Here is a 72089-nt window from a genome sequence, read left to right on the forward strand (position 1 = left end):
GAGTGTATCCACACCCCTCCTTAGGCTAACTGGGAGGATTATAATCTGCCATATATACTCGAGTATAAACTGACCCACGTATCAGCTGAAGCACCTAATTTTACTACAAAAACCCCATTAAAATGTGCTGAAAAAATCAACTTATGCACGTGTATCTACGGTATGTTCAAGCACATACTTTCTAAGAGCAAAGCTTCTACTACATTGCTGGCTGATGATGAGAACTTAAAGGGAAAGTACATTTATGTCCAGACTGAAAAATGGAGTTAAAGCCTCTGTGGGTTGTCTAGGGAAGTGGTAGAAATCCACTTTCAAACACATTCTGCCTGAGAGGAATGCTGTTTACTTTGTTGGTAAACAGGTAAAAAAAACAAAAACCAAAAAACAACTAACTCGATGGAAGCTGAATCTATGTTGAGACTCAAAAACAGATTTAGGGAGGGATCTTGGAATATGGCTCCAGAGGGCAAGCATGGGAAGATCTCTTCAGCAACTACCAGAGAGGTTCCACCGAAAGGAAATCCTGTGCCCCCTGAAAGCCAGGAAAATAACTTAAAGATGAGGTGGCTGAAATTTTCTTGAAGGTGGAGATAGGCAATGCCGGCTGAGTGACTGACTCTCTTTCACCACTGACCATTGGCAAGCAGCAGATGCTGCGTCTGTGGCCCAGCCACACAACCCTCGCACCGCCCCATCCTGTAAACTCCTTCTTCATGATCACTGAGTCAACCTATCTGGTCAAATAGCTTACTACACTAACCTCTGGGAGCCCCGAGTGGTTAGCAAATAACATTTTTAATGTTTCTCTTTTCTGGCTCTCCTTACCTGCACCCCTCTCCCGTGTCCCCCTCATCCCCAGTGCAGCGGACATGTATATACTACCGGAGGAGCAGGAATACTACCGGAGGATACTACCGGAGGAGTATTTGTATCTAACATGATAACACTTCTACAAAGATTTCTATTTCAATTTGGGGGATGGGATACTGTCAAAAAATCATCTTTGGGAAAAATATAAGAATATATTCTTACTCCTTCCCAATGTAATTTCACTTTCTCTTTATTTTCAGAGATTTTGAAATGGAACCATCGGATGTGTTTATTGCTATTGTCCATCAAATCGAGGGGACAAACATACATGTGCCATTTTTTCAACCGCTAGTAAGTGTGCACAACTTAATCAGTTTGATTGCAAAACTACTTATTTGAAATTGACTTTGCAACATCTCTCCCTAAACAATAGATACTTATTTTAGTCATTAAATAATTGAGTATATGAGTGGGAAAAGGGAATCTAACTCTTAAAAATGTCTTTACAAGTTGGATACCATCAACTGTAGAATTGTAGATAAGCAAACATGATTTTATTGACCACATCCATCAAGATGCACTTATTCTAGATCTTTGCCCCAGCAGTCCCTCATGTTAAGGCTGGCCACACGGGCATCAGCATCATTCAGTTCACCACCGTCAGTCACCTCACCTCCCTGCCTCCATGTATGCACCCCTGCAATTCATCAACACCAATGTGACATTTCCAGAATGAAAATCAAATGAATTCGCTGCTATTTGTAAAAGCTTAGGTCACAGAAGCACAAGAAGTGATGCAGGGAAGGATTCCTACTGGTCCCTTCTCTAGTCTTTGTTCCAGTTGCACCTTTTCCCTGACATCATGTCCCTAAGCAGACCCACCACCAGGTTCCAAATGTCCCATACTCATTTTGGGGGTTTCAAAATTCAGTTACAGGATTTTCTCTGAGTCAACTTTGCTTTGAGCAAAGCTACATGTCATAGGCTGACCTGATGTGTTGCTCTGAGCTGTACTCTTTGTGAACAAAGGGGTTTATACACTGCATTGCACCTATCTGCTTATACAACTATACCTGTTGTAACTGAGGACAGCAGGCACGCCTGGCTTAGTTTTTAATCTCAGTTACCTATGATTTGGGGTTAGAGTATAGCATAAAAATGTTAGCTGAATAAATGAAGGATTAAATAGTTGATATCTCACCTCTTCTTCTTTGTTTAGAAAATTACAAATTTCAAAATGAAATTCAGATGTTACTACTTTCAAGGAACCTTTCCTAAATCATCCTTCCACTCTGGGTTAATATGTATTCAATAGGATTATTGAGCTATTTGTTCTAAGTTTATCATGCAGTACTAAAATTTTCAATTAATAAGTACCCACTAAGTATCTTAAGAGTGGCTAAATACTCAATTAATATATGCAGATATATTTATTACTGAATATATTTAGTAATAATTATATGTGCATAAGTGGACATGTGTTCTAAAGTAATTTATCATGTTTCTACCATAGTAGAATTGTTTTAAAGGAGGTGTGTGGCAGGCAAAGGCTGACATTTTAACTAATTTAAGGCACCCTGGTGATGCAGTGGTTAGAGTTCCAGGCTACTCACCTAAATGTAAGCAGTTCAAACCCTTCATCTGGTTGCAGGGGAGGGGGGGAGATAGAGACACCTGCTTCCCTAAATTTTAAACTTTCAACCCATTATGGGGAAATTCTATTACTCCTACAGAGGCACACAAGAACAGTGTGCTGAACTGGTTTGGGAAGTGTAAGATTAAGCACTCACCTGCTAATCAAAATGTGAGCAGTTCAAACATTCCATTGTGGGCGCATTTTCTGCCCAGCGGCTTCTATAACAATTCACAGTACCGGCAATCCTATGGGATGATTTCCTTTTGCCTATAAGGCTGCTATGACTAAGAATTAATTTATTTGTTACCGGTTCATTTGTTTAAGAAATGAACTTCAGGTACATAGGAAAACAACAGCAAGAAGGACACTGGCAAGGTCGACTCACACAGCCCTTACCGAGGCTCAGCTCTGATGACTGTTCTCACTTTGCTTCACTCTTTCCACGCCTCCCTTAGTGGAGAGTCAGTTTAACTTTTACGTCTAAATAGTTTTATTCCACATTTCCTAAGAATATGAATAGTCTTCTACACAATAATAGGGAAATGTGGGGAATGAATTACCTAAAAAATAGAGAGGAGGAGGGATGAGAGGAGACACTGTGATATAAGTCTGAGGAATAACATAGGCATAAGATCCTAAAATTCTAATGGGTAGAAAGAATGGAAACACATTTACTATCAAAATTGACTACTTTGTAGCTTCTTGAAAGAAAGGCCCCACATTCAACCTTTTCCTCAGCGCCCCTGTGACATCCTTATTCCTGAAACTATAGATTAAAGGGTTTAGTACAGGAGTCAGGATGGTGTAAAAGAAAGATACTACCATGTCCTTCTCTGGTGTGTGGTAGGAGATGGGGATCATGTAGGTGTAACTTGCAGTCCCATAGAATAGAATGACCACAGTCATGTGGGAGGAACAGGTGGCAAAGGCCTTCTTCCGGCCCTCTGCAGACTTCATCCTGTGGATGGTGATGAGGATGAGAGAGTAAGAGCTTGAAATGACTGTCACAGGGATAAGAATCATGAGCACACAGCACAGATACATGAGTGTCTCAATGAGTGAGGTGTCAGAGCAAGAGAGCTTCATTATGGCAGGGACCTCACAGAAGAAGTGATGGATCTCCCTGGACCTGCAAAAAGGGAAGGTCATGGTGATGGGAGTGAGCATGAAGCCATCCACTGAGCCCAAGAACCAGCAACCAGCTGCCAGGAGGAGACATATCCTATGGCTCATAAGCATTGGGTAGCGGAGGGGATGACAGATGGCCATGTACCGATCACAGGCCATGGCAGCGAGAAGGAAAAATTCTGATCCTCCTAGTGTCAAGTAGAAGAACATCTGTGTCCCACATTCAGGTGCTGAGATCTTTTTGACACCCGTGATCTGGTCCATGAGCATCTTGGGCACAGTAACAGAAATGTACATCATATCCATAAGAGACAACTGGCTGATGAAAAAGTACATAGGAGTGTGGAGGTGGACATTAGAGTGTATCAGGAAGATCAAGATGGAGTTTCCAGAAAGGGCCATTAGAAAAATCACAAAAATTACCACACAAAGGAAAATTGGGTCTTTCGAGAGGCTGAAGAATCCCAACAGGATGAAATTGGACCCTCCAGTGTGGTTGGTCAGCCATGGGGTGTCATCCATGTCCATGTCTCACCTAGGGTATCAAGGAGATCTTTGAAGTTTCACAGATCACTCACGTATTATGACCAGTTACACCATAGCCCGATTGTGCTAACTGGAGAGAATCCCATGGACTGTAGGACTTCTGGGATTATAAGTCACTTGTCATAAATCAAATTTACCAGAAAATAAGTGAGCTCACAGTTGTGTGTTGAAAGAATCTGTAACTTATAATGAAGTTGCCATTGGTGAAGGTTCCCTATAGAAACATATAATGGGAACTTGAAAAAGTGCCTCCCAGAGGGAAACACCATACATAAGGGAAAGAGGGAGAGACAGAGAAATGACTTCCTTCTTTCTGGAGTGATTGTTAGGGCATTCAGAATTGAATTAACCTCTCTAACTCAGAGACCGAGTTAGTATCCTAAAATTCTCATAGCATGGCTGTTCTCTGGAGAACCCCGTGAGGAAGATGACAAAGGCCACCTGCAGACAAATCTGCAGGCAAATCTGCAGGCAAATCTGCAGGCAAAAATAGTGGCACTAGATTCTGCTTCCTCTTTAAAACCTTCATTCCTTTTTTACATTTCCCAAAAAGGATAAAAATAAAGTTTGACCTTAATGTGTGGTGAGGGATAAATCAACTAAAATAATGATGAAACTTATCAACATTATAAATCAACTAAAATCATGACCAAAACAATCTGCTGGTTTTGTAGTTTACTCATTTCATTTTCTGCTCTTGCTGAAGTGAACCTTTATGAAAAACCCATCAAATTTCCATTACATGTATCACCAAGATGAAATTTATCTCCATGTTGTCCCATTATTTGCTCTAAGTCTCCGGGGAAAGCAAAGAACTAGCACAAAGAAGGTCACTAACATTTACCAGAATGCATTAAGAGTTGTCATAAACTTTGTCAGTTTTATTAATCCTCACAACCAATCTTTCAGGGAAACTGAGCTGCAGAGAGAGAAACTGAAAAACACTAAAATGCACTGAAAAACACTAATTCCAAATCCTCTGAACGCAAACCAAAGATAAACTTGCTTGTGTTGAAGGAAGGAGCCATCTGTCTGTTGAAGGGGCAAAGCTGAAAGGGATGTGCTTTGACGTAGAGTTGAAAACAGCTACACTGCACATCCAGAAAAGCCACACAACAAATGGACTCCAAACCCCCTGCCTGACTGAGATGAATTATTATTAATAGTTTGATACACATTTTTTCTCAAGGAGCCTAAACATTTGAAACTTCTCAATTTCTAAAGGAAAGGACTTCAAAAGCGCTTCCCTGAAAGACAGGATTAATAATAAGATCCTCCTTATGGGAAGACTTAAAAAGTGGTTACAATAGGGAGATTGTTCAGAAAGAATTAATCACAGTTTCAAATACGTTTTTAGACTTCCAATTCCAAAAACTACTTCTGATATTCAATATACTGGATGTCTAAATTCTGGTGTGTTGTAGGCAATGCTGCAACCAGAGTTGATGTAAACATCAAACATCATGGACACATTGCATAAACACAAGTATAATCTATCAAATTCATCACACGCCCCTCCACAAAGATGGAAGTGAGTTCTGTAAAAATGTTCAAAACACTAACATAGAATTCGAAACATACCTGCTGACCTAATCTGTATGTTCAGTCAAAATTAAGCAAGGATTGTTGCAAAGAACGCCTCTCATGAAGACCTCGGAGTTAGAGTGGAACAGTGGAGGGGAGGGAGCTCAAACACTCTTGTAGGGTGTGAATGGGTCACGCATCAAATTGTATTAAACGGTCTACCTGGGACAGCTGATAAGTAATGGAACACCGTGTCTTCATCCTTCATCACCCTTTTCATTCTTACGCTTCTCAGTCTTACAGCTTGGATTGAATGCCAACAGTGTAGGGCATGTTTAATGTAGGAAACCGTTAACAACGGTGGCAGAACAATAGAAAAGTTTTCTGTGGAGATCACTACATCTAGTGCTTTTATGCATAACAAACCACTAGAACCAATGAAAACGTTATTGTCTAAGTTTGCATAATAGAAAATTCACACTACATACTCACACATGTGGCTACTGAGCAGACTCATAATTTAACCCTGATATAGGGTCCAGAGCCTGTACCTTGTCAGTCTTAGGGCTCTGAGGAACCCATTTCTACTCTCCACAGTTCTTCGATTTGATTTTTATAACACAAACTGTTCATTTAATCAGAAAAAAATATGATTTAAACTTGTGTTTTAGCGTTTTCGGGCTATCACCATAATTTCCAGTGAAAAGAAAATCAGTCTCATTACCCTGTAAAATTTCAGTCTCTGAAATCCCTCACCAAATATAGGAAAAAATACATATTATTTCATCTATAAATGATTGGAAATTTAAAATATATTTTATATATTATAATAAGTAAGCATTTAATAAAGATTCAAAAGAACACACACTTGCATTTTTCATAAAAAATAGATTACAAAAATAGGAAGGTATTGAAGTGCTGTTGTGAAGAAAGTAGGCTACATCAGAGCGAACCCTTTGGAGGACGTTAGTTACCTTTTGCTCCTCCAGTTCTGTCTACAAGCCTGTTTGAACCACTATCAGATGACATGTGAGCCTCATCCTCGTGGGTGAGTGGAGCATGGTCATGGTTAAGTTTGCAAAGAGAAGTGGAGAAATTACATCACCCTTGGTTTTTCTCTACCCAACTGGGGTGCGATTGAAAGGTTTTGTTGATAAATACCTCCTGGGATATTGAAAAAGAATGCAATTAAGAAGGTCAGAGAAACTAATAGATATATGCATTGCACTTTTAAAATTCCTTTTCATGGTTTTTCTAATATTTTATATTTAAACTCAAGGTGCATTAAGATCTTAACCAAAATTAGTAACTATTTTATGTCTCATCATTAATACTGAAATATTATCAATTATGTGTTAGATTATACATAACTTTTGTCACCTTTTCTCTGTGTGTATGTGTGTATACACTCTAACAATTTTAATGAAAACATTGCAGTGAATTGTTACTGCTCTTCCCATCTTTTACATTTATAGAATCTGAACCTCAGAGTCCAACTGACAGGTCAAAGATGACAGGATGAATGTGTATTTGGGTCACAACTCAGACTGAGACTATATCCTTCATATCTGTATATCCATTACACTTCCTTCAATTACTGATTGTTATCTTCCAACTACATTGCTTTTCAATTAAGATATACAGTGTTTGCTTTTATTTTAAAAGTTAACAGTTTAATTGCCAAAGAAAATATAAAAACAAAACAAACGAAAATAATAAAACCATCTGGACAAAAATACTTCTTCAAAGTCATATGATGCCTTCAAACCACCAATTTTTTTTATTGAATGCATGCTATATATGTTAAACATGGAACAAACTTGAGGCAATCTCTACTGTCTTGCAGCCAAATATTTCTGAACCTTTAATGTGCATATGGTTGTGTGCAGAGTCTCTGTCACATTCTCGCTGTAGTGTCTGAAGTGTTTTTTCATAGCGCAATACTGACTAAGGAGCTTTACAGTCTATATACGTAGTATACCAGAATTAACTGTCCACTCTGAATGTTGGATATTTACACTGAGTTCAAATTTCTAAATAATAAATCATGCTGCAATGAAAATCATTTTGTTACAATAATTTGAATGTATTTATCCTTAAAAATTAACTACCACATGTAGGGAACCTCATGTCCCTCAGCCCTGGATCAAAAGCCATATACAACCTTCAGGTAATTACTCTCGGTTTTCTGTCATATAAATTGTGCCTAATGGTCTTCCTGCCCTTGTTTCCCCTGCGGTCATTAGTTACTTGACCTTTGCTAGGATTGGTGCTCAATTGCTAGCAGCCGCTATGCTCATTGGATGACACACACCTGGCGGCACTTCCGCCAGGCGCCTGGTATGCCTCATTAGCATACAGAACTGTTTGAGCACAATCGCCTGCAATGTATTCCTTATTTGGTAGGTGCATGGCTATTGGCTACCCCAGCTATACCTTATTCCTATATGAAGTAATGGTGCCCGCCCTTCGCTGGCTATTTAAGCCTCTGCTCTCAGCTCAATAAACGAGACTTGATCAGACGCCTGTCTTGTCTCCATTCTCCGTGTCTCTTGCCCATCTTCATTCCCAGTCTCTCCTTCAGGTACCCACGCTGTTGATGACCCGTGGGTTTTATACCCGTGGGTATAAAGTTTTTCAAGGATATCAACATACATTTAATTGATTTTTCAAAGGTTTCTGCAAATTCTCTTACAACATCTAGGTTCACTTGTACTGGCATTACATTTTATGCACTTTTAAACACAATGAATGAAAGTATATATACATGGTATGTTCAATGTCAAGCATTAATATCTAGCTTGAATTTAAAAAAATAAGAGGAGAAAAAAACCACAGAGAATGATATTGGGGATATCTTTGGAAATGGTGGGTGTTGTTGTCTTCAAGTTGGTTAGGACTCTTGCTAATCACTTGAACAACAGACCAAGACATTGCCCCGTACTGTGCCATTGCATGACTCTTAGTATGTTTAATAATAGTGTTGTGCCCACCTTATATTTTTCCACCTTATATTTTGAATACTTTCCTATCTCTAAAGGTAGAGAGCTAATCTTTTTAGCACTTATCAGACAATACTATGTTGTGATCCATTCAATTTCCAATAGCTAATTTCTAAATAGAGTGTTAGGCCTTTTTTCCTAGTCTATCTTACTCTGGGAGTGCTGGTGAAACCGCTCCATGTAGGTGATATTTTTGTTATTTGATGCACTGTGGCAAAGCTTCCAGCATCATTACTACAGGTAAACCACCACAGGATGAAAAAATGACAGGTGAGTGATGGATAGGATAGATAAGAACCTTTTACTCAGCAAGTGACAATTCATCAGTCCCATGAATGAACCAAGGATGAAACTAAGCCAACAGAGATAGTTTAGGCAAAGGGAAGAGGGAGAGAAAAGGCCCTGAGAAAACACCTCACTTAGCATGTTTGAAAAACTAGAATAATATCCACCTTCAAGGTATAGGGGAAAAGGTGAGGAGGCCTACAAATGAGGTTAACATAAAGCCAAAGGGCAGATCCTGCATGATCTTGAAGGATTTCCTAATGATCAGGAACAATTTACAGCGTGCTTGAGAAAAGAAGTAACTGTAGGTTTAGAGGAAGAAAGTACTCATCACCAATTTTGGGCTTCTTGGACATTTGGTCACTTTCTTCCAAGATTTCTGTAGGCAGCTTACCAAACATTCTGACACCCATGTGTTTTTATTACAACCTGGATTTCCATCCTGATCCCTACTTACTGTTACTCATAGTGACAACTATAGCTCAATGGCCACAGAACGCAAGGGCATAAGAGTTTGGGCTCTTCATTTCTCTGAAAAGACAGTCTTGAGATGTCATTGGAAGATGAGAGAGAGAGGAAAGATATGACAGGACTTAAGCTATACAAACACTACTAGGAAGACTTTTTGAGAAATAAAGTTAGGGAATAAGAGTACAGGCAGGACTTTGAACCATTCTTGGTGAGAAATATGGTGGATGAATGAAGGTGGTACGGAGAAAGTGAATATGGTAATGCTATTTGTGCACAATTCACTGGTGTTTTATTGACTATAACAGGGCGCTCAACTCCGTGGAGCATAACAAACTATGGAACACCTTGAAATGAATGGTAATTTGAAAATACTTCATTGTACTTATGCAGAACATGTGCATAGGTTCAAACAGAACAAGTGAACACTTCATGGTTTAAAATCAGTAGAAGTGTACATCAGGATTTGATCCTCTCGCCATACTTATCCAATCTATCTGAGGAGGAAATCATGGGAGAAGCTAGATTATATGAAAAAGAATGTGGCATTAGTTTGGATGATGGCTTATTCAAAATTTGTAATATGGAGATGGCACAACTTGGCTTGCTGAGAGTGAGGAGGACTAGAAACACGTGCTGATGAAGCTCAGGGATTATAGCCTTAGGTATTTGGATTTGAACTCAATGTAAAGGAGACTAAATTCCTCACAACTAGATCAGCAGGTTACATCATGACAAGTGGAGTCAAGATTGAAGTCAAGGATTTTGTCTTGCTTGGATCTGCAATCAGTGCTCATGGCAGCAGCAGTCAAGAGATGAAAGGATGGGTTGCATTGGGTAAATCTGCTTCACAAGATGTCTTCAATGCATTGAAAAGCAAGGATATTACTTGGAGGACTAGGGGGCTCTTTACCCAAACCATTGTATTTTCAGTTGCCTCATATGCATGTGAAAGTTGGATGCTGAATAAGAAAGAGTAACGAAGAATCAATGCATTTGAAATGTGGTTTGTGGAGAAGAATATTGAAAGTGCCATAGACTGTTAAAAGGACAAACTGACCAATCTTGGAAGAAGTATGGTCACAGAGTTCCCTAGACACAAGGATCATTAGATTTTATCTTACATATTTGGACATGTTGTCAGGAGAGACCTGTTCCTGGAGAAGGGCATCATACTTGGTCAAGGAGCAATAAGAAAATAGAGGGCCACGCGGCATGAAGTGACACAGTCTCTGCAACATTGGCCTCAAGCGTAGGGAAAATTGTGATGCTGCCACCAGACCCGGCAGGGCTTCTTTCTTTCCTTTTTTTAATAAAGGAAAAATGTATTAGCTGATGAAGCAGAGGAACAAAGATTCCTGAAGATCGGGGCTGCGGTGTGTCATGCTATCGTGCTACAGGTCAGAGCAGCTCAATGGCATCTAGCAGCAATGCTTTATGCACTGAGGGATGCAGCAGAAAGTTAGAAGTTTCATGAGGGGCTTAGTTGCTGAGAAGAAGCCCAGATGGAGAAAATACACCACGGAATGCAGAAACTTGGAGTCCAGAGAAATGTGGAGTTCTCACGGCACAATTTTAAGGCCCAGCAGTGTAGGAAGGAAGGAAGTAATGGCATTGAATAAGAAAGGAGTGCCAACATTTTATTTTATAAACTCAAGTAGTTGATGTTAGCGCTCGACATCATTTCATCGTATCCAATGTCATTTCTCTTAATTCCCTTAAATATGCCTTGTTTTAGTGATTGTTGCTATTGGGAAAATTTATAACCAGCACACTTCTCCTGTAACATATTTACATTCAAAATGTTTGCATTTTTAGTTGTTTGTATTAGTTTAAAATTTATTTTAAAAATCATTTTGATATATTTAGAAAATAGGATTCAAATTTTAATTAGAATAGAATTAAGATATATTTGTAAATGCTTATTTATAACAACAAAAAATAAAGAGTAGCAGCTGAGGCTGCAGTTAATAGCCAATCATTTCATGAGATTTAGTTCCTTGAATTAGAGGTCTAGGGTCATAGTTTCATAGAATATCCCAGTTAATTTGCATCACATCTCTTTTAGTGCTTTTGTTCCACCTCAACGTTCATTATATAATGCTTGGGTTTGTAAAACCTTTCATGTGAACATCCTTAATACAAACAGCCTGCATTTGCTGGGAGTATTCAGATAAGGGAAAGTCAGGACTAGGAAGAAATAGAATGTGTGGCTAATAACTGTTCCTTCTGCCATGGCATTAGAAAATCCATATAGTGTTCAGCTAGCATTACTGATCATTTTGAACAAAAATTCTATAGAAAAATCCTGGTCAAAATGGGCACAATGTGGCACAGTTTCAAACACATGTCGTATTCCAACTTTAGAGTCATTGATGTTGGATGAAGCCTAGAAGCATTTGCCCTGAGAAAGTCTTTAAATATTATCACCAACTGTACCATGAAGTCTTCTCAAAACTAAAAAATTGTTTGTCTTCACTCATAAAGAATGTCTGCTTTGAGCACATACGTATGCAATGCAGAGACTCTGATTACATTCTTCACGTTTTACAACCATTTCCAAGCTGTTCTTCCATAATTAGCATAATCTCACTGCACCTTAATATTCCTATCTGGTCTTTTGAGTTGTTCTTAATTTTTTTATATGGGTACGTATTAAAAGAGTACAAAGCTCAAGACAGACATTCTTGACTAATTGTTAAATATTGTTCAGTTTTAAGAAGTAAAATTTTACTTGATTTTTTTGGCTAAAATGTATCAATAACTGTGATTATTCTAAGATAGTTTCAGTTTATTGTTGCTGTCAGGTGCCTTTGAGTCAGTTCTGCTTCGTAAGCCTATGTCCATCAGAGTGAAACACAGCCCAGTTTTACCCCATCCTCACATTTGTCTCAATGTCGAGTCCATTGTTTCAGTCACTGGGTCAATCTATATCAATGAGAGTCTTCCTCTTTTTCCTGGCCCTCTACTTTATTAAACATGATGTCCTTTTCCAGAGACTGATCCCTCCTAATAGCATATCTAAAGTATCTGAGCTCAAGTTCACCATCCTTTCTTCTAAGGAATATTCAGGCAGTACTATTTTGACAAAAAGACTTGTTTATTCTTCAGGCAATCTATGTTACTTTATGTTATTAAATAACTGTAACCAACATTAATAAAAATACATCAATTCTTCTCAGATCTTCCTTATTCTCTGCCAATCTTTCCTATGAACATGAGATGATTCGCCTTAGTTCTCAGAGACCTCTTCAAAGAGAGCTTTTGAAGGTTTGCCAGTGAAATATTTCCTTGGATGTTTTGACTGGTACATGAATATTAATTGTGAATTCAAGTAAAATGAAATCCTTGACAATGTCAATAGTTTCTGTTTATCACAATGTTTTCTATTGGCCCGGTTGTGAGAATTTTTTTTTTATTTTACTGAGTTGTAATCCATTCTGATGGATGCAATTCTTCTTCTTCATCAGTAAGTCTTTGAAGTGTTCTTGACTTTCAGCAAGTTACACTGGGTCACCTGCATCTTACAGTTTCCCAAGTCGTCTTCTAATTCTGATGCTGTGTTTTTCTTCATATAACCCTGTTTATTTGGTTATTTATTCAGTTGCAGATAAGATAAGTCTGGTGGAAGCATACCACCATCTTTGTTCGCAGGCTATCAATGAAAGGGTTCATTCCTCTCTTATGGTGTTCCAGGCAGACACCACCATGCCTTGTTCAGCTATGTACTAGGAATCAGGGAGCACGTAGATGAGGGAAACAGCAAAGAACATCACTACCACCATGTTGGAGGAGCAAGTAGTGAGGTCCTTTCTGTGGCCCTAAACTGAATTCATTCTGTGGATGAGGTGCAGGATGAGGTTATATATGGTGCAGATTATGAAGAAAGGAATGTCCACCAGAAATGCATGAATATCTCATATAGGGGGATGGCAGTGCTAGAGAATTTCATCAAATTGGGGCTATCATATAAGAGGTTCTGCTCTATAATCCTGATTCCTGTTCAGCAGCTTCCGGGTGGCAGGAGAAGTCTGTCTTGAACCAAACTGTACTCACCTTTTTCTATAATTGTGTAAGCCAATTCATGATAGAAATCTATTTCTATATTCAAACACATATAGGCATCACTGGTTTTGCTTCCCTTAGAGAACCCAATATAACCAGTAGAGTACCAAGTATGATTCTATAAACTTCTCTATGAAATTTTGTAGAGAAATAAAATCATAAAAATGAGTTTCTCAATTGGTTCTCAGGTCCAGTTACACCTAAAGGTGCTGAGAATACTATCTCTGTAACTATGGATAAATATGCCACTACATGCAAAGAAGACACTGTTTATTCATGGTGTGGAATGGCAAAGCTAATACCCCAAATAGCACCCTCAATAAACAAAGTGTTGTTAAGAAATGAGGTTCTGGGTGATCATGTGTTTAATATATTTCTACAATTTTGTAAGTATCAGAAACATAGAAAGCTGGTTGGTTGCTACTTCTTGCAATGGACAAACTGTTAGAGGAAATAGGTGAACTTAGAAATTTGAATGCTTGACTTAAATGGAGTGTATATGAACCCAAAGGGTCTACTTCTGCCATGAGAGAAAGCCTTCTCTCTTCCAGTAACAAAACTGATACTGCTGAAAACCAAATCCAGAGTCCTATCATATGAATGACTAAATTATAATCCAATTCTCAACCTAGAAAGGTGTCTGATATTAAAGTGAAAACACTGATTGAAAAGAAGTAAGACCATAGGATTAAAGAAGGGGTCTATGGGCCTATAATGCGGAAGATGGAGACATTGAGCCTAAATAATCCAATAAACAACTCCAAACACCAGCACCATACCTCCCATCTGAAGACATCAATCTAATCTCAGTAAAACTATTATCCCCCATCCACCCACCCACACACCTGATATGCATGCCAATAAGACACCTTGTGTTATATCTGAGCTAACTCACAAGATGGGGCTTCAGGTTCCCAGGAAACACTTTATCCAACCTATTATTACCTTTAGACTGATAGCTAGACTTAAGTCACATGTGTCCCCCAAAATGAAGTCCAAATGATGGCCCAGGAACAAGTGCCCTGTACTCTTAAATAACTGCTAGAGTATTCAAATATTTACAGACAGACATCTGGAGAATATGTGTGTGGATGGCTATAGGTGTGGGGAAATGGTGAAAGGAACATAAGTTTGAATCAGTCTAAGTTTATTGATATGAGCACAGATTATTCATTCAATGTTTCACCTAGAAAGGTTAGAAGATCTAATAGTTTATTTGGTTGGTAGGTTCGTTGAAATGTGGGTTTCAAGATGGTCCACGCTGAGTTAGTGCAGACCTGCCTTGGTGTACAATAGAAGAAAGCATCAGAGGCTTAGGGAAGTTGGCATGTTACAGTGGATTTATGAGGATATATTCACAAATCCAGAAAGAGTGTTCTCCCAAAACACACCTTTTACTGAAACTGTTAGGAACAAATTTGGGAGGAGCACCCAAAACAAATTTGAGGGTTAGAAACAAATTTGGGAGGAGCGCAGCACCTCTGTGTTGCTGTTTTACGTCAGCCAGACTTAGCAGGGGTAACTACCCTAAGTGAATGACGGCCTTTGGCCAGAATGCAGCTGAATGGACCCCTTGGGGTTAGAGGTCAAGTAGTAGCACACAATGGACAGTGACAAGGTAGGCATGTGTGGTAGCTACACAACTTTATGTAACCTTGATAAATAAGAATGAAGGGTGGAGTCTAGCCTGTCAATCAGGTCACAGCCTGCTGATCCCTCCTTATGGGCGTGGCCTTCTTATGACGATTCTGGGATTTCTCTTCTCTAGGGGGCAGGGGACACTCTATCTATTCTTCTCTTTGTTGTTAACAAGCCTCATGGAGCCAGCTGATGGCAGCCAGAGCTGTGGAAATGCTTCTACTGCCACCACTGGATCCACAAAAGTTTCCACCCACTGGCCTGTGATCTTCCTGCATTTGGCATCATTACATGCACTGCATAAGTTTAAAGAGGAATTTATGGACTAGTATGGGACAAATGGGCTAATATCAAGCTTTTTGACCTAATCTGGACTGGGCTGGGATATTATCATAATATATAATCCCTCTTTGATATAAAGCTCTCTCTTACACACATACGAGTGTCTCTGGATTTGTTTCTATAGTCTACCCAGACTAACACACAGGGTTACAGAAATGGATAGCAGAGTCAAAATAGTAATTAGAAGAGCCTGACTTCAATGGATCCATGATGTTGGTGCTGCTTACACCAGGTTTCCCCAGGAATACAATAGATTGGAAGTCTACTAAATATTTACTTGACCTATGCAAGCGGAAACATTCTGGGTTTCAGATTTCCAGAACAGAGAGTAAAGTTCCCAGACCTGAGCCAGTTTACAGGCCGCAAACTCTTAAATGAAGGGGCAATCTAGTCCCTTTGAGGAAGGGCCCTCTTACACCTCCATAGGTTAGTACTGTTTGTCTTTGTCCTAGTCTTCCCCAAAGGGATTTTCAGCCTCTCATAAGAGTAACTGTTTATTGGGGGAAAGGAAATAATCAGACAGACTTTTTGTGGATGACTGGACACTAGCTCTGAATTGATATCAATACCAAAACCAAAATTATTACCATCAAGTATATTCTGACTTAGTGACCCTACAGCGTAGGCTTGAACTATAACTATTTACTGGCGTAGAAAGCCTAATCTTTTCCTGTAGAGTAGCTGGTAGTTTGGAACTTCTAATCTTGCAGTTCACAGATCAACATGTAATTGACTACAACACCAGGGCTCCTGACATTAATCCTAGGAGACTCAGAATGTTTTCAAGGCATACAGTCAGAGTGGGACCATATGGAGGTCATTAGGAATGGACTCTCAGCTCAGGTCCATCACACAGCGGGCCCATTGGGTCCCCCAAACCATCCTGTATTATTTACTCAGTTCCTGAAAGCATCATTGGAATAGGCATACTTAGCCACTGGCTGAACCCCCATATTAGATCTCTGAAATGTGGAATAGGGCTATTATGGTAGAAGTTCCAAGAGGAAGCTATTAGAACTGTCCCTGTCTAGGAAACTAGTAAACCAAAAGCAATGCCACATTCCTGGTGGGATTGCAGAGATTAGGACCACCATGAAGGATGTGGAGGATTCAGAGATGATGATTCCCACTATATCTTGTCCATATGGCATGTGCAAAAGCCAGATCTTGGCAAATGGCATTGGACTATTTTAAACTTAGTCCATCTTAAATGACTCCAATTGCAATTACTCAAGATGTAGTTTCAATGCTTGAACAAATTGATAGCTATTTGGTACCTGTTATGCAGCCATTGATCTGGCCAATGCTTTTCCCCCGACCCCCTTGATTCTGCATTCAAAGAACTGCCACCCAAAGCAGATTGCCTTCAGTTGACAAGGGTCACAATACACTTTCACATTTCCCCAGCAGGGTTATGTCCACTCTCCGGGACTATGACATAATTTGATCTGAAGAGATTTTGATCACCTTTCCCTCCACAAAATACCCCACTGGTCCATTACACTGATGGAATTATGTTGATTGGAACTAGTAATGAAGAAGTATCATTAATTTAAACTCCTTACTAAAACATTTGCCTGATAGAGGGTGGAAAATAGATCCAAAAAAATTCAAGTGCTTTCCACATCAGTAAAATTTATAGAAGTCCAGTAGTTTGAGGCTTGTTCAGATATCCATACTAAATTGAAAGATAAATGATAACATCTGGCCCCTCCCACAACTGAAAAGTAGGTACAATGCCCAATAGGCCTCTTTGGAGATTGGAGCCAATATATCCCTCATTTGGGTGTGCTAACCTGAGCTACATGACTGCTTTCCTATCAGTTTGTCATACTGTGGTGGCTTGTGTGTGTCTATGACACTGGAAGCCATGTTGGGTATTTAAAATTTTAGTAGGGTCATCCAAAGGGAACAGATTTCAGCAGAGCATCTACACTAAGAACAGACTGCTAAGAAAGAATAAACTGTACACTTTGGAGGAAATCACTACTGAAAATTCTTTGGACAGAAGTGAAACATTGTCAGATACTGAAAATATCATGACAAGAAGCAGAACATTCTCAGAGCTGTTGCCAGAGATGAGTACTTCAGCTTGGAAGGCACTCACAATACTAGTGAGGAAGAGCTGCCTTTTCAGAGTTGATCAACCACAATCTTGTGTGTACATTAAAGTCTGTGGAAGTACGTCAGTCAGGACTTCCATTTTATGACGAAGCACGAGTTGGAATGAGTAGAAACAGCTACAAACATAAATAATAGAAACTTGGAATATATGAAGTATGAATCTAAGAAACTTTAAAGTTTCAAAAAATGAAATGGAATACATGGAAATAGACATTTCAGCCATTAATAAACTGAAAAAAAAAACATTGGCCATTTTGGAACCAGAAAATAATATGGTTTACTATGCTAGGAAGGAAACAATCAAGAGGAATGGCATTTAATTCATCATAGGAAAGGGGAGTTTCTAAATCAATTTTGAAGTACTATCTTGGAAGAAGTACATCAGAGTGCTCCTCAGAAGTAAGGCTGGCAAGACTGCATATTATATACGTTGACTATGCCATCAGGAAACATCAGTCCTAGAGGACATCATGCTTGGTAGAGTGAGGGGCATCAGAAAAGAGAAAGGCCCTCAGTGAGATGAAGTAGCACAATGGCTGCAGCAATAGGCTCTGGCATAGGAACAATTGTGAAGATGCTTCAGGACCTCGCATTGTTTCCTTATACTGTGCATAAGGTTGCTATGGGCTGGAACCAACTCAATGAGGCCTCACAAAAAAGCAACTATTATTAAAAAAACATCAGTCAATCCTTAATTGAATATCATTCATCAAAATCACTGATCAATACATCTCAAAATTTCCAAGATTGTGAAAAATAAACATGGAAGCCTTGTAGGAGACTAATGTGAAATAGGCATATGCTCTATGAGACACTGAAACATTGAGAAAATGCAAAGGTTTTTTTTAAGACTGAAACAATGTTAACTTTCTGGTTCTAATGACTATGCTTCCTGCCCTGCCCACCTCCCACCCCATCACGCCTCACTTACTAACTCACTGCCATGGAATCTATTGTGACTGAAAGCAACCTTATAGGACAGGATAGAACTTCTCTGTGGGTTCCTGAGTTGGTACTCCTTGTGCAAGTAGAAACCTTCATCATTCTCCAACAGTACAGCTGTAGGTTTTGAACTGCTGACCTTCAGATTAGCAGAACAATGCGTTATTGTTGTTGTTAGAGGCCATCAAGTTGGTTCTGACTCATAGTGTCCACATGAGCAACAGAACCAAACACTGCCTGGTGCTGTGTGATCCTCACAAACATTCATATGTTTGAGTTCATTGTTGTAGCCAATCCTTCTTGACAAGTGTCTTACACCCTTTACTTCCCTTCTACTTTTCCAAACATGCTGTCTCTATCCAGGGACTGTTCTCAACTAAAAACATATACAAAAATGCAAGATGTGAAGTCTCCCCATACTTGCCTCTGAAGCAAGCATTCTAGCTCTACTTCTTCCAAGACATATTTTTTGATCTTTTGGCAGTTCATGGTGCTTTCAATAACCTTTGCCAGCCCCATAATTCAAACACATCAATTCTTCTTAAGTCTTATTAACTCAATGTCTAGCTTTCACATGCATATAAGACCATTGAAAATAACATGGCTTGGGTCAGGTGTATTCTGTTAGGCCTATTTGACTAGATAGCAGATCCAGAGATAAATAAGATATATAAGAAAGATCTGTGGTAGTTAGATAATTTCATGTCAACTTGAAGATTTAAGAGTAAATGGCTGGAGTTCAGCCTGTCAATCAGGTCACAGCCTAATGATGCCTCCTTGTGGGTGTGGTTTCCCATAAAGAGGATCCAGAGAACATCGCCTTGCTTTCTCTGCTTTCACCATCCTTCTGAAGAGCCACACGGAGACTTGTGAGCCCTCTGATGCAGCAACTGCCATTGGATCCATAAGAATTTGCACCCACCAGCCTGTGATTTTCCTGCTTTCTGCATCATTGCATGTGACTGCGTGAATCTGAAGAGAAACTTATGGATTAGTATCAGACTTGTGGACTAGTATTGGCATATGAACTTGATCTAGACTGGATTGGGTTTTTCACTTGATGTATAATTACTTCTGGATAGAAATATCTTTCATATACGTATATTAGTGTCTCTGGATTTGTTTCTATATTACGATAAAATAAATTGCTTTATATAAAGGAGCAATTATATATTAAGAATACATCACAACCTAGTCCAATTCAAGTTCATAAGTCCAATGCTAGTCCATAATTACCTCTTCAGACTCACGCAGACACATATAATGATGCAGATACAGGAAGATTACAGGCCGGCGGGTGCAAAGTCACGTGGATCCAATGGTGCTAGAAGCATCCCAGAGCTCTGGCAGGTCTAAGAATGGCTTGCCAACAGGAAAGTGAAGCTAGAGACAGGGGAAGGTCTCCAGGGCTTCATTGTGAGAAGGCCACACCCACAAGAAGGCACCATCAGGCTGTGTCCTGATTGACAGTTGAATCCCACCCCTAAAGTTTTATATATCTTCAAGTTGTGATGAACTTATGTAAATACCACAGACACCATAGTTCTTAAAATCATTTACTTGCTTTTCAAACTTTTAAAGAAGTCTTGTTCAGTAGATGTATTCAATGAAATGCATTATTTGTTCATCTAACTGCTACTTCCATGAGCATTGATTGTGGATGCTCAGAAGACTAACTCCTTGACAACAGCAATCTTTTTTCCATCATCATGATGTTCCCTATTGATCTAGTTGTAAAGATTTTGGTATTCTTACATTGAATTGTAATTAATATTAAGGATTGCAATCTTTGATCTTCCTCAGCAAGTGCTTCAAGTCCTCTTGATTTTCAGCATGCAAGGCTGTGACATCCGCATACCTCAGATTGTAAATAAACCTTCTTTCAATGCTGATGCCACATTCTTCTTCTTATATTCAAGCTTTTCTAGCTATTTTCTCTGCATATACATTGAATATGAATGGTAAGAGGATACAATCTGGTTGTATACACACCTTTCCTGATTTTAAAGCATGCAATGTTCCCTGTTCTGTTCACACAACTGTTTTTGATACTTGTGCAAGTTCCACATGAGCACAATAAAGTGTTCCAGAATCCACATTCTTCTCAAAGCCATTCCAGTGTTTGTTATTATCCACATAGTAAAATGACTTGGAACAGTCAAAGAAACACAAGTAAATATTTTTCTTGTATCCTTTAATTTCAGCCACGATCTAGCTGACATCAGCAACAATGTCTCTTGTTCAATGCCCTTTCTGAATCTGGCAGCTCCCTGTCATTGTATAGCTACAGCCACTTGTATGTAATATCAATGATATTGTTCTATAATTTGAGCATTCTGTTGGGTTGCCTTTCTTTGGAATGTGAAGAAATATAGATCTCTTCCAGGCAATTGGCCAAATAGCTGTCTTTCAAAGTTCCTGACATAGAGCATCGGGTGCTTCCAGTGCTTCAGTTCCTGGTTGAAACATTTCAATTTGCATTCCATCAATTCTTGGTGCCTTGTTTTTGACTCAGTAACCCTGATTGCATAGGGGTTACCAATTAGGCTGTTAACAACAAGGCAATAAAGCCAGCATCAATAAATTTTAAAACACCGAGGTAATATCAACCCTCTTCTCAGCTAACAATGCCAGTTAGTCAGAAATCCACTTTGGAATGATCAAGCTCAAAAAATTGAAAATTTAGCACCTATTTTACTTAAACACTTAGAAAATGAAGAAATAAAGAATGCAATCAAAATACTACTTGAAACAAATGAGAGTGAAAATACCACGTGCTAAACCTTGGGGACACAGCAAAAGCAACACTTAGATGGTGTTATAGTTACATAATCTGGTGTCACCTTGATATTATTAAAAGTGAAGGGGTGGAGTTGAGCCTGTCAATCAGGTCACAGCTTGATGACCTCATCTTGAGGCACTATGGAGATAAATAGCTCACTGGAGGCCAGACCCATACTCCCTGCTTTGTTTTCCTGTTGATGAGAACATGGAGCTATACTGATAAAGCCAGAGCCCTGGGGCTGGAGAAGCCACATGGAGATCTATCGCAGCACTGAGATGCTTCCAACACCACTGGATACACAAAACTTTCCACTTACTAGCCTGTGATCTTCCTGCATTCAACATCATTGCATGGCTGTGTGAGTCTAAAGAGGAATTTATGGACTAATATCTACATATGGAGTAATATCAGAATTGTGGACTTGATCTGGACTGGGGAGGGATGTTTTCTTATTGTACAATTACTCTTTAATATAAAGCTTTCTTTTACACACACGAGTATCCCTGGATTTGTTTCTCTATTCGACCTGGTCTAACAGAGATGGCAATAACTACACACATCAGTAATGCACAAATAATTAAAATAAATACTTTAGGAGAACTTCCAGGAAGATGTGGCAAAGTGAGATCCCCGCCCAAAAGCTCCAGGAGTAAGGTATGGTAATCAAGAGATGAGACAGCCAGTACTGGGAATCTAGACTCAGGAGCTCGCTTTTCAGCACACTGAGATTCTTTCCAGGCCTCCATTGCCAATTTCCAACCATGGAAGGTGAAGTAGAGCTCACATGTGATATTTCCCCCTGATTTGCACTCAGTGAGCCTGCAGATACCGCTCTCTTAATTTCTGCCCTTAGAGCATGCAGCAGAGTTCGCAGTGGTGCCTCTACCTCCCCCAGCCTGGCATTCAGTGAGTTGACGCATAGCCCTTCCTGTTTCTGCCTTCACAATGGGCAGCTGAGGGAGAAGCAGTGCCAGACTCCCACACTCAGTGAGTTGGCATATAGCCTTTCCAAATTTCTGCCCTGGTAGATTGCAGCAGAGTTTGAAGAAGTGCCTATGCCTCTCCAGAGAGGTATGCAATTTGTTTGCTGAACTCCACTCAGATTTCCATCCTCAGCATGCTCAGAAACCCCCTTCCCTTGGGCATCCATGACAATAACCTAATTCCACTCAGGGCCCTCACACAAGAAACTGATCATTCACCGTTGTGCAGAAGTCCACAACAAAGGGGCCACCTCAGTGCCATTTGCCAGTGAGTATTCCTCTGGGGTCCCAAGTGTTTGGTAGAGATCTACAGCTGTGGCATACCCTAATCCACCCTGATGCCTGAATTGTGTTTAGAACTGTGGAGCCAGCAGAGCAGGCCAGCCCAACCCATGCAGCTCATGTCATAGGTTCCTGCTTGGGCACATGACTACAGCCAGCCTATGACCCTCTGTTAGTGTCACCTGGGCAGCCTGAGTGGCCCAAGTCTAGCAATTCTAGTTATCACAGCCTGAGCTGAATCAAGCAGCCTGCACAGCACTACCATCACTGCCCACAACTGCCCCAAACAAGATCCCTGAGAGGGTAACCCCCAAATATGCAATCCTGGCTGTCTAAGGAGAGAGTAAATACAAAATGAGATAAAGAAGTGGCCCGATCCCCCAGTATAGTTGGCTACAGGTAATCCTTAAATCCATTTTCACTAGCCTCCGGCACCAAGCTCCTCCAAAATGACACTCAGACAACAGTTCACATCCACCACGTCTACAAGAAAGCAAGAGAAACACAATGCAATGCTGGAGTAAGTCCTGAACCTAACAATGTTCATAAAATAAGCAGATGTTGATCTACCATAGAATGAAATCTTGAGTACGCTGCTTAGAGTCATACAAAATATGAGGGATTCAATTCCGGAAAACGATGAAATAATAGAGAAGATAGAGTCCGCATACCAAAGGGAAATACAGGGGTTAAGAGACAATGCAACAGAATCAAAGAATAAGAAAAGAGACCTCACCAACAGATGAGAAGTGGAGAACTGTATCAGAGATCTAGAAGATAGTCATGCAGATTTCAACAAATGGAAAAGGCAGTCAAACAAGACAATTAAAGAAGCTGGAGAAAATGAGAACGATAAGCAGTGCTAGGAAGAGGAACAACATTTGAATAACTGGGATGCAAGAACAAGACACATCAAAGAAATCAGCAACAAAAATACTAATGGGATTCCAGGAAAGAAACTTCCCCAACATAGAGAATGAAAACCAGTCAATCATTCAGGAAACAGAGAAGACACCAATTAGACTGAACTGCAGGAAGAATTCACCAAGGCATGTTAGTCAAATTATCCAACTTTGAGGAAAAACAGAAAATCTTAAGATCAAATAGATAAAAAGAGGCAGTCACCTAAAAGGGTGCTCAGATAACAACGTGCTAAGATTTATTAGCAGGTATTGTGAAGAAAAGGAGAGAGTAGAAAGTTGGAAGATAATAATGCCAACCCAGGAATTCTCTATCCCGCCGAACTATCCATCAAAATAGAAGGAAAGTTAAGAGTTTTCCTGGACAGGGAAAAATTCAGAGAATATGCTAAAAGAAACCAAACCCTAACAAAAAACTTGACAAATCACTTTGGACAGAAGAACAACAATTACAGAGCACAAACAAGAGACCATCACATAGTGCAAATCCATCCAGAAGTCAACACACTGAAAACAACCTCCAAGATAACAGTGGCCCAATGGTGAAAGAAGGCAAGAATGAATCCCACCCCTCTCCCCCAACCACACACATACACAATACACTGATAAGGAGGGAGGCAGGAAAATATCCAGCATCCAAGGTAGGAGAGGATCAAAAAGAATCCAGAGATGGCTATAACTCTGACTGTCAGTGGTCTCCTGAACTCACCCACTAAAAAACAGAGGTAAGCAGACTGGATTAGAAAACATAATCCATCAATCTATTGTGTGCAAGGATAAAAATACTCTCAGAAAAAAATCTTAAGCTCTGAGAAAAAATTTAGGTTGAGAATCAAAGACTGGTGTAAAGTATATCAAGAAAATGGCAATTTAAGAAAATCAGTTATTGCAATCCTAATCTCTGACAAAATTGACCTCCAGGTGCAAGTCCTAAAAAGACATAAGGATGGGCAATATATAATGCTCCAGGAAACAGTAGATCAGGAACCAGAAAGCACTATAAATATATAAATACCCAATGAGTGGTCTTCAAAATTCATCAATCAAATTATTCAAAATACGAAAACAGAGATCACAGGTCTGACAACCATGGTAGGTGACTTCAATACACCACCTCCAAGAAAGATAGATCCATGGGAAAGAAGCTCAACAAAGAGGCTGCAGAACTAAATTGCACAATTAGGAAACTCAGCCGGGTAGACATATTTACAGCTCTCTAACCAAATACAAAAGTTCATATTATTTTCAAGAGCACGTGGTACATATTTTAAAATAGACCACATGCTGGGACATAATTAGAAGCTGAGCAATTTCAAACATATAGAGGTTATTCAGACTTCCTTCTCTAACTATCACATCATAAAGCTGGGAATCAATAAGAGGAAGATAAAAGTAAGAGCAAACACTTGGAAGATGAACCACTTTCTTCTTCAAAATGAATGGGCTCTGACCCCAATGAGAGATGAAATTCAGACTTTTTTTGAAACTAATGAGAATGAAAATACAATGTACCAAAACTGATACAGCAGTTGTCAAAGGATGTTTGATAGTGGTAAATGCACATATGAAAAATGAAGAGAGACTTATGGTCAATATACTATCATAAACCTCCAACAATTGGAACAGAGTCAACAGAATAATCCCTCTAATAGCAAAACAAAAGAAATAATAAAAATCGGGGTGGAAAATAAAGAGGTGGCAAAACAAGAAAATAGTGCAAAGAATCACTGCAGTAAAAAGCTGGTTCTTTTTTTAAGAAACATGTTATTAGGGGCTCATACAACTCTTATCACAATCAATACATATAATACATCAATTGTATAAAGCACATCTGTACATTCTTTGCCCTAATCATTTTCAAAGCATTTGCTCTCCACTTAAGCCCTTTGCATCAGGTCCTCTTTTTCCCCCCTCCCTCCCTGCTTCCCCCTCCCTCATGAGCCCTTGATAATTTATAGATTGTTATTTTGTCATATCTTGCCCTATCTGGAGTCTCCCTTCACGCCCTTTTCTGTTGCCCATCCCCCAGGGAGGAGGTCATATGTAGATCCTTGTAATTGGTTCCCCCTTTCCAACCCACTCACCCTCTACTCTCCCAGTATCTCCCCTCACACCCCTGGTCCTGAAGGTATCATCCACCCTGGATTCCCTGTGCCTCCAGCTCCTATATGCACCAGTGTACAACCTCTGTTCTATCCAGACTTGCAAGGTAGAATTTGGATCATGGTAGTTGGGAGGGGAGGAAGCATTTAGGATCTGGGGTAAAGCTGTATTCTTCATCAGTGCTACATCGCACACTGACTGACTCATCTCCTCCCCTAGACCCCTCTGTGAGGGGATATCCAGGGGTTGACAAATGGGCTTTGGGCCTCCACTCTGCACTTCCCCCTTCATTCACTATGGTAAGATTTTTTTTTTTTTGATGATGCCTTATACCTGATCCCTTTGGCACCTCGTGATTGCACAGGCTGGTGTGCTTCTATCATGTGGAATTTGTTGGTTCTGAGCTAGATGGCCACTTGTTCACCTTCAGGCCTTTAAGACCCCAGACACTATCTCTTTTGATAGCCGGGCACCATCAGCTTTCTTCGCCATATTTGCTTATGCACCCGTTTGTCCTCGGCAATTGTTTCATGGGCGTGTGAACCCAATGATATGATTTTTTTGTTCTTTGATGCCTGAAAACTTATCCCTTCGGGACCACGTGGTCACACAGGCTGGTGTGTTCTTCCATGTGGGCTTTGTTGATTCTGAGCTAGATGGCCGCTTGTTTATCTTCAAGCCTTTAAGACCCCAGACACTATCTCTTTTGATAGCCAGGCACCATAAGCTTTCTTCATCACATTTACTTGTTCATCCGCTTTGGCTTCAACAGTTGTGTCAGGAGGGTGAGCATCATAGAATGCCAATTTAATAGAAGAAAGTATTCATGCATTGAGGGAGTGCTTGAGTAGAGTCCAAAGGTCCTTCCGCCACCTTAATACTACACCTGTATATATAGACACATAGATCTATTTCTCATCCTCATATATATATTTGCTTATGTACATGTCTTTGTCTAGACCTCTATAAATGCCCTTTGTCTCCTAGTTCTTTCCTCTATTTCTCTTGATTTTCCTCCTGTCCCACTATCATGCTCCGTCCCCACCTGGGTTACAGCTATAACTCTTCTTTACGTAACCTTACCCTTGATTATTCTGAACAAGAGAATTCTGCATAGTTTCATAAATTGAGTGCATAGCTTACAATCAAGGATGTGTTTGTCAGGGTTGAAGTCTCTCACCAGACTCATTCAATCTGTATGCTGTACAATCAAAGAAGTTGGGTTAAAAGAAGAAATGGACCACAGAATGTTCATTTTCTATCTCTGAATACTTGTATCTTCTTTTATGCCACAACTGTATCTGTGAAATAGAATAGAACTGGATGTCTTCAAAATATTAGATCTGGGATTTGAAACATCACTGCCACATGACATAGACTGAGGACTTTCTATCAGATGCTGTCCTACATTGCTACTGTTAGTCCATTGCTATGAAAGACATTTTATAAATACAGATATAGATTTACTTATCACACATAGGTAAGCATACAAGCGAGACTGATCTATCACTGGTCTTTTACCTCTTTATGTCATAATGGTTTATAGGTTGCTTGTTTGCTTGTTTTCTAAGTCATAGAATCCTAAGTTGTCCAAAGGAAAGGAGTGTGTCTTATTAAGCTTTACATTCCCCACATCAATCACTGCAGATCCTCGATCACAGAAGCGGCTCCCGCAGTCTGTGCTAGGTAAAAGTGAAAGGATGGGATTCTCAGAGGCACGAGGCATCTGGACAAAGTCCAGCATTTTTTAGCAAACGTTGAGCGATCCTGACAAGATGTAATGGTGCTATAGTATTACTGACATGATGAATTAATAAGAAAATAGGTGTAAATAAGATACCTGGAAGTCCTCGTCTACACAATACTGCTCGTGTACGTCATTGCCATCACTGGAAACACCATTCTGGTCCTTCTCCTCCTTCTTGATCCCCAGCTCCGGAGCCCCATGTACTTCCTGCTCAGTCAGCTCTCCCTCATGGACATCTCCCTCATCTCCACCACTGTCCCCAAGATGCTAACCAACTTTTTCTCAGGCACAACAGATATTTCATACAGTGCCTGTGGGACACAGGTCTATTTGTATATTTCCCTTGCAGGAAGTGAATGTATTCTGCTCACCCTGATGGCCTACGATCGATATGTGGCTATTTGTAACCCCCTGAGGTATGCGACCCTCATGAATTCCCATGTGTGCCTGCAGATGGCCATTGGGTCCTGCGTTGGCGGAGCTCTTAATTCCCTACTGCAAACCACATATTCCATGCGTTTTCCTACATGTGGCTCCAGAGAAATCCATCATTTCTTCTGTGAGATACAGGCTGTTCTCAAGTTGTCATGTGAGGACACGGCAGCCTATGAGAAAGCAGTGTCGGTAAGGGGAATTATAGTTCTTCTCATACCTTAGGCCTCATCCTCACTTCCTATGCTCCCATCTTCCTAAACGTTCTCCGCATAGAATCTCCCAAAGGGAGAAATAATGTTTTCGCTACATGTTCTTCCATCTGACAGTGGTGCTTCTCTACTTTGGTCCAACTATGGTCATCTATTTGACATCCAGCGCCTTGCACTCCTCAGAACAAGACCAGAGTCTCTCTGTATTCTATACCATCCTCACCCCCATGCTGAACCCGCTGATATACAGTCTAAGGAACAAGGATGTTGCAAAGGCTCTAAGAAAAATATGTGCAAAAATTAATCATAATTAGCATGCTAGGTACTGAGATTATGAAAATTTCAACAATTCTAAAATAACCTAATTTTGTTACTCTTGTACAATGGAAACAATTATCTACTAAGTTAACAATATTTATCACTAACAGTACTTTATGAAAGACTGTGCTATAAAATCCTTTTCAATTATTGTAAATAATTTGAAAAGTTATTATAAGTCAATATAATATTTATAAGTCAATATAAATTTGACGTATATTTAGTGATTTTAATGATTTTTATATTTTATTAATGTAGCTTTCTCCACACCTTAAAAATTAATTGATAAACTATGATATTTAAAAACAATTTGCCTGACTTATTTACTATAAATGAATTTAAAGTCAGTCAGGGAAGATAAAATCATGATATATTAATGTACTTCTGTTTCCTATCTGCAAATGAAAGTATTTACAGTTATCTACCCTCTGATTTCAAGAAAATTTAGCTCACTTCCATTCTACTCTGAATGAATCTCCTACTACAAGAATACTACAGACACATGGGCAATAGATGGTTTTTGAATTAAATGTCAAATAAATATTGATATTTTTGCTCCACAATTAGGTAGTTCAAGTGTGTTACTTTCATTAGGATTGTAACTTCTTATGGAATGATATTCTCTGTTCAGTAAGAAATAACTTGTATATTTCCAAAAGGAAAATGTGATTAAATGTTGTGCTACAGGTCAAGCAATACAAGCTTTGAACTTGGTCATCCACATGAATTCTTGAGTTTTTTTCCCCCATTTTGTCACAGATGAGATTTCAGTTCGAAAACAGATGGGTTGTTCTATTAAACTAAATCATTATTATTATCATTATTATTGTACAAGGCTTCATGCCCTATATTGTTTAAAACAAGACAGCTGTATCAACCTCTTTCCAAAAGAGACATCAAAAGTGCTACCTTCTAAAACTTCCCTGAAATGATTTTAATCCCAATAGCCTTCATGACTGATAATGAACTGGAGAAGAAATAATTGTTTGCATTCTAATTGTTTACAAGTTTTGAGCTATTGATACATAAGAATGAGAATGGAATTATTTTAGTGTAACTTTTCTTTCCTTTTTGATGCCTTTGAAAATGTAACAAAACCCAAAGTCAAGTCCAATAAAGATCTTATCCTCATCACGTTTCTTCCCTAATTAAACTGGCTACTCACAACTAGATATATAATTGAAGTAAATAAGGTCTGGATTATGAACAGATATTCTCACATCTTTGTCCACCTCATAACAACAAAGAGATGGAAACAACATAAGTGTATATTAAAATGTAAATGAATAAAAATCTATGGTACATGAATACAAGGAAATATTACATAGTATTATAATTATAAACTATCAGCAACAGTTGATTATGTGGATGAAACTGAAGGATATAACACTGACAGAATGACGAGTGCAACGAATGTATAAGGGTGGTTTGCTCAATTGATGTATGTATGGATTGTGATGAGTTGCATGAATTAGAAAAAAACAATACAAAGAAGATAAGAAAGTATTACTCACAATATTATTTAACCTTATTGAAATTTTCTACTTCTGGATCTCCCCTGAGGATGGGCACTGTATCCGTTTTTATCAATATATTAAAATGAAACTGGCTTAAAAAAAAAGAAATGAGAGTAATAGTGGATCAGGCTATTATAAAAAATTCCATGTAAAAGTTTAGAGTCAGTTTAAAAAATTGAAGAAGTTAATGGTTACTAGGGACAGAGGGGAAGTACATGAACAAAAACACAATTTAAGAAATATAAAAATAAATGTACAAATATGCTTGACACACTGGATATATGTATGTATGTATTGTTATAAGAGTTTTATGAGCCACAATAAAATGATTTTAAATTTAAAAAAGAAATACAAAAATAAAATAAATGTAAATTTAAAAATAATTCAATTGGAAAATGAGCAAAAGGCATGAACAGACATGTGATTAAAGTAATGACCAATAACCATTGGTAAAAATGTTTAAAATATCATTAGTCTTTAGATAAAGTATTAAAACAAGAAGATGTTACTACATACTTATCGGAATGGATAAAAGTTTTAAACATGCTAACAAAGAAAATAATTGTTGTATCACTCCTATTTTGCTGGTAGCACTTTCAGCTGGCAAGGCTACTTTAAAGAAACTCTGGCATTTTCTTTAAAAATTAACACGTGAATATGATTCAACCTAGCTATTTCACTCTTGCACATAGTTCCTAGAGCACTACTAAGTTACATTCACTTGTCTATGAAAGGCTGTGTAAAATGTCATAGGCACTTTATTCACAACAGTCAAGACCTGGAATCAATCCAGAGAGCATTAAACAGGTGGTGGCAAAACAAAGTGGGATGCACTTTAGCATGATGGCTCAGCGACGCTTCTAGAACAAGGGATAAAACACTGATACATAGAGCAATCCAGATGAAATTCTAGGAGAATTTGCTAAATCAAAAACATCAATACAAAAACATTCCATATTTATTCCATATATATGATTCCATGAGTAAAAAATCAATACGAAATATTACATATTTATTCCACTTTTTGATGTATTCAAAATTTTAAAAACATGGGAAATGAAAAGTAGATTGAACAAATTACTGGATTCATGAAGTCAAGATAATGACAGGAAGAGGGAAGGGTGTGATTATAAATAAATAACAAGGATAATCCATGTGGTGAAAGAACCCTGTGTATTTTGACTATATCAATGCTTCATCTGTCAGTTTACCTACAATATTGTCATAGGAAATATTGACAATATCTCCTGGTAAAAAGGAAAATTAACTTGATAAAATATGCATAAAAATGCTACTGTAACTAACTTAATTATAAAATATTAAACTGTTTCATTCCAATATACACTAAAAAACTGTACAGAAAATGAAGTCAAGAAAATTATACCATTTACAATGTTCAAATGAAAGATAAAATATTTGGGGGAAAATGGTAGAAATAAAAGATGAGGGAACCTATTACAAGGATCTACATATAACCTCTTCCCTGGGGTATGGACAACAGAAAAGTGGGTGAAGAGAGACATCGGACAGTGTAAAATATGATAAAATAATAATAACTTATAAATTATCAAGGGTTCATGAGGGAGGTGGGAACATGGAGGGGGTAGTAAATGAGGACCTGATACAAAGGGCTTAAGTAGAAAGCAAATGTTTTGAGAATGATGAGGGCAACAAATATACAAATGTGCTTGACATACAATAGATGAATTTATGGATTGTTATTAGAGTTGTATGTGCTCCCAATAAAATTATTAGAAACAAAATAAAAGAAACCCCTCAAAAAACTCTAAATCACTAATATAAGAAACCAAAACAGAACTACATAAATAAAAGACTATGCCATACTCATAGATTAGAAACTTAACATTGTGAATATTAGAAAGTGATGTGCATATACAAATGTATGTTAGACAGGGTTCTCTAGAGAAACAAAACCAGGACACTTGTGATTTTATATATATTTATATAGATGGATATATACCACATAAGAAATAAATAACTAATTAGTTTGTAGAGCAGTACAAATGACTCAGTGCAACTCACTTCTGTGAGACAGCTAATACACTGGCAGTCCATCAAGTCTTGAAGATCACCTTGTGGAAGTCAAGGAAGCAGACAGCTGAGACCTCTGTAGAGCAATTCAGGCAATCCAACGACAGTCAGCAAACAGCAAGGTAGGTCACCAAGAGTCAACCAGATGACAGGGTCTGACAGACCCCAGCTCAAATGATGTATAGTCCATTTGCATGGTGAAGCAGGTCATGAAGGAACCTCAAACTACACATGCACAGTTCCACATGTAGTGTAGTTCACAAATTGAGACAGAGAACCAGATAAGGCAGGCTCACACTGGTCCAACAATCAAAGAGCAAGAGACAAGCAAGGCAAGGCTCACCTAGCCATTTATCTCTCTGTCCTTCAATTAATCCCACATGTGTTCATTGGTCAGGTTGGCACAATAAACCTACCTATCACAAAATACAATCCTGATACAGATTCAACATCATTCTCTGTAGAGATGGAAAAAATAATCACCAACATGTTTATGGACAAAAAAGAGATCCAGGATGAGCATAACACTACTAAAGCAGGCCTCTCAACGTGAGATTTTAAACCCTACTATACATTCAAAATACTCAAAACAGATTGGTATTGATAAATGGCAGACCCATAGAGCAATAGAACAAATTTGAGAAGTCATAATTAGCTCCATCAACATACAAACAGCTAATTTTGGAAAAGGACCAAAGCACATTAAATGTGGAAAGTAATTGTCTCTTTAATACATAATGCTGGCAAAAATGGATACCGAATTGCAGAAGGATGAATTAGGAACCATATCTCACATAATATAAAAAATAACTCAAGATGAATCAAAGATCTCAAATTAATACCTAAAACTATAAAAATCATCAATGAAAAAACAGGGTCTAAGCTCTGAGCCCTAACGCATGATATAAACCAATTGTCAAACATAACTGAAAACACACAAATACAGAAAACAGACTAGATAGATAACTGGAACCTTCTAAAAATTAGACATGTAATCCACAAACTGGAATAAAAAGTTGACAATGCCATACCCGAAAAGGACGAATATCTGAAATGTATTGCAACAAGAAAAAGACAATCCCAATTAAAAAGCCGGTGCTGTATTCCTAACTGGACAGTTTTGACCTAGTTTTTAATCCATCCCTTGGTGACCCAGGGCATGTGTTGCTGGAACTGTAGACTCTATTCTTTCAAGGTCTACAACATCTTTCATAGATCCCATGAAAATGACTCTGTGTGGAAACCCCACTCATCCAACTAGGCTTGACCTAAAACTCACCTATAGTCAATCTGAGGAACTGATATGCTCCCTTGGATCCCCTCGTGTGAGGAGACGCAGATGACTGCTGTATAAGGTGTTGGAAATGGTGGTGGTTGAACTGTGGTTCAGATTTCAGGTTTTGAGGGTGCCAAATAAATGGTGGTGTGTGACTACTAAATAGTTATTATTTTACTTCTCCCCTTGCTTTCTATGACAAGCACTAGCATAGTAGGCCTAGGTTTGCCTTTGTGAATGAGTGAGAGTGCCCTATCACCAACCTCCATTGTTTGTGTAAATAGCGTGCAAATAACTTAGGTGTTTAATCTGTAGAAATCAGCAATTCACGAATTGGGATCTGAAAATCCAGTCTATACATGTATAATTCCGTTTTATCAACAAAATGTTAAAATCTACAGAATTGGCTGCACTAAGAACACTATCAATAGAATTACCATATGCCCCATGGGGGTGAGTTATAATATTCTCTATCAAAAAAGGATAATGATGTCTCTAAAGTGAACCGTAGACATATATAAGCAATAGGTATATGACTAGATTTTGGACTTGCACTTAATTCTAGCCCTCAACAAAGGAAAATTAGTTCTGATGATATGACCTGACACAATATTCACCCTCATTAAGAGATTGTTGAAGATACAGTGCTATAGCCAGGTGTGGTGAAGAAGTTGGTACCTGGCTATCAGAAACAATAGTGTGTGGGATCTTAAATACTTTTCTTAAAAGAAGCAGCAATTTAAATGAGGTGTCAACTAAATTCACATGGACAAAGCATGTTAGCCTGTATGAGCCACAGATCATAAATAATAAAACTGAAATTGGAAGGAGATATTGGTATCAGAGCTTCAATAGTGAACACCTGGTTTGAAATCGACTTTGGATAATTGTGGGACAATAGCCCAAAAGTCATAACTATAATAAACATACATTCAACCAGTGAAAGACTCGAAATATATAAATCAAATCGCTATAGAAATCCAAAAATATATAGCCACCTTGACAATAATAACAGGAAACTTCAATACACCACTCTCATTAAAGACACAAAAGAGTTAAATAACAAAATCAATAAAATCAACCTCATGGGCATTAAAAAATTCTACATCCAACAGAAACACAGTATACATTCTCCTCCAATGCACACAGAACATTCTCAAGAACAGACCATAAATCATGCCTCAACAATGAAAAAAAAAGTGAGATCCTGCAAACTATCTTCTCAGACCACAATGCTATGAAACTAGAAATCAACAATAAAATAAAGTGAAACAGAAAGACATGGAAATATTTCAACAAAACACTAAAAAATAATTGGGTAATAAAGCAACTAAGGGAGGACAATTTTTAAAATCTCTTGAGACAAATGAGAGTGATAACACAGCATACCATAAACAAGGCACAGCAAAAGCAATAATCAGAGGGCAATTTGACGCAATCAACAAGCACATGAAAAAAGAAAAGAAATAAAAAATCTACACCCTAACACAATACACTCAAGAACTGGAAGAAGGACAGCAACATAAGTGACTCGTGAAAGAAGGAAAGAGATCATAAGGATCAGACAGATATAAAGTCTATAGGAAAAACCTGGAAAAATCAACAAGACAAGAAGTTAACCCTCTGAAAGAGTTAACAAAATAGGCAACAACATTGACAAACATAAAAAGTGTGGGGGAGGGTGAGAAAAGGTACAAATATTCAGAATAAGAGATGAAAATGGTGACATAACAACGGATTTGATTGAAATAAGAAAATAGCACACTTTGAGGAAAAAACAATATCCAAACAAATTCAGCAATCTAGAGAAAAATGGACAGATAACTAGAAATACATCATCTACTTCAGTTAATGCAGATAGATATTGAAAAGCTCAATAGACCCATAACAGAAGAAAAAATAAAGCAAGTCATTAAGAAACTTTCAATAAAGAAAAAAGCCCAGGACCAGATGGTTTTGCAAGGGAATTCTATCAAGCATTCAGAGAATACTTAACACCAATACTGCACAAACTGTTCCAGAACATAGAAAAAGACAACAAGCTCTCAATCTCATTCTATGAGACCAGCATAACACAGATCCCCAAACCATGCAATGACCCCACAAAGAAAGAAATTTATAGATATAGACATTAAAATCCTCAACCAAATACTGGCCAGCAAAATTCAATGTCATATAAAAAAGAAATCACTGTAACCAAATGATATTCATTCCAGGTATGCAGGGATAGTTCAATATTTGAAAAACAATCAATATAATCAATCACATAAACAAAGTAAAGAATAAAAACCAAATGATCATATCAATAGATGCAGAAAACGCATCTGACAATATCCAACACTCATTTTATAATATATAAACATTCAACAAAATAGAATACAAGGAAAATTCCTCAACATAATAAAAGCCATATCTGAAAAACCAACAGGCAACATCACTCCCACTGGGGAAAAACTAGAATCATTACCACTGAAAGTAGGACAGACAAAGATGTCTTCTCTCGCCACTGCTATTCAACATCGTACTAGAAGTCTTAGCTAGAGCCATCAGACAACAAAAAGAAATCAAGAAATACAACCAGGCATACACTGGTGATGGGGATTCAATGTGGTTCAATTAGTGTGGAAAATGGTGTGGTATTTTTTTAAAAATTGAGAAGAGAAATGCCCTAGCAATCCCTTTCCTTACTATACATCCTAGAGAAATAAAAACCTCCACAAAAATAACTGTATGCACACCTATAGTCTTTGCAGCACTATTCACAATACGCAAAAAAAAGAACACCCCATATAAAGCAACTTTGCTACATACATACAACCCTAGTGTAATGATCTGTGAAACATCTTATAGCATAGATAAACCTGGAACTTTCTATGTTGGGTGAATTTAGGCAATTGGAAAAGGGAAAATGTTGTTATAATTTTCTATGAGTAGTAAAAAGTCATGGAAAGATCTTCACACTAAAAGAAACCTTATTTGATGATTTCTCAGTGTGGTAGGAGAACGGAAGAGAAGTCATGGACTAGACAGCATAGCATATAAATGCTAACTTGGGTGAAGGGGAACGCAATAAGAGGGAGTTGTAAAAAAATCATAAAGGTAGATGAAGACCTAGATGTTTGCAAGAGTTAAATGAAAAAAAGAAGTAAATATAATTCTATACACAGTCTTTCAATACAACTCAAAACGTGACACCATCATTTAAACATGATATTCTATAATAGAGCAACATAAAAATATTCTATACCTAACAATTGCAGTTCAGTGAACAACTACACTATAACCTTATCAACATATTCCCCCATCGAGGAAAGTTTGTAAGGCCACTTCATGCTTTACCCTCCCCAATTTGCGTATCCAATTTCTTCACTTCCCACTGATATCAATCTAGTGCTCTGAAAAGACAAGCATGTTCTTTGATATGAAGAATCATTATCCCAGTTGAAACTGTGAGAATCTGAATCCATAAGCAAAGTCAAATCAGGATAGGCCATTCATAAATTCAGCACCAATATGCACCAATTCACAGGATCAAAAATTCATCTGGTTGGGTTCTGGTCAGAACACAATGTGGGCCGCCTCACTTAGCTTCACCAGAGTGTCCATTGGCCACCTCGCCTTTCAATCATGGACCCTGACACACATTCTCAACAACTCTAGCCCACTTGGGCTGAAATTCCACGCTACTCTTTAAAAGTCAGACCAGCCATCCCTCTCTAGTCTTTTCCTCTAGTCTGTATAATCCAGGTCTCTGGATGTCAGTGGCTGTAATCAACCCATCTCTCTATTGCTGATTTTTCCCACTTCCACTGTACAAGTGGTCCAGATAGTCACCTAGTGAGATTTTCAGGCTGTCCACAGGCTCTCTTTAACTTTCAGACCTAGAGAGGAGAATTTCTTCATGGCTTTAGATGTTCCCAGCTTCAGAAGCAAACCACTAGTTCAAAACTCAAAAAGGCCAAATTCCATTTTTTCCCTCACCATTCTGCCAATAGCTCTTTCAGCAAGTCTTTTTGAATGCAAGTGTACTGAACAAGACACTGAGGGGTGGGGGGTAATCTTTTTAGAGCCTTCTTTGTAGGTAGGTCCTATACCCATTTAAAGATCCAAATAAAAGCAGAAGACCATGTGCTTGCTCTCTATTTCTATACTTACAATAATCATTTTTATCACACATTGTATCAGTGACAATAGACAGTAGAAATCAGTAAAAACCTAGTACAGCCAGACCCTGAGCACATTCTTAAAACAAATTCACTCCTTATCTAAAACAGTCAAAATCACTCCTTATCTAAACTGTACCATTCATGTGCAATAGATGTTTGCCTGCATCAAGCCAGGACTGGTCCTCCTGTTAGCCATTTTGACTAAGCAGCATGGTCTCAGAGAAGTTCAGGGGTGATTTTGCCTCCTGAGTTCAAATTTTATATTTATCATATTTATTTTTCACCAATTCAGACTGATAACAAAAAAAAAAACTTCTAGGAATTAAAACTTCACATGTCCTGCAATTTATTGGGTTGTTTCCAAAAACAACCCAGTAAACAACATGACCACATCTGGCCTCTGGCTAGACAAAGAAGAAAGCCTGAAATAAGGCAGAGGTCAGAAAAGACTCCACTGTCCATCTACCTGGATCGTTTCTTTAGTACCCCACTCCCAAGGTACCATATTGTGCTAGGCCTGGATGACTAGAGAGACAAACATAGTGACACTCACATGTGTACAAGAAAGAGCATTATATCAAAAATTTATTGTACATCAAGAGAACATCTCAGTCCAATGCAACTCAAGTCCATAATCTAATCCTAGTTCATAAATCGTCCTTTTGACTCACACAGCCATATGCAATGAAGCAGAGTGCAGGAAGATCACAGGCCAGTGGGCGCACAGTACCGTGGATCCCATGGTGGTGAACACATCCCAGCATATCTCACCAGCAGGAGGGGAGCTTCCCAGGACTCCCCTTATGAGTAGGCCATGGCCACAAGGAGGTACCATCAGGCTGGACTATACCCTCGACACATCGATATCTTCAAGTTGACAGAAAATTTTGTAGCTACACTTTCCGTCACTGGGGAAAATATACAGAACTTTCACTTTGTGTTAAGAGCAGAAACTCTGCTGTCTTCCATGGGTATTGTCAGGATTTTCTGAAGAAGCAGTGCTTCTACCCTAAGAATATAAAATCACCAGGTGGGTCCAAAAAACGTGGCCACGTCGCTTGTTAGTTTGAAAAGTGAAATAACTTGTTCTGTAAAGTGAATATAATTTATTTGATTCTTTACATTACATTATTTGTTTAGACTTTAATATAAATCAAATGCTGTCTACCGTAAGCACAGTAACATATGCCAACCATTAACATATTATTAAATGGTCCTGTTCTATTCCAAACGAAGCTCACTGCCATGCAGTAGATTCTGAGTGATAATAGCCCTACAGGGCAGAGTAGATTTCCCATGTATGTTTCTGAAACTGTAAATTTAACAAGAGTAGACAGTCTCAACTTTCCACCTAGAAATGATTTGTGGTTTTGAACTACTGACCTTCTGGTTAGCAGTCCAATGCATAACCCCTCATGCCACAAGGACTTTCCTTGTGCTGTCCATTTACTACATCTTTTATTTAGGATTAAATACTAAAGTGAGAAAAAATGCTGTCATTTCATTCATGATCAATGAATATAATAACTGATAAAAAGGACATTTTTAAAAAGACAATTTAATGGATGACTGAAAAGGATTTTAAAAGTTTAGAAATTTAAAAAAGAACTCAGGTGATGAATGTCCTCTGAGGCTGAATATGTCATGCTGGAGTAGAAACTTGGTGAGAGTGTTAAGCTGTACCAAGAACTGTATATCATCAAAACTTACAGTGGTATTGTGTTATATGCTTCTCCATTTTCGGCATATGAAGCCCAGGATTGATGAACCTATAGAGACAGTGAGTAGAATAAGGGGTTCTGTTGGAGGGGCTCCACTGGGCGGGGATGGATAAAGGCAGATGATGTCAAGGAGTCCATGGAGGAAAAAAAAATGTTTGGAAACTGATTGTGGTAACAATTGTACAATTCTCCTTGATGTGATTGAAATGTGGATTGATCTGTGTATTACATCTCAACTAGTAGAAGAAAATCTCAGCTATAATTAAGACATTTTGATGAAGAGGAAGACAGTGCTATTCTCAAAAGAAATAGTAAAATCACTATGGTAGTCTAAACTGAGCCTGAGAAAATAAACTCAAAATAATTAAAGGCCAGGCATAGAACTCTCCAGGGATATTCCTCTGGGGTTATCCTGACCTTCAATAGCATATGACCTGGGCTCTTCCCTCACTTCTATATAGCCAGATTCACTGCCATCTGGTAGCACACCATTTAAAGAATTGAGTTTGATGCAGCAAGTCATGAGAGAAAGATAAATACAGAATGACTTCCCTGGACCGTGGAGCAGGATTCTTTTAGAGATACAAACCACAGGCATAGAAGATAATATTTTGAAGAGTAATGATCAGAGTACAGAAAAGCATGTGAGTGATTTTCTTTCCATTGAATCCATGATGGTCTGTAAGCTTAATTACTATATTCAAGATTTTGGGAGGTTGAAATTAATTAAGAACTGAAGAAGAAGAGCTGTATATGGGTGGTTTGACTGGCTTAATGAAATAAAATATGTCATGATGTCTTATCTTAATCATTCAGCATGTTCACTGATTCCTCGTTGGTTCCATAAGTGTTAAATGTGCTCCCTCAAAGAGATCTCTTTATGTCTTGTATAATCTGTTTTGTGTGGCATGAGGAAGTGATATTAATGCAGGAAGTGCACAAAACACAGAATTTAGTATTTATTTGGTGCCAGAGGGAAAAGTACACATCCCTGAGCTCAGTACAAACAGGGTGTTACCCCGAGGACAATTGCAGGTGGGGGTCTCAGGGTTAGTACACAATGAAGTCTTTTTGGTCAGTTTAAAATTTTCTAATCTGGAGTGTGCGGAAAGGGAGGGAATTTTAATCATGGGATTCCATATGGGAGAAGCTAGCATAGTCAAGGAGGAACTATAGCTTCCAAGAGAACGCTATAAAATAGTAACAGCTTTCACTTACAGGAAGGTATATGGATTAGGTTCTGAGTGTTAGTTAAGAACCAAGACTGTGGAGAGTGTGTGTGAAATATAGGAACATTCGTGTCAGAAATTGGGTAAAAGACAACTAGGAAGAATTAACGCATGTCATGGTTGGAAAACAGTCAATGACATATTTGAAGCAGAATTATGAATATTGTATCATCACAAAGTAATTATATGAAAAATTTTATCCGATAATATCCCCCCAGAGTTCACTGATGTATTTATTCTTTGTTCCTCCAGTCGTATGCAAAACATGAGGAGTGATAACGAGACCTATTGTCAGGTTTTATCCTTCTTGGACTTTTTCCAGGAACAAGACACGTTAGTGTTCTAATCTTCACCATACTCCTGGTCTACATTGTTGCCATCTCAGGAAACACAACCCTGGTCCTCCTCCTGGTTCTGGACCCCCAGCTCCATAGCCCCATGTACTTCTTGCTCAGTCAGCTCTCCCTCATGGATGTCTCCCTCATTTCCACGACTGTCCCCAAGATGCTAACCAATTTTTTTTCAGGAACATCAGATATCTCATCTATTGCCTGTGGGACTCAGATTTATTTTCATTCTGTCTCTGGAGGCAGTGAATGCATTTTGCTCACTCTGATGGCCTATGACAGATATGTGGCTATTTGTAAACCCTTGAGGTATGGGGCCATTATGAATTCTGAGGTTTGTTTTCAGATGGCCATGGTGTCATGGGGAGGAGGAGCATTTAATGCCCTAATCCAAACCATATACACTTTGCATCTACCGAGGTGTGGCGCAAGAGAAGTTCACCATTTCTTCTGTGAACTACAGGCAGTGCTCAAGCTATCATGCGAGGACACCTCAATTTATGAAAAAGTAGTTTTTGTGGATGGAATTGTATTAAATCTCATACCCTTTGGCCTTATTTTGGCATCCTACATTTTTATTTTCCACAATGTTCTCCGCTTAAATTCTACCAAGGCAAGAAACAAAGCCCTCACCACCTGCTCTTCCCATCTGATGGTAGTATGTCTCTACTTTGGTCCAACCATGTTCATCTACATGATTCCCAGTGTCTTGCACACCTCTGAGCAAGATGAGGGTCTCTCTGTATTCTATACCATCCTAACCCCTATGCTAAACTCCCTCATATACAGCCTAAGAAATAAGGAGGTGGGAAAAGCTCTCAAGAAAGTTCTGGGCAAAGTTTATAACATAAGATAGCAATATTCAGAGTTTCTGAATACCAAATGATTCTGGTGACAATTTCCAGCCATTAATTTTATGACTTCTTAATGGATACCAATAATGTTAACAATTCTCAACTGGATCTATGCTTATATTATGTAAATTTTAGAGCATTTTCGATTATCTCAATGATTAGTGTTTGATGTGGCCTACAGTTCATATACATAGACACAATGTTGTTAATATTCACTATGCGAAGGTTTGAAATATTTTAAACTATAGTCATCTGATTTGCTCTCATCAGGTAGCATAAATTCAGCCCAAGAGTCCAAGTCAAAGATTTCCTTATGTCTTAATGATGACATTCATAGTCACCTAACATCTGAGTTCTATAAAATTTGCTTCTATTACATTATAAAATAGATCATTCACATGAAATTCACAGTACTGGGCTAACAATCTGGATGCTGTTTTATTAAACTTTTTAAATGTTTTAATTTTTTAATTCAACTTTATATGCTTAACAATTGCATTTTTCAAATGCAACGTATCATCTTTATTTCAGGGTAATTGATACTTGGAGCAGTAACTAATGAAATGTTATTTTAATTCTAATTAATGTGCTTTGTTTACTATGAAAATACAAATGTCATTTGCAAAAGTAGATTGGATACAATTGGAAAATCAAATCAGGAATCACTTGGAAATGTGCATGAGAATATTTGATCAAATGCTGGTTTTCAATTCAATGGCAAGATGGCATTTCATGACTTCATCCCCAAAGCAGAGCTTAGCTCAAGCATCTGAGTGTATGCAGCTTATTGAAAGAGTAATCCCAGGAATCATAACAAGTTATAGATAATGTTGAGTTGACATGAAGGGGAATTTCAGAACACTTCATCCTGAACAAGTGTTCAGCAGAACAAAGTGACACTGTGTGGTTTATAATCAGGCACAAAGTGTGAAGTTTTTCAGTGTAGAACTGCATCATGTGCCAGGGTGTCTAGGATGTGGAATGAGGAGCAGCTAGAATGTGGAAGAAGAACAGGATAGAATATTATTTCTGAACTGTTTATATATAACTTAATCCATTAACATGGACAACATGATCAGTTATAAGAAGCTATATTTTCATCTTTGAAATTTCAGTTTATTAACAATATGGTGGCAATTCATTTACCTTTATAATCTAACATGCACCCAGAGTTTTAGATGATCTTCAGAAACAACAGCTATTACCTCACTCAACAATCTCCACTGCACAACACCCTTGCTCCAACCATTCCATGTGCACTGAGGTAAGGTATAAATTACCCAGCATGTTATTCAGGGTACAGAGCTCCCTTTTTAGTCACAGTTATAATTTCTTTCCCTTTTGGTGTCCTATAACTTTTCAAGCAGAAAAGTAACCATCTGTGTTGGGAACTGCAATCATTTAAGGCTTGATAATCCATGACATTGAGTCAGGAGACGTTAAAGCTCATTTTAATTTTTTCTGGGTTATTCTTCTCTAACCTTCATCATTAGCACAATATGATGACTAATCTGTAAAAAATGAACAGAGATGGATTAACTTTGTTATTTAGACATAAAACATTTCATCTTTAAATTTTTAGGCAACATGATGTGTTGAAAAATACACTAGAATTTTAAATTCAGGACCAAAAATCCTCAGTTTAGAAGTTCAGAGTAAACCTATCAATTATCTCTCTAAAACAAATTTTGTAATATAGAGCAAAAATACAAAGGAAAGTATGATAAGAATGGGTGGTATGAGGGGCAACCATGAGTCCCCAATAAGCCTTTCAGGTCAAACGAACACCTCAAGCTGCCCCTTTGGTCAACACATAATGCAAGGTCACAGAGAGTTTCTTTAAATAAAAGTGTGAGAGAATATCATTCATAATATTAGATTTCCTAATTATGACAAAAAGAGAAATCCATAATCATTATCTTTTCTATATGCCCTCTAGCATAGTAGGGTTATGGTGAGGGAGCAACTATACTTTATACAGACAATCTCTGTGGTTTTAAAATATACTTAACTGTGGAGGATTGTAAATGTTGACAAGATGTTTGTGAAGACATGCATAGGGAACAACTCTTAAATGTCTAAGGAAATTAAGGCGACACAATCATGTCTCAGTGTTTTTCTAAGATGTACCCCTAGCACAAAATCAATGGAAGAACTGATTGGGAAGTTTAACAAAATTGCTTCATTCCCTTATCATGAAGTCTGTTGTAGTGCTGCAATTGAAACCATACACTGAAATTTAAATTCAGCAAACACATTTTCAACATGCCTGCCAAAATTCCAGATATTTTGACATATATATTGTATTACTACATCCAAGAGTATAAAAAGTTAACCCTTTAAGATCATCTTTTAGATATAACATCTGGGGTCTTAAAGGCTTGAAGATACACAATCCACCAGCTAGCTCTGAAGCAACAAATCCCACATGGAAGAAGCACACCAGCCAGTGTGATCACAAGGTGTCTATGGTATCAAGCATCTAAGAGCCAGAACAAAATCATTCCCAATGTTAATGCGGGGTCAAAGAGTGGAGACCTGATGCTCAACTATAGACATTTAGACATCCCCGCATAGAAGGGTCACATGGAAGAGAGGAGCAAGGTATACCACCAGTGAAACACACAACTTTCCTGTAGTTCTTTGGTGCTTCCTTCACCCCACTATCATGACCTCAATTCTACCTTACAAATCAGATTAGACCAGAGCATGCACACTGCTACAGATAAGAGCCCGCAACACAGGGAATCCAGGATAGATAAACCCCTCAGGGCCAACAAGCAGAGTAGAGAACCAGGAAAATTAGGGGAGGGTGGTGGTAGAAGTAGGGAATTGATCACAAGGATCAATTATAACCCCCTCCCAGGGGGATGAATAATGGAAAAGTGGGTGAGGGGCAATGGAGGACGATATAAGATATGGAAATAATTATCTACAACTTATCAAGGAGTCATGAAGGACGGTGGGTGGGGAGGGAGAGGGAGGAAATGGGGAGCTAATATCAGGGACGCAAGTGAGAAGAGAATGCTTTGAAAATGATGACGGCAGCATATGTGCAATGTGTTTGACATACTGCATGAATGTATGGATAGTAATAAGGGATGTAAGAGTCCCCAATTAAAGTATTTTTAAATCACCTTTTAATGATGATCTTATTATATGCTATCATGATGTTTAATGATAAAGTTAAATATTAATTAGGAACTATTTTCCAGTTCTGGTTCAGATTTGAGGTAGAATTGAAATAAATTACTTATCTTGTTTACTTTATTTTTTCAAGTTTTATTGACATATAATTCAAATGTCATAAAATTCAACAGTTTAATCACATCAAGAAGAACTGTACAATTATCACCCCAATCAGTTTAGGAACATTTTCTTAATTTTTGTACTTATTGTTATTAGCTTCCCATTTCACCTTCAACCTCACTGCCACACCTCCAATGAATGAATAATCCAGTTACCATCTCTGTAGATTACAGAGCCTGAATTTCATATACAGAGAAATATTTAAAAAACAAAATAACAAGACTAACTAAGTAAAACAGCTAAAAGCCTCAATTGAAAATAAAGCAGATAATATTAAAAATTCCAATGGGGCATAAGACAGAGTAAATGACTGAAGACTTAATTTTGACTGCATCTGAAAACAATTCAATTTCCAATGCAGTCTACATGACAGAAAGGCTGTTCTTTGTCCATGGTCAGAGGGATTCAGCAAGGATATAGTCCAGTATATTTCACCTTCACTTAAAAAATAAGTTTTAAAATAAGTCCACAGGGAGAATAAACGTTAAGATACTACATTACATTTTAATCTAACTAGTTGTTGTTGTTGTTGTTGTTGGGTGCCATTGAGCTGGCTTCCACCCATAGCACCTTCATGCACACACACACAAATATTGCTCATCAAAGTTGTTCCTGTGATTGGATCCATTGATGCAGCCACTGGGTCAGTCCATCTGGTGGAGGGTCTTTCTCCTTCCTTGCTGCTCCTCCGCTTTACTAAACATGATGTCCTTTTCCAGGGACTGGTCTCTCCTGACAATATATCCAAAGTATGTAAGACAAAGTCTTGGCATCATAGCCCCTAAGGAATGCTCTGGCCTTGTTTCCTCCATGACAGATTGGTTTGTTCTTTAAGCGGTTTATCATACTTTCAATATTCTTCTCCAGCACCACAATTCAAAATGAATTTATTTTCCCATGATCTTCCTTATTCAAAGTCCAACTTTCATATGCATATGATACAATGGAGAATACCATGATTTGGGTCAGGTGCATCTTTGTCATCAAAGTAACATCCTTGCTTTTCACAACTTTAAAGAGGTTTTGTACAGCAGATTTGCCTAATGCAAGAGTATTATTTCCATGAGTCTTGATTGTGGATCCAAGTAAGACAAAATCCTTGACCACTTAAACTCTTTCTCCATTTACCATGATGTTACCTATTGGTCACAAGGCCTCCTCATTTCAGCAGCAAAGATAGAAACAAAACCATAAACAACTAAAAGCAAAAGAAACCAAATAAGACTTCATCAAGATGACAGCAAAAAGTCCACATACCGTATACTCGAATATACGCCTACCTGAATATCAGCCAAGGCACCTAATTTTACCACAAAAACTGCATACAAATGTGCGGAAAGAGTCAGCTTATACATGAATATATGCAGTATACCAAAATGACCCTAAATGTCAACGGATTAAAGGCCAAAAAACCCAAGACAAGGTTAGGGGGGAAAATTCAGATTTCCCAGGACTATATAAATTTATTACTATTTTCATGATTTATTTGTTTTTCTCAGACTGGTGTTTATCTGGCAAGCATGGTTCTGCATCCAGAAATGTGTGTCATTGAAAGTTTTGTACTATCTTCAAACTTCATAGTTTGTGTAAATAGTGTACAGTGTTTAAGTTTTTAATCGATACAAATCACCAATTAACCTATTGTGGTCTTAAAATTTGTCCTATACATGTAAGAATCCGTTTTCTCAACAGTAACTTAAGTTCTATACCACAAACTGAATTATATACACTATAAATAGAATTACTTTATGCCCCATGGCTGTGGTTTTTATTAATTTACAATTATTTTTTTAATTTACAATTAATATTTTCCTATTAAATGCGAATGATTTTTCTAAAATGAACCAGGGAGTGAAGGAGCAACCTAACATTTAGAATGGAGTCCAACAGTAAAATTATAGAAAATTCAAGGGGAGAATAAACCTGGTGTTAATTTCATGGTTAGATGAATTAGTTTCTTTCCAAATCTCAGTGAATCAAACCACAGATGCTATGCTATGATGACTTTAGAATCTGACCTTACAGGAACATGGCACCCCACCATGGCCACATTCAATAAACTGGAATTAGTAAATGAAAGCCCCAAGGATAGTATTGGAACATTTTCAGATACTGAAAATTTCATGAATAGAATCAGACCATTTTTGAGTCTCCTGGAGGACTTCCTGGAAGATTGCAACTGAGTGACACATACCAGAGGGCCTCTGCAAAAATCAGCCCAGGAGAGTTACTAGGAGGGAAACTGAACACTGCTGGATTGCAGGAGGAGCATCATAAAGATAAGTATGCAGTGATCCACAAGTTTTTGAGGGGTTGGGAGCTTTTGGATTACCAGAGTGGAGGCCAGCTAGGACTTGACCTTAGCCCCATCACTGCCTCGCCCGAGGACAATTTGGAGTCAATGCAGGGGCATTATCTCAACACAGCCACAGCTTGCCTCTACCAGGGGCAGGGATTAAACATTTGTAGCCCCACAGGCTGTGATCAGGGTTCAGCTATACAGTTACTTTTGTTTTCCTCTCTTCTCTCTATCCCCCCACCCCCAGAGTCTCAGCAGGCTTGATTTTCTTTTTCTCCTCTTTGTCTCTTCCCTGTTCTCTCACACTCCACTGCCGACCTCCAGACCAGTCCACTTAGCCTAGGGCATTTACACCTCTCCCACACCCAGTTAAGTGAGCTCCACCCTGTGCAGCATAGCCCAAAGTTGGGAAAGCCTGCCTGCCCTCCAACAGGAACTACACCACCCAACTTCTTACCGGGGAATCCCTGCCTGTGTGGCTGTAGGAGCTCCTATTTTTTCCTCTATTGTCCCAGGAGACTGAGGGAACTTCTTCCCACTGACCATAGTGTTTCACACTCCCTAAAGCAGCTCAACCAACACTCACCAATGTCCCACACTGCTGCAGGAACCTCTGCCCAACCTCCATAGTGATCTACCTGGCCAAGGTAATTCCGCCCACCATACATGGTGTTCTACATCAAAGCAGGCAACCCACCAGCCGTCTGGGGCACTTACCTGAGAGGGAAGCTACAGGGGGATAAGTGGTATGCTAATTCCATAGTGAAATTAGCTATAAGAAGTTTGAAGAAGCATTCCTACAAGTCTCCCACACAGAGCCATTGCTCTTCGACTCTCCAGAAAATGGCACCTGGATCCTTTAAAACAAATCAACACATATAGTCATCAGCACCAACGACTTCAATGAAAAACAGGATAAACAAAAGGCAATTGCAGAAGATGTCCTGAACCTAACAACATACACAGAAGAAGCAGACATTGATCTGCCACACAAAGAAAATTTCCAGAATGCTGCTTGGAGTCATAAAGGATATGAGGGAAACAATGGAGAAAAAGGAAGAAATGATAGAGCAGATAAAGTCCATACATGCTAGGTAAATGCAAGAGCTTAGGTAGGAGATAACAAAAACCAGTAGCAGATTCATGGACCTCTAAAATCAACTGGAAGAAGCAGAACGCCGCACCAGTGACTTGGAGGACAGCCAAGCAGACTTTAACAAACGTGAACAAAAATCTCATAAGATCATTAGAGAAGCTGAAGAAACCTAAGTGCTATGTCTGATGCTAAGAAGAGGAACAACATCAGGATAACTGTATTACCTGAGGAAGACACACCAAAAAGTCATCTGCAACAATAGGGCGAAATTTTTTTGAGGACAACTTCCCTGGCTTAATGAATGAAAACCAGGGAACTGTAAGATCTCTCTCTGGGCTAGAGTTACACCTCGGTCCTTGGCTCCGCACGAGAAAGAATTCACGCTGAAGCCTGGATCATGATCCAAGTGAGTTTAATGAATGTTAGAAGAGGTTTCAGGTTTTACGCGGCACCCATAGGATTCCTCCCGACCATGCAGCCTGGCAGTGACTGCTCAGCGTCGTGCAAAGATCTCGCTCCCAAATTCTCCTCCAAAAGACTGTCTCAAGTTCTTTCTCAAGTTCTCTACCCAATTCCTCCTCTCTCCCCATGGCTCCTGCCTTTTCAAGGATTCCAGGGGGAGGCATGGTGGACAACCCCAGATCGACCCCCATTGGCTGAATTTCAATCACCTGGCCCAGGTGGGGCAATCCAGGTTTAACAGCCACCCATGCCCACTGCGGGAAAACCTAGGACTTTGAGCATGTGCAGTGTGACGCCCTTTGTTCTCGTGCTTGGCTCTCTTGGACATGCGTCAATGGACATCCCATATCTGCCTATCTTCCTAACAGAACCATTCAGAAGGCTGAAAGAACACCAGCTAGACTGAATCCCAACGAGAAGTCACCAAAGCACATAATAGTTAAACTACCTAACTATGAGAAAAAGGAGAAAATCAGGAGAGCAGCAAGGGGAAAACAAGCATTCACATATAAAGGTTCTCAAATAAGAATATGCCCAGAACTACCAGCAGAAACTATGAAGAAAAGGAGAGAGTGAAGTAACATATGACAAAAATTGAAGGAAAACAATACAAACCCAAGAATACTCTACCCAGCCAAATTATTGATCGAGATAGATGGAGAAGAGTCTCCCCAGACAAACAAAACTCAAAGAATATGGTAGAAGAAATCCAGCCCTAACATAGATCCTTGATGACTCAGTATGGGCAGAAGAACAACACTCACCAAGCATAAATAAGAAACTGCCACATAGAACAACCTCACCCAGAGGGCAAAAATGATAAAACAGACCCCAAGATAGCATTGGATGAGGGATGGAAAGAAGTCAAGAATGATCTACACACACATACACATGCACAACACACTAATAAGAAAGGAAGGCAGGAAAACAACCAACCCAAAAGGTGGAAGATGACAACACAGAGTCCAAAGATGGAGATAATAACGCTGAATATCAATGGACTGAACTCAGGCATTAAAAGACACAGGCTAACGCATTGGATTAGACTACACAACCCACCAATCTGCTGCCTGCAGCACACATATCGCAAGGTTACAGACAACTATAATCTGAGAATCAAAGGCTGGACAAAGGCATACCAAGCGAAGATCAATTCAAAAAAAGCAGGGATTTCAAACCTAATCTCAGATAAAACTGGCCTCAAAGTGCCATAAAAAGAGATAAGGAAGGACACTATAATGTTCAAGGGAATGGTAGACAAAGAACCACTAAGCAATGTAAACATATATTCCCCGAATGAGAGACCCACTGAATACATCAACTAAACACTCCAAAAGATGAAAAAAAGAAATCTCATCCTCAACAATTGTAGTGGGTGACTTCAATACACCACTCTCTGAGAAAGATTGGTCACAGGGAAAGAAACTCAACAAGGAGAATAGAGAGCTAAACACTACAATTAGAGAAGTTGACCTGTTAGATATTTACAGAGCTTTTCATTCAAATTAAAATAATCATTCTTTTCAAGTCTGCATGTCCCATATTCGAAGATAGACCACATGCGGGGACATAAGGTCAATCTGCATAAATGTATGCACATTGGTATCAAAGAAACTTCTCTCTCTGACCACTGTGCCATAAGGCTGGAAATTAGCAATAGGGTGGCAAAAAAAGACCAAGGCTGGTAATCAACAAAAGGAAGACAAAGACAAGAGCAAATAATTGGAGGATGTATATCTCTATTGCAAAAGGAGTACTTACTGGTACAGATCAGAGATAAAATTGGGAAATTTCTAGAAACTAACAAGAATATGGACATGACATTCCAAAAATGTATGGGACACAGCAAGGCAGTAATCAGAGGAAGTTTCATAGCAATACATGTTCACCTGAAAAAGAAAGAGAGACTCATGATTGATATGCTGGCAAAAAATTTACAACTAGAGCAGAGTCAAGAGGACAATCCCACTAATAGCCAAAGAAAAGAAATAATAAAAATCAGGGCTGCAATTCAGTAGAGGGAAAATAAGAAACTATGAAAAATTAATGTGGCTAAAACTTGATTCTTTGAAAGGATAACCAGGATCGACAGACCACTGGCAAACCAAAAAAGGAGGGAACAAATTTCAATAGCAAGAATGAGGGATGAAAAGAGGGACATTACAACGGACCCTAAGAAAATCAAAAGGATAATCACACAGTACTCTGAAGGATTGTACTCCAAGGAATTCAACAACTTGGAAGACATAGACAAATTCTTGGAAAAACAATCCATCCCTAGACTATTCCCAAAGGATGTCAAGAATCTCAATAGACCTATAGCCATAGAGAAATAGACAACATTATTAAGTGATTACCAACAAAAAATCCCCTGGACCAGAAATTTCACAGGAGAATTCTACCAAGCATTTAGGGAAGAATTAACACCAATCCTACACCAACTCTTCCAGAACATAGGAAAAGACAGTAAACACACAAACCCCTTCTATGAAGCTAGTTTAATTCTGATAGAAAACTGGGCAAGGATCCCACAAGATTTGTGAATTACAGACCAATATCCCTAATGAACATCTATGCAAAAATCCTTATCAAAATACTGGCCAATAGAATACAAAAGTATATAAAATAAATAATTCACCATGACCAAGTGGGATTCATACACGGATGCAGGGATGGTTCAACATACAAAAGACCATTCTTATTATCCACAACATTGACATGAAAACTATAAGAAACACATGATAATATTGATAGATGCAGAAAAAGCATTAGAAAATATCCAACACCTATTCCTGTTTGAGACACTTGAAAACATAGGAATGGAAGGAAAATTCCTCAAGACAATATAAGCTATGTATGAAAAACCAACAGCCAACGTGGTAGTCAATGGAGAAAAGACTAACAGTCCTACTGAAAAAGAGGACCACACAAGGATTTCCCATGTCCCCTATTCTTATTAATATTTTATTGGAGGTTTTAGCTAACAGAATAATGCATAAAAAAGGAATCAAATGTATTCATCTGGGTAACGAAGAGGTGAAATGATCGTTATTTGCAAATGATATGTTTTTATATATGGAAAATCCCCAAACCTCCACAAAGGGAGTACTGGAAGCAATAGAAGTGTTTGGCGGAGTGGTAACATCTGCCATAAGACTGCTGTACACATCGGATAAGACCACAGAAGAGGAGATAAAAAAGGTTGATACCCTTCACAATAGCCAAGCGCAAATTGAAAGATCTCGGGATATACATGACTAAAGCAATAAAATATCTATATGAGGAAAATTACAGAACATTATTACAAGAAACCAAGAGTGACCTCAACAAGTGGAAGAATATGCCATGCTCATGAACTGGAAGACTCAATATAAAGATGTTAGTTCTGCCTAATGCACTATATAATTTTAATGCAATCCCAATACAATTTCCTTCATCTTTCTTCAAAGAAATGGAAAAATTGATTACCAACTACATATAGAGAGTGAAGAAGTCCACAATTAGCAGAGAACTCCCCAAGAAGAAGAACATAGTGGGAGGGCTTGCTTTACCTGACTTTAGCACATACTATACAGCCACAGTGGTCAAAACCACATGATATTGGTACAAAGAGAAATACTCAGACCAATGGAAAAGAATTAAAAACCCAGAAATAAAATCATCAGCATACAGACAACTGATCTTTGATAAGGGACCCATAAATATCCAATGTGAAGCAGATGCCCTCTTTAAAAAGTGGTGCTGGAAAAAATGGATATCTGCCTACAGAAAAATGAAGCAAGATCTTTATCTTGCTCCATGAAGAAGAATAAACTCAAGGTGAATCACAGATCTTGATGTAAAACCCCACACCATTAGGGCCATCAATGAGGGAATTGGGACAAACCTGAGAACTTTGGCACAGGGAGTCCATAGGCTATCAGAAATAGGGAAAGACACAAATACAAATGACCCAGAAATTGACACGTGGAATATACTGAAGACAAAACACCTGCTTACATTAAAAGAATTCACCAAGAGAGTAATAAGTGAGCCCACAGACTGGAAAAACATCTTTAGCAATGATACATCAGACGAAGACCTTATTATTGAAATATACAATACTCTGCTAGCTTCCCAAGACAAAACAAAAATAATGCCAAATAAGGAAGTGGCCACAGGGCCTGAAAAGAAGTTTCACAAGGGCAGATATCTGAATGGCCAATAAACATATGAGAAAATGTTCCTGATCATTAGCCATAAGATAAAGGCAAATTAAAACAACAATAAGATACCACCTAACACCCTCAATGATAACCCAGTTAAAAAAAAAAAACAGAAAGCAACAAGTGTTGGAGGGGTTGCAGTGAGATAGGAACTCTCATTCATTGCTAGTGGACCTGTAGGTTTGTGCAGCCACTATGGAAATTGATTTGGCAATATCTAAAACAGAAGGAAATTGAGCTTCCAAATGACCCACAATCTCCCTATTGGGCATATGGCCAGAAGAGGCAGGAAACAAATCATGGGCAGACATCTGTGCTCCAGTGTTCATCGTGGTGCAGTTCCCAATTTCAAGGAGTTGGAAACAATGTATATTTCCATCAACATACTAATGTATTAAAAAACTGTGGTACATACATACAATAAAGTACTACACATCGCTAAAAAGCAGTGATGAACGCATGAAGCATATCACCACATGGGAAGAACTGGAGGAAATTATGCTAAGTGAAGTCAGCCAATCACAAAATGACAAGAACAACATAAGTCCACTGAAATAAGCTTAAAAATGAAAAGGTGACATAGAGGAAAAAACTATGATATACAAACATCCTTAGGGTGAGTTTCAGGTAGTATGGCAGGGGTCAGACAAATCCAGGGATACATATGGTAGCCAACTAAAAGGGAATGGGGAAAAAGAAAGACATGGGTAGAGGGGAAACATGGCAGTAACCCACCCAAGGGGAGGTTATTGTTTATATCTCCACAGAGAAAGAGGGACCAGATTTTATTCTGGTGCTCCAAGACATGAATGCAACATACAGACATGAAGCAATAGAGAGGTCTGAGGGGACGGCCCAATCCCAACTATGTGAACAGCCCCCCTCCCTGCAGAAGAATTCACTTCAGAGGACAGCACTGAAGTCACAGCTCAGGAAGAGGAACATGACTAATGAGAGCACACAGGGGCAAATGAAGTGGGAGGAAGAGAGGGTGGAAAACATCCTGGCCCACCAAGCCCTGAGGATGATATTCCTGCTCAGAGCATCCATTGCACAGAGAGGACCATAGGACTGGCCCCACTATAAGACACGATGTATCTCACTGACCCAAAGTGCTATGGGGGACAACACTGGAGACACTGTGTGGGAATTGCACCTGATATGAGGCAAAACACTAAAGGCATGTAACCGAACAGCAAGGGGAACAGAGCAAGGAAGTCCCCAGGGAATACCAAAAATAGACTTTGGAGCCACGGTTTGGCACCCCATCAGACTTAACGGGAAAACAAGACTAAAAGTCAACAGACAGACTTTGAACTACTCATAGACTTTTCTTTCTTTTTTTTGGGGGGGAGGGGGTCATTGTTTCTTTATTGTTGTTGTTTTGTTTTCTTTTGTTGATTTGTTTTGCTCTGTCTTGCTTTTTGTGCATATTATTACCTTTGCATGTCTATATAGATAAGATAGGCGGGATAAACAATCTGCAGGAGAAAACAACAGGACTGATGATTCCAAGAGGACATGGGAGAGGGGGAGGTGGGATAAAGGAATTGGGTGTTAACAGTCCCAGGCACAAGGGAACAACAAGTGTTCTAAAATTGATGGCGAGAAAGGTGTGGGAGGCCTGGTAGGGCTTGATCAAGGTCAATGTATTGGAGAGGAATTCCTGAAACCCAAATGAATGTGAAGATTATAGAGGTACAAAAGAAAATTAAAAGGAACTAGGAGGCAAAGGGTATTTATAGAGGTCTAAATACAGGCATGTGCATATGTAAATATATTTATATATAGTAATGGGGAAATAGGTCTACGTGCATATATTTATAGATTTAGTACTAAGGTAGCAGATGGACTTTGGCCTCTACTCATGTACTCCCTCAATGCAAGCACACTTTGTTCTATTAAACTGGCATTCTGTGATGCTAAGTTGGTTCATAAGCAAATGTAGTGAAGAAAGATGGTGCCCGGCTATCAAAAGATATAGTGTCTGGGGTTTTAAAGGCTTGAAGATAAACAAGTGCCATCTAGCTGAGAATCAATAAAGCCCACATGGAAGAAGCACACCAGCCTGTATGATCATGTGGTGTCAATAGAATCAGGTATCAGGCATCAAAGAACAAGAAATCATATCATTGTGAATAAGGGGGAATGTGGAGTGGAGACCCACAGCCTATCTGTAGGCTACTGGATATCCCTTTACAGAAGGGTTGCAGGAGGGAGATGAGCCAGTCAGTGTGTAGTATAGCACCAATGAAACATACAGCTTTCCTCAAGTTCTTTAAGCTCTGCCCCATCCCCCACCCCCCATTAACATGATCCCAAATCTACCTTCCAAATCTGGCTAGACCAGAGAATGTACACTGGTACAGATAAGAACTGGAAACACAGGGAATCCAGGACAGATAAAATCCCCAGGATTAATAATTAGAATAGTGATACCAAGAGGGTAAGAGTAAGGTGGTAGAGAAAGGGGGAACCGATCACAGAGATCTGCATATAACCCCCTTCCTGGTGGACAGACAACAGAAATGTGGGTGACGGGATACATAGGACAGTGTAAAACATGAAAATAAAATAATCATTTATATGTTATCAAGGGCTCCTGAGGGAGGGAGGGGAAAATGAGTTGATACCAAGGGCTCAAGTAGAAAGAAAATGTTTTGAGAATGATGATAGCAACAAATGCACATATGTGCTTGACACAATGGATGTATGCATGGATTGCGATAAGAGTTGTGGGAGCCCCAATAAAATGATTTTTCGAAAATTCACTTAGTCTCACAATACAATAAATATTGAAGTCCATGATATCCCTGATATCATGGACAATAAAACCCATAATATCCATGATATTAAAACACCCTGGTAACACAGTGACTTAAATCGGGCTGCTAGTAGGAAGGGCAGCTAAAATATGGGAAAATGTGAGGTTTTCTGCTCCTGGAAAGAATTACAGCTTTAGAAATTTAATGGGTTGCTATGAGTCAGAAATGACTTGACAGTAGTGAGTGTGGTTTGGTTTTAGAGCCACAATATTTAAATGACATATATTTTTATGTATATCTAGAAATTTAAATTAATGAAGTTAACCTTAAAATCATTTCCTCTTAATATCATTCATTTTACAAATATTCAGCTTTATTTTAATGATGAATTCTGTCTTCACTTGATCTTAGCCAAAAGGCAGATTAGTGATTGAATTTTGTCCTTATATACTTTTTTCCCTAAGTATCACTTTGTGTAATTAGTTATGCCTTATTTGAATGTCTTACTCTAAAAAATGTTAAGTATGTTCTAAGAAATCATAATATTTCCAAACATCTGCAGAACTAAAACAATGACATTTAACAATTAAATTTTTTATTATTGTCTCATAATATGAACTATCCAAATCAGTCAAATAAATATTCAAAAGTTATTATTAAATGGAAATATGTTAAGGTAAATTTCAAAATGAGAAAAATTTCCTATATACATCTCCAATTTGATATATATATGAAATATATATCCCAATTGAAATATATACATATTTAATTTATCTCTATAAATATACATACTCACACACACTGACCCTGGATGTTATTGATATTCAGGTCATTAGAATAACTTTAAAATGCATGTAAACCATGGCTTATTAATGTAAGGGGATTTGTGATAAAAGTGTGTATTTTAGCTTCTAGTTAAAGAGATTTTTTTTGTTGTGGTTAAAAGTAGAATCAATAAATCCAAATGGGAAAATTCATGTCTAAATGACTCCCATGAGAGAATCTAGAAAATACTATCTAAAGGCTTTGGTAGAGAAGGAACATGCAAGTATTCATTTTGTAATTCAAATTAATTAAAGTCAAGAGACCATATTCTCATAAGACTAGCTCCTCAGCTATTTGGCCCTGTTATGTCTGCATGTGGGTTTTCACATTGATGCCTTCACCTATAAATTAGTATTTAAACATCATTAGTCAACCTCGATAAAATATTAAAACAAATTAATTTCTACATAAGCAAGTTAATCATTGATGAAATACCCTGTGTGCAAGACAGAAGATAAAGTTCTATCAACTGTGACACCAGTGGGCATGAGGACCTCGTGCTTTCATACGGTAGCATGCTTCTATAATTGTGACAACACTTCTCTTATTGGAAACCTAGACTTGAATCACTCATATTTTACTTCACTTTACATTAATGCTGCAATAATTAATCAAATTATATGGTTTGTACTAGAAGTATAATTATTATGTAGGATATTTAAATAGTCATAGTTTATGGAAGCTATAGTATTCCATCAGCAATACAATATATCACTGAATATATTGGTCAAATGTGACAAATACATATTGGTGCATTTAATATAATTTATCTATGGATTATTTTATATTGTAGCAGAATAAATGAAATTATTCAATTATGTCCAAAATAACCATTAATTAAATTTCTCTAAGTAAATGTAGGACTTTGAAAGATAGCTAATTGACTATATATCTTACATAGAAGTTATGTAAGAAAGCATGCCAGATAGGCTCTTTGAGACTGCAAAACTGAATGAAATGTTCATGCTGATTTTAAAAAATTCACAGAGGAAATTGAAAGCAGATAAAAATGTAGTATGATAACTATAAAATAAATATATTTGGAAGAAGGTAAAGGGATGAAGAGAAACAGTTAAATATGGTTTAATATATGATGATACACTCACAGCAATGAGTGTGAGCATTGTTATTTGTATACTTTTAAAAATGACAAGATTGAGGCTAAGAGAAATGAAGTGATTTTCTTAAGCCCACATAGTGAATATTTTAAGTACAGGGACCTTCAGATTTTGACCCCTCTGCCTCTAATGACTGGCTTTATAATACATTACTATATTTAAAATATCATGGAAAGACATTTTTATACTTGAGCTTAAAACTTAGAAACACCGGAGGTAGTTTCCAACTTATCTATGAAGAACATACAATGAGCAATTTCCATTCCTCACACTCTAATGGGGTTCCCCCAGACTACTTCAGCACTAACAACAGCATGAAGAGAGGAAATGAAACATTCATAAGAGATATAATATTCCTTGGACTATTCCCTGATATGAAACACATCGTCTTCCTTATCTACATAATTTTTTTTAGCTACATCATTGCCCTCATTGGAAATACCGTCTTGATCCTACTAATTTGGGTGGATTCGCGACTCCACACCCCCATGTACTTACTTCTCAGCCAACTTTCTGCCATGGATCTAGTTCTCATCACCACCACTGTTCCTAAGATGGTCACTGACTTCTGGGTGGACAGGAAAATTATCTCACATATAGGCTGTGGAATGCAGATGCTATTTTACATAACTATAACAGGTTCTGAATGTATCCTCTTGACTCTGATGTCCTATGATCGATACGTCGCTGTCTGCAACCCACTAAGGTACTCAGTTATCATGACCCCCAGAGTTTGCCTGCACATGGCTGCTTCTTCTTGGGTGGTGGGGTTTCTAAATTCCTTAATTCATACAGTGTATGTTATGCATTTATCAGTCTGTGACTCCAGGGAGATTCACCACTTCTTCTGTGAACTCTTAGCTATCGTGAGGCTCTCCTGCGAGGACACTTCTGTGTATGAAATGACTTTGTTTGTCACGGGAATAGTGTTCATCCTCATTCCCTTTGGCCTCATTCTGGCCTCCTACAGCCTCATTTTCTTGAGTGTCTTTCGTATGAATTCTAAGAAGGGGAAGAAAAAGGCCCTGGCTACCTGCTCCTCCCACCTCACAGTGGTAAGTCTCTTTTTAGGTTCAGGAGTCTTTGTCCTAATGATATCTCCTAATATGTACTCAGCAGAGCAAAGCCAGGCTGTCTCCTTGTTCTACAACATTCTCACCCCTATGTTAAACCCCATCATCTACAGTCTGAGGAACAAGGAAGTGTTAGGGGCTTTGAGGAAAGTACTGGCAATGGGAACAGGTTCCCAGAAAAAAGACAGAAGATACTAGTGTTGTAACAATATATTTTATCCAAGGATTTTACAAAGTTGTTGAAAATAATAGCATTAGAGCAGCAATCATTTAATACCCTGAAAATTATTAGCTCCAAAAATTAAAAAATAAAGTATAACAGACACAGGATACTGTTATACTATGCATATGTGGGAAATACAAGGAGATTTAGTGGACAAAAGTCAGAATCAGCATCTTCATTCTCAAGGATTTCTCCTGTATTTGCATGTCATTTTATCACATTTTCAGCTTAATCTCTAAACGAATTGACTAGATATTCATTATTAAAAACCCTCAACTCAATGCCATTGAGTAGATTCTGATTCGTGGTGCCCTGCAGGACAGAGTAGAAGTGATCCCATGGGTTTAGGACACATATTATGGCTCAAAATTCTATAAATCATGCAGATTTAAATACTTTCAAACTCCAGCATGATTTTTCTTATAGTTTGCAGTCAAGCAAATTCAGACTCAGAGCAAACAGAGGACATAATATAAATGTCCCATATTATTTTCAGGCTGTAATCTTTATTGCCAGGTCTTTTTTCTGAGGGTGACTTGTCAGTTCCTACTACCAATCATTTGATTAGCATCTGAAAGCAACAATGATTATGTCATCAAAAACCGACTACATTTTAAAAATTCAATTCTGGCTTGTACCATCACTATGTACTATTTCTGAGACTAAATCTTTATGAGAGCACGACAGCTGTGATGGTAGCAGACGCATGCCTAACCCACAGCACAATCATGGCTTTTAAATTCTAGAATACATCCTTCTAATCAATTTTGTGGGGTTTTTTTTGTGTAGGCATAAACATAAAAATCTATGTAGAGATTTGTATGTGTTTATATATAAGTACATGTGTATAAAGTGAGGTTGAGTAAAAGAATAGAAAATAATTATATTTAAAAGCATAATTCTAGAGATATTTTTACTCATTGGTATATTATAAACATGTTCCTTATTAAATATATTCAAATTACTTGATACTGTAATGTAACTTCCATTGAAAGTCTGCATAGTTTATTCCAAATATTACTTTGATAATTGGTTCAATATGGTTGATACACTAATTATGCTCATATTCTTCACCCTCAGCAATTATTTAAGTTAGAGTAGTGCCATAAACCCATAACCAATATACAATGACAAAAAGGTAACACTCATCATATGATGGAAGAGATGGATTGTGAAGAGGCTACTGACAAAGCAAGTATTGGTAAGCTAATAATCAGACATTTTTTTGAAGCATAAACCAAAGATAGAGGAGTCAATTTAACTGCATGGTTCCAGAGAAAAGGAAGACACAACATTTTCTACTTTATTGGAAGGCAGTACTGAAATGTGAATATTTAGAGATTGATTTTCTGAAAACAGTAAGCAATCTCAGAGAATATCTGCATCTGGCATTTGGGTGCAAAGATTCATTGTGGATGCCCTGTGTCATCTGACGGAGCCAATTACATTGGTCACAGGCCGTAGCATTGAGCTCCAGGTACATTTTTATATTTCCCATTTTTGGCTATGAAAAAAATTCAAGAACAATCAAAACTTAAAATAAATTGTCATCCAAAATAAAGCCATGAAACAATAATAAATCGGTGGTGGCGGTGTTGAAATTCATATATAAAACTGTTTCCCATTTAAATCCTCAGGCATCCCATTGTTTGTCAGCACTTCTGTACTACCTCTGAGTGAAGGACACAGTTACTGTAGTCACAAACACTCAGTGTCTATTGTGGAGAACCAAATAAATAGGGGGAGACAGGAATCAGAGGAGCAAATGGAATTCATGTCTTTGTTACCAGTTCTAATCCAATGTAAAATGTTAGATGAGTTTCCCTGGAATGTGGCCTGCAACATCTTTTATCTTACCAGAGATAAATGGAGAGAGAAAGCGGCAGAACCCAGAGACCTGCTACTACCTGCAAAGAAGAGCTGGGAACAGAGCTAGTCTGTCGTACCCAGGTCCCTCTCTTAGAACCTCCTAAGTCCAGAGAAGAGTAGACAATAACATACATAGAGACATCTGGGGAATGCTGAATGGAAAGGAGGACCTTCAGTGTAATCTGTGAACCAACAAAAAGATAATGCCTCCCCTAGGTTGGCTCTGTAATTCAGACTTCTGGCCTCCAAAAACTATGAGAACAAATTTCTGTTTATTAAAGGCACCTGCTTGGCATTTCTTTTTAATATCTTGGTGGCATAGTGGTTAGTTGTTGGGCGACTACGGAAAGCGTCAGCTGTTCAAAACCACCAGCCACTTTGCATGAAAAAGATGGGTCTTTCTACTCCTATAATAATTTCAGTCCCAGAAACTTATAGGAATTTTGCTCCTGGAGTTGACATAAGACTTAAGACTTTGCGAATGACATTCTGGAGAAAAGTTTCTCAATGACATGTATTTGAGTGGGGGGTAAAAGGGTAAAATGTCACACAGTGAAATGTGTCCCCAAAACATATGTTAATTGGGTGGGTCATGATTTTAAATATGAAAGTGATCTGGCATAATAAACCCATCATTGTAAGAGGATTTTGTGTTGAATGCAACTTCCTTAATACTGTCACAACCTAATCTGGTGTAAGAGAAAGCGGCCTACTACCACAAAGAGAGAAGAGCCAGGAGCAGAGCACGTTCTTTAGACTTAGGCCGCTTCACTGGGGAACCTCCTAAATCCAGAGGAAGATAAATAGCAAGACACGCAGAGATTTCCAAGGAATGTCAGATCTGTAGAGGCTGAAAGGAGACAAGGTCCTTTCACTGTGAGCTAACAGAGAAAGAAAGTGCTGGTACCAACTGAACTTGGAGAAAATAAATTTGTTTGCTAAAGCCATCCACCTTGGTGTGGATGTAAACTCATCTCCATCAAGTAATTCCTGACTCATACTGACCTTGTACAATAACACCAGTTAACTAAAAATATTTAATAAGAATCCTGATGTAAAGAACTAAAATTATGGAATGAATTTCATATTCTCAATAGAATCTTGACATACTAGAAGAACCCTAAAACTACTGCCTTGAGATATATTTAAAGTTTAAATCTTAAGTCAAAACTATATTCTGAAATCTTAGTTGAATAAAAAATAGGTTTCTAATAAGTATTTCTACCCTGAACATTGTGATTTATTAAAGAATTATACGTGTGAAATAAAATGACTACAATCACTTGAAGGATTAAATGAGATGCTTGGGCCAATGGATTTAACTCAATGGTGTTAGAATAATTTGGAGAAAGATGGTGAAAATAGTTACACAACTTGAAGAATGTATTCAATGACATTGAGTTGCATGTGTACTTATTGGCGAATAACACATGGCCGTGTATATTTTCACCAAAACAAAAAAAAAAACTAAAAGAAGTGATCATGAGGATTAAATAAACAAAGAAGAAAGGCTTACTGAGAAGAAAATTAAAACTGTAAAAGTAACAGATTAGGAGAAGGAAGAGAGATATTTGAAATAAAACTTCAAGGAAGTCTTGCAGTGAGTGCAACACCAACATCAAGGGAAGTTTTTTTCTAAGACAGAAAATATGAAGGAAAATTATTTTCATAGAAATTTGCATCCACATTGCCAAATGTGTAAACAAAAGACCTATCAGAAAATACATCAAAGTAAGCAACTTGTAAGACTTACTTATGTGTACATTTCATTGGCAATGTGTAAATAAACACCATAGGTTATTTAACCATCACAACTTTCTATTGCAAAAAGTTTTCATCATCCAAAACAGAATTCTATTGCTATCAGCAATAACTGCCAACTCCTCACTCTCCTAACTGCTGGTAATATCTATTCTAATTTTTATATCTATAAATTTGACTATTATGTGTATTTGATATGGGTAGAATCCTACAATATTTCTCCTTTTGTTTCTGGCTTATATTATTCAGCTTATTGTTTTTAAGATTCATCTATGATGTAATATTTATTAGAAATTTGCTTTTTTAATCTTTTAAAAATATATTTATGATCTTCTATTATTCCATTGCATGATAGTCACTTTTTGTTTATGTATCCATCTGTTGATGTATAAGAGAATTTTTTCCACCAATGGCTATGTGGTAACACTGTTATAAGCATCCGTGTAAAAGAATCTGTTAGAGTCCTGCTTTAGATTCTTTCAGGTACAAACCTTGGACTTGCTCAGTTGTTGTTGTTAGATGCCATCATGTAGGTTTCAAGCAGTGACCCTATGTACTACAGAAGCAACACTGGCTGGGCCTTCGGCATCTTCACAGTTGTTCTTATGTTTGAGGCTACTGGGTCAATTCATCTTGCAGCTACTGTCAGTTCATCTTGTTAAAGGTCTTCCTCTTTTTTGCTGCCCTGCTCTATGACCAAGCTTGATGTCCTTCCCACGAACTCATCTGTCAGTCCGTCATACTGTGGTGCCTTGTGTTTGCTGCTCAATTGCAGCTCTCTTATTTGATGAGGTACTTTAAACTGTTTTCCACAGTGTTGGTAACACTTTACATTTCACCCAGCAAGACACAAAGATCCCAGTTTCACCAAGATTCCACCTTTGCTAGGGCTTCAATGTAATGCTTTCCTTTTGATCCTTGTATTAATTGTAATAATTATATATGTAAAAAGAATTTGTCATTTCAACATTTTATATTTACATTTCCACTACAGTAATCATATTTATTCATCATGATGCATAATCACCACTGTTTACTTTATAAACAAGTTTTTTCTTAAAATATTAATGAGTCCTTGCATCTTTCCTTTTCTGCTGCATTGTGCAATAACAACACAGTTTTATATACATACAGAATAATTTGCATATTATTTTGTAAACAAAATAAGCGTCCTACTGTGATGGTTGAGGCGGTGGCAACTATACTGAGCCATGCTTCTTTGGTGTAAGTCACGCAATCATCCCCAATATGGGACCTGGTACAGGCAGTCAGTTCAAAGGCAGTTTCTTCAGGATCTGGCCTGCATGGAATACATGGGGACATCCTAGGCTCTGGTTTGCTCTGGATCCTGCGATTAACTCTTACCATCTGAACCCTGTTCTTGGGGCCAACCTGATAAATTGATATCATTTTGGGATTGTCAGCCTCATCAGCACATAAAGAAGGAGCCAGCTGCCTGGACTGACAATCTTGTGCACATCAATCTCTGCAGACACTTGAGTCAGGAAAAGCCTCCAGCCTGAGGTTTGACTCACAGACTTGGAAATTCCAGGCTCTACAACTGTGCCATAAGGTTTTCAGTGACTAGCTTTTCTCAAGTGGAGAGCTTATACTTTCTTCAAAGTATGTTCGTAGGCTGGAAGCTCTGCTCAAACCTTTTCACTTTGGGTGACCTTGTTGGTAAAAAATAAAATTGAAAAATAATAGTGACATAGTTTCCAGCATCACAACAATGCAGAAACCACCTCAGTCTGACAAACTGACAGATACTCATATTTTTGGGGAAATTTCAGGAGAAACCAGTTCCTGGAAAATAACATCATGTTTGGTAAAATAGACTCTCAAGGGGATAGATTAACTCCATGCCCATAACAATGGTTTCAAACACAGGAATAATAGTGAGAATAGTGTAACAGTATGGGAAGGGGCGGTGTTTTGTTCTGTTGTGTAGAGTTACACTATTGGTAGGAAGTGATGGCACCAAATAGCAACGTTGCCCCCATTGTCTGTCCGTTTGTCAGATGGTGGTGACTTACACGCTGCTATGCTGTTGTATGTTATGTCACTGGATTTCAAATGCCAGAAGGTCACCCAAGGTGAACAAGTTTTGGCAGAGCTTCCAGACTAAGCATATACTATGAAGCAGTAATAGGCTGTCCATTTCTGAGAAATTAGCCTCTGGAAACCTTAAGAATAATAGCAGAACATTGTCAGAAAATGAAATCCCCATTAATAACATTGGAATATTGTCAAACACAGAAACAGAGATGTGCCCGTCAAATGGGGAGACACCCAAAATATGACTGAGGAAGAACTGCCTTATCAAAGATAATGACCTGGACTGAATAAAGTTTTGTGGAACTTCATTTGCTGATGGGGCATGGCATATTAAAATATGCTCACAATTATTAGCCATCCAAGAGATGCAAATCAAAGCAAAGATAAAATATCATCTTACATCAACAATGATGGCCCAAATAAAAATAATGGGACCAACAATGCTGGAGAGGGCACGATGGAGATGAACACCAATTTTCAGTGAATTTTGATAAAGAACATTATCTTTCCCAAATTTCAGTGCATGAATTATTGTCAAAACATTGTTCAACAAATATTCCATACAATACACTGAACACACACAAATATACATAATCACAATTCTATGCATTAACACACAATTACAGCACAATTGTAATCACAACCACATTTAGGGAATCACATGCATGTGCACACAAACACGAATATCCCTTTCTAACCCATTCAGTCACCCACTCAAAATTGTTCAGATATTTATTACATATAAACTCACACCCAATTCATATCTACATGTATGAATTACACATTTACACCTATATTCATGAAATCATTCTCACAATCACCTGGTATGTGTGAATATCAACACCATGTTCATTTGAGGGGATAACACCCAAAATGGATTTTTTTCAAAGCTATGCATTTATTTAAAAAACCAATGGTCTTTACCTTCAAAATATTCTCCATTACATTTAATACATTTGTCAAATCTGCGATTCCATTCTTGGAAACATTTTTCAAACTCTTCTGTTTGGATGGCTGACAGCACCTCCCTTGTTTTTCTTCACCTCTTCTGTGTAGTCAAATTGGTGTCCTTTCAAGTCCCTCTGCCTTCATGGAAACAAGAAGTTTCACTGAGCATGGTCAAGTGAATAACGTGAGTGGGGCAAGAGAGACATACTGCTTTTTGCCAAAAACCTTCACACTGATATGGCTACATGGGCAGGTGCATTGTCATGATGATAAAACCAGTCCCCCATCTGCAACAAATCAGATCTTTTTTGGTCACACACTGTTACACAATCTTTTCAGAACCTCTAAATGGAAAGCTTCATTAACATTGGGACCTGGTGGCACATACTCCAAATGTAGGCCACATTTTTGTTGGTTCAGAAAGTTCATCGACATCCAGAACAAGGTTTGTCATCCATCTATATTTCACCTTTTTTGAAAGGAGAAAACCACTACAACACTTGAGTTTTTCCCATAGCACTGTCCTTGTCAGCTGTGTCAACATCACGGCAGTTCTGAGATATTTTTTCCTGAACAGGAAACAAAATTTCACAGCCACACACTGGTTTCTTAAATCAGCCATCCCAAAAAATGAGATTCGAGCAAGATTGTTTTAATGAAAAATTTCCCTGTAGCCAGAAAGAACCTTCCCCGTTGATGCCACTGTGTGCTCAAACTCAGAGCAAGTTGCTTGATGTTCCCCTAGTGGGAAAAATTCAAAGCTCTGCTCCACCCAGTGCGATTCTGGTTTGCGTGTGTGTGGAGGGGAGGGGGTATGCCCTTGTATACAAAATAAGATGTATCTCCAGATCTCTGGATATAAAACAGGGATTTGGGAACCCTTTTAACTCTTCCTAACGCTGTTTATGCAGATAAAAACAATAATTATAATATGCAAGATGACAGTACTAGGAGCTTTGCCACATGGAGTTGAGGATAATGGGGTTATAGAATAGCTAGAGAGGATATAATGCTTTGCATAGATTTGATAGAGGGCCACTACTCGTTTGACAATTGGCCAAACTATGTTGGCTTGTACGTTGCTCTGAGTCTCAAAGTTATGCCACTGATATTTGAAATACCAATAGGACCACTCATGGGGGAAAGATTTCAGTAAAGTTTTCAGATTACGACAAATTAGTAACCTGGAAATTCACTACTGAAAACATGTTTCCTAAAAACCTCATGAGTAGTAGTGTAGCATTGTCTGATGCACCTTTCATGTTGGAAGACACTCAAAATATAAGTAGGGATTAAGTTGCTTTTCCAAAAGTGTGTACTCCATTATTTGAATAGAACAAAGCTTTTAAGACTGTCATTTGCCTAAGTTGCGTTATTCAACATGAAAGAAAGAGCTTCAAATATTTATTAATAATAAGATTTTGCACTGTCTTGAGTATGAATCTAGGGGATTTGTAAGTTATAAAAATAAAACATTGAAATATTAATACCCTAGATATTAGTGAGCTGAAATGGACTGATGTTGGCCAGGTTGAATCGGAAAATTATATTGGCTACTATGCTGGAAATGACAAATTAAAGAACATTGCCATCATTAAAAGAACATTTCAAGATTAAAAAGAACATTTCAAGAACTGTCTGTAAATACAAGGCTGTCAATGATAGAAAAATATTCACATACTTATAAGGAAGAATTTTCCACTAATTTGTCAGTTTGTCGTGCTTGCTGTGGTAGCTTGCATGTTGCCATAATACTGGAAGTTATCCTACTGTCAATCCGTACCACATGAGGCAAACAGGTTTCAGTGGAGCTTCCAAACTAATAACAGAGTAGAGGAAATAAAGAGCCTGTCCACTCCCGAGGAACAGCTGCTGAAAACCTCATGTGTAGCAGTTGAACAGTCTTTGATATTTGGTGCCAAAGATGAGCCTCTCAGGTTGGTGGTGCTATTAGGTGCCCATTGAGTCAGCTCAGACCCAAAGTAACCCTATGTACAACAGAATGAAACAATCTTCAAAGTTGTTCCTAAGCCTGAGCCCATTAATGTAGCCTCTGTGCAATCCATTTCACTGGGGGTTTTCTTCTTTTTGCCGCCCATCCACTTTACCAAACATGATGTCCTTCTCCAGCAACTGGTCTCTCCTTACGCTATGGCGAAAGTTGTAAGACAAAGTCTTGCCATCCTTGCCTCAAATTAGCGCTCTGGTCTTACTTCTAGTAAGATTGGTTTGTCCTCTTAGCAGTCCATAGAATTTTCAATATTCTTTTCCAGCCCCACAATTTAAAAGCATCAATTGTTCTGTGGACTTCCTTATTTACTGCCCAGCTTTCATTTACATATGATGCAATGGAGAATACCATGGCTTCGGTCTGGTGCACCGTAGTCTTCAAAATAACACCCTTGCTTTTCAATACTCTAAAGAGGTCTTGCACAGCAGATTTACCCAATGCAATACATCTTTTGATCTCTTGACTGCTTCCTTCCATGAGTATGGATTACTGATGCAAGCAAGAAGAAATCCTTGACAACGTCAACCTTTTCTTCGTTTATCATGATGTTACCTATTGGTTCAGTTGTGAGGATTTTGCAAGGATTCTGGTCTTCCTTGAACTGAGTTTTAATCCACACAGAAGACTACAATCCTTGGTTTTTCATTAGCAAATGCCTCAATTCCTCCTCATTTTCACCAGGCAAGGTTGTGTTCTCTGCATCTCATAGGCTGTTAATAAGACTTCCTCCAATTATGATGCCATATCTTTCTTCATATAATCTAGCTTCTCTAATGATTTTCTCGGCATATAGATTGAACAAGTGTGGTGAGAAGATAAAACCCAGACACACACCTGTCCTGATTTTAATCCATGCAGTATTCCCTATTCTGTTCTCACAACTGCCGCCTGTTACGCCATGTACAAGTCCCTCATGAACACAGTAAAGAGTTCTGGAATTAATCCTCCTCAAGGTTATCTACAGTTTATTATGATCCACACAGTGAAATGTCTTTACATAGTCAACAAAACACAATTCAACTTTTTTAGTTTTCTCTGATTTCAGCCAAGATCCATCTGACATCAGCAATGATATCCTTTGTTCCACTGTCTCTTCTGAATCTGGCCTGAACGTCTGGCAGTTCCCTGTCAACGTACTGCTGAGATAATTGCTGGATGATCTTAAGCAAAATTGTACTTGAGTGTGCTATCAGTGATATCACCATAGCTTGAGCATTCTGTTGGGTCAATTTTCTTTGGAATGGGCACAAATATGGATCTCTTCCAGCCAATTGGTCAAGTAGCTGGCTTCCGCATTCCTGACATAGATGAGGGAGTACTTCCAGTGCGGCTTCAGTGACTGATACATTTCAGTGGGTATTCCACCAATTCCTGGAGCCTTGTGTTTCACTCTGCTGTCAATGCAGTTTGAACTTCATCCTTCAGTAACTCTGGCTTTTTTCATATGCTACCTATGGAAGTGGGGGGCTGTTGACTGGTTCTGGGAACACTGGTACTGTGTGTTCTTTCCATCCTCTCTTGATACTTCCTGAACCATTCAATATTTTTCCTATAGAATCTTTCAAAATTGCAATTTGAGGATGGAATATTTCCTTGATTTTTTTTCAGTTTTATATATGCTGAGCATGTTCCTCTCTTTTGGTTTTTAACTCTAGGTTCTTGCACATATATTATTTCATTATAATATTTAGCTCTGTCTTCTTGAGCTGCCCTTTGAAATTTTCTTTTCAGCTGGCATTAGCTCTTTTGTGATTAAGAACAAGTTTCATAATCTCTTTTGACATCCACTTTGGTCTTTTCTTTTTTTTCTGTCTTTTTTTCAAGATTAAATTGTTTATGGATTACACATGATAATGGATGATACATAAGTTTCAACTCCATCTATAATTTTATCTGCTACCATTATTCAATTTAGATGTAGTGCATAGGATGTCCAACAACCATTTTTGTTATAACCAAATAAACTCTGTTAACTTACTTGTCGGATCATTTTACTGGTGAACTCCAGGTTGCACAATAGCAACTGTCAGTTCAAGTACAAACAAGGTTTCTGAAAACAATGTCTCTTCTGTCCCCACGCAGTCTAAGGTTATATTTAAGCATATTTCAAATCAACCTGGCATCACCCTGAGGGAATTCTATACTTCACACTGTTGGGGAAGTTTACCAAAATGGCATACGAGTAGATTAACTTTACACAGCATATTAAAAAACAAAGACAATTAGTCAGCATCATGATAAGACTATTGCATTTAGCAATCAACAGACTGGGTGCAAAAACAAACAAGCAAACAAAACAGAAAAAAAAAACCCAAACTAGATTAAAACATTTTGTTGGAATGTTTTACACTTTCACAAAATAGGTACTAAAATAACCTGTTATACAATTAGTCTCAAATTTAGTCCTCAACTCCGTTTGCACATACACATGAGTACCATATAAAACATATCCCTGTTTTGTAGCAGCTAAGCCCTGCCACCACTGTGCTTGGCTGAGTTCATAAATCTGTTGCAACCTGTAGCTTTCCTGTCACTTCTCTGGCTCTACTCTCCTGCTAAGCATTGCTTTCTGGTAGTCATGAAAATCTTCTGCCACTGCCATAGCCACTGGTGCTGCTTGAACCACCATAGCCACCGTTGTTTCCTGGTTTGGCAAAGTATTGGCCTCCACCACAATAAGGGCCAGAGTTTCTGTTCCCTGTGTCAGTCCTCAATTGGAAGATTAATTCTTGTCATTGCCACAGTCATTGTAGCTTCCACCACCTCCCAAATCCCTTCCATCATTACCAAATCCATTATAAGCATCCCATTGTCGCCATATCCTATACCAAAATTGTCATTCCCATAAAAACCGCCTCCTAGGCCCCCACCTGAGTTACAGAAGTGCTGCAGCCTCTGGCTGGAAGAAGCACCGCCATCTCTTGCTTGACAGGGCTTTCCCGACTTCATGGTTGTGGCCATTCACAGTACAGTATTTCTGAATGACAACCTTATCCACGGAATCATGGTCATCAAAATACACAAAAGCAGAGCCTCTCTTATTGCCACTGCCTGGATCCATCATGATTTCAATTATTTCAGTGTTCCCATATTGCTCAAAATAATCTCATGCATGGTGCTCTTCCGTGTCTTCCTTGATGCCTCTGACAAAGGTCTTTTTCACGGTTTAGTGGGCCCCTCGTCTTTGAGTCTTCGGGTAAGACAGCCCTCTTCCATCCACCTTGTGTGGCTTCACAGTCATGGCTGCAACCACCTCATCCAGCTGCTTATCCACAGTAGTGATTGCCAAACCCCAAACCTCGGGAGCGCTTGGTGTTTGGATCTCTCACAGTCCATGTGCGTCCCTGTTGCTCAATACTGCTCCACAGACTCTTGTATGTGGATTCCAAGGTCAGCCCTCCTAAAATGAGTTTCTGCAGCTGTCCGGGTTCTTCAGGAGCATCTGCCTTAGACGACACAGCAACGGGGGCGAGATAGGGGGGGCGCGAGGCGGGGGAAATTATCCTAAAAATGCTTGCTCTGTGGTGTCCACAGGTAGAAAGGAGTAATCTCAGATTGTACCATATCTGCCGACCTACCTGTGGCTTCTCTGTTTTTCCCACCTCCTCGCTTTCGGCATTGGTTGATTCCTTCTTTTCCGTCTTCTTAGTGACTTTTACTTCATTCCTGAATGATGGTCTCAATATCCTTGCAGCTCCGCAGGTCTTCTCTATTCATGTCCAATGTGTCAAATTTGTTCTTGAAACATTTTCTAAATTCAGATGAGGTAGACTCGAGGTCGTATTCTGACGCTTGTGGTTGTACTTAGTTATCATCAGCTTTATGCTGAAATTACACATGAGCAATTGAAAGTCTCTTCCACAGTTGGTCCCCAGTCTTGTTTTGGCTGATGATATTGGTCTTCTCCATCGTGTCTTCCCACAGATGGACTCAATTTTATTTCATTCTGGGGAAGTCTATATGTATAGTCACATTTTGTGTTGTTGAAAAAGATATCTGTCATGAACAATTTGTTGGTTTTACAAAAATTCATTCAGGAGCTCTCCAGCTCCATTTCTATCACCAAGTTTATATATTCCTATTACAGTTCCCTTTTTTTGTTTCCAACTTTTGCATTCCATTAGATAACAGTTATCAATGTTATCTGGATTGCATGTTTGATCAATTTCTGACTGAAGTCATTGGTAGAATTCTTCAATATCTTTATCACTAGCTTTTACGGTTTTTGCAAAAATTTGAATAATAGTTCTATTGATTGGATTTCCTTGAAAGTCAATAGATAAAATCTGATTACAGATAGCATTGTACTTAATGATGGATTTCACAAGATCCTTTGTAGCAATGAATGCCACGTCATTTCTCTTGATTTTGTTATTTTTGGCATAGTAAATTATATGACTTTCTGATTCAAAATGGCCAGTACCAGTCCATTTAAGCTTACTATTGCCTAAGATATCGATCTTCACGTGTTCTTTTATTTTGGTTACTTCAAAATTTTCTATATTTATACTATATTCCTGTATTAATTTGCACATTCCAGGTTCCAATCATTAGGGGAAACAATCAGCTGGTTCTCTTGACCTTGAGTCGTGCCCTATTGATAAATGACGTTT

The 72089-nt window shown here is 38.3% G+C and overlaps 3 protein-coding genes and 1 pseudogene across 3 annotated transcripts; 3 read left to right on the forward strand and 1 right to left on the reverse strand.

The window, feature by feature from the left end:
- Positions 1 to 3133: 3133 nt before the first annotated feature.
- LOC142441181 (olfactory receptor 2T5-like) lies at positions 3134 to 4096 on the reverse strand. Its single transcript, XM_075543235.1, has one exon. The coding sequence runs from the start codon at positions 4094 to 4096 to the stop codon at positions 3134 to 3136; it is 963 nt and encodes a 320-aa protein (XP_075399350.1).
- Positions 4097 to 24149: 20053 nt separating this feature from the next.
- On the forward strand, positions 24150 to 28288 carry LOC142440298 (olfactory receptor 2M2-like; annotated as a pseudogene).
- A 9829-nt stretch (positions 28289 to 38117) lies between these two features.
- Positions 38118 to 41456, forward strand: LOC142440299 (olfactory receptor 2M3-like). The gene is made up of 2 exons (XM_075542773.1): positions 38118 to 38274; positions 40549 to 41456. The coding sequence occupies exons 1-2, from the start codon at positions 38118 to 38120 to the stop codon at positions 41454 to 41456; spliced, it is 1065 nt and encodes a 354-aa protein (XP_075398888.1).
- Positions 41457 to 57847: 16391 nt separating this feature from the next.
- On the forward strand, positions 57848 to 58804 carry LOC142440301 (olfactory receptor 2M5-like). The gene has a single exon (XM_075542774.1). It carries the CDS (start codon positions 57848 to 57850, stop codon positions 58802 to 58804), a length of 957 nt encoding a protein of 318 aa, XP_075398889.1.
- The last annotated feature ends 13285 nt before the right edge of the window (positions 58805 to 72089 follow it).

Source organism: Tenrec ecaudatus, chromosome 2, assembly GCF_050624435.1.
Source record: "Tenrec ecaudatus isolate mTenEca1 chromosome 2, mTenEca1.hap1, whole genome shotgun sequence".
NCBI lineage: Eukaryota > Metazoa > Chordata > Mammalia > Afrosoricida > Tenrecidae > Tenrec > Tenrec ecaudatus.

Excerpts from the sequence above, each read along its gene's own strand:
- LOC142441181 (XM_075543235.1), bottom strand. The coding sequence starts at position 4,096 with ATGGATGACACCCCATGGCTGACCAACCACACTGGAGGGTCCAATTTC.
- LOC142440299 (XM_075542773.1), top strand. The coding sequence starts at position 38,118 with ATGGCCACAAGGAGGTACCATCAGGCTGGACTATACCCTCGACACATC. Across the intron at positions 38,275-40,548 it reads AACTCTGCTGTCTTCCATGG|GTTTTATCCTTCTTGGACTT; the intron begins GTATTGTCAGGA and ends ACCTATTGTCAG.
- LOC142440301 (XM_075542774.1), top strand. The coding sequence starts at position 57,848 with ATGAAGAGAGGAAATGAAACATTCATAAGAGATATAATATTCCTTGGA.